This window comes from Lytechinus pictus, chromosome 16 (assembly GCF_037042905.1).
Source record: "Lytechinus pictus isolate F3 Inbred chromosome 16, Lp3.0, whole genome shotgun sequence".
Lineage (NCBI taxonomy): Eukaryota > Metazoa > Echinodermata > Echinoidea > Temnopleuroida > Toxopneustidae > Lytechinus > Lytechinus pictus.
Window position 1 is genome coordinate 22,214,075 of NC_087260.1, and position 72,089 is coordinate 22,286,163.

Here is a 72,089-nt window from a genome sequence, read left to right on the forward strand (position 1 = left end):
TTAATTTGTGTACTCAGGACTACAAACAAGTATTTGTTATTTGCAAATTTTTACGATAATGTTCACTTTACTTTTCACTTCCAGTAATGTAGAAGCTGTGTAACTTATGTGCAGTGTTGCATTATATTAGAGTAAATGTTTGTAATAAAGCATTATTTTTTATTTGGTCTGTGGCAATTTTAGATAAATTGAAAATCTTTTTTGTTTAAGGGTACTCTTTGCACAGATACGTTCTATTGGGATGATATAGATCCTGAACTATAAATATGAAATTAATAAATCAGTGAAAATCTAATTAGTGGATCCATGGAAAATGACAGATTAACAGAAATTGGATGTTTGCATTTCCTTGAAAAACTTTGAATGGGGCTTTGTCCATTTGGTGGTGTGGTAATGCTATAAGTTTTTTCCTGTATTTTTGTATTAAAAGGAATTACAAATATTTTTTCTTTTCTTAAAATATAAGAGTGTAATAGGCCCCGCTGCTTGAATTCTCATGGAATGTATTGAATAAAATTGTCTGTAGATTATATTGATAAAAAGAAGGAGCAGGAGGGGAAAGTTTCAATAGAAAAAAATGAAAATCTGACTGTTCAAATTGAAAAAAGAAAGTGAAAAATGGGTTTTGACATCAATATACTAAAAACTAGGCTCATTATACTTCATATCCATGTATATAGCTGCCTTACACAGTAATGCAAACTTTATTAAGGTAATGAAAAATTGTTATCTGATTTTGAATGATAAATACATGTAGTTCATTGCTGCACTCAAAAGTAATTTGGTAGCGTACCCCCTTTTAAAAGTGAACACAAATTTGCATATTAATAATACAAGTATGATGATTTTCTGCTATTACCACAGGAAGAAAGCAGAAGTAGAAACTCTTCACCATCCATTCTTGTTTGATTCCCACATAGTCAGTTTCAACTTCAAAAAATTGAGAATGACTCATTTGTTAGTTTCAGTTCTGCGTTTGCAATCAAGTTTGATTGGCCACATTCCACAAGTAAAATAGACCTGTTACAGACTTATCTTTGACTACATGTGCACTCTGCTTTATTACTATTTCATCTGTCAGCATTCATTTATTTCTTAAAACCTCCAAATCTACACAGAAAAGTTTGTGGTGTCGAGGGAATTGCGGGTTCAAAACTTGATTGTTTGATAATGCAGTATGCTATTGTGCATAGTATGGCATTTTCGTTTTTTGAATGAATTTAACAGCTATATGTAGGGATATATGTACAATTGAAATGTTTTTTATGAGGCTATAAAGCTGAGGTGGATCATTTTTGTATTTTGACACAGTCTGTTAAGTCCATTAAAGAGACCATACTTGTACATATTCAAATTATGAGTGAGTATGAATAAAGATGCATTATCATGAAAAAGAAAGTCATTAATTTAAAGCTTGCAAAACTCACGGCCTTCAGTATAACATTTATTTCTGGTTCTTTAGCACTAGGCCTACAAGTACACTCATCAATTTCACTCTCTAATTGGGTTCACTCAATTTCTTAATTTTTATTTGTAGAAGGTAGGTTATTTTAGATGATAACACCAAATAATGTTGTATGAGGAGAACTCTAGGGCAGAAAGTCAAAGTTCAAATACACGTACGATTTATATAGGCCATCATGCTATGTAGTACTAGTACTCCTATCCTATATATGTTGTATTTTAGCAGGCAATAAATTACTATTCCACTTGTCAAGAGTTCATAAAGATCATCTAGCCTATCCCTTTGGTTGGAAATAAAGTCTTAGAAGAGATTCGAAGATGCCGACTAGAAAGGATGATGGGAAATGCAGGCACCATATGCCAAACAGCATGATCGGTCTGCTGGACTCCATATATATCTACAAGTGTCTGTGGCCATTTCCAGTACTTTCGTTTGGTAGAATGATTTGAATGATTGTGCCCATGTAACAGTTAATATCAGCTCTTTGTTTTGATAACTTCTGTTTCTTTTCCATGTAATCATTTTCTCTTCTTTACTCTCCTTTCTTTCAGTCACAGACTGGTGACATCTCTAAGTCTTCCTTAGTAGAGACACTAGTCCTCAACAGCTGGAAAACTTGTTAACATTCCTCTACGTTGCTGAGAAACTTTGCTGAATCTGCTTTGTTTGATAAAAAGCCTGACGAAGGCCATCGTTGTTTTCATTCATAAGGAAGTCAGTCAACATTGCCGGGAGGTTGTCTAACTTGTAGTGATGGGTCGTGAGGTAAGGCAGAGGAGGTAACGGTTGGTGGACATGACTAGTCCTCTAAGGCAGCGAGGTGATCAAGGAATGCGACTTGGGAATCCAAGTGTGACCCTCTCCACCTGTGACCCAAAGCATCCGACCCTCCTGCAGCCGAAAGGCGAGGGCTCGCACTGGGAAAGCAGCATGTTCCACAAACAGAACCTAAGTGATGAACTTTTGCCGCGGATGACCGGAGATCCATCAGCGACGGCTCCAAGGATGTCACACCTTGGAGTAGGACATGTTAACACAAGCTCCAAAAGCATGGATGGGTTGAATTCAAATCAGGGGGGTCTGTCCGCTGAACATCCAACATTTGCACGGACGAGGCAGTATCGTAGTATGTCTAATGAGGATATGAAAACTCAAATGCTGCCACCAAAGCGTTTGCCAGGAGAACCAACCAATTACATGGAAGCCGCAGCAGCAGAATTGCAGTCTGGGAAGGGATCCAGTATCATTGATAACCTGATGAAAGAGTATAGGAGTGGGAACCTTTATGCCCGTCAACCAGCAGATTTATTATTACCTAGTGCCAAAGAAGACCCTACACAAATGAAGACTGACCTTTCCCTTCATAGAGAGAACAGTGCCCCTCAGCTTAGTGCCTCAAGAGAGTGGCAAATGAAATCTCCTCCAGAATACCCAGGACATTCAAGGTTTGCACAGAACTTTGATCTTACGCCATCCAGCACGCCTCGTGCATCATCCCCACTGTCTCTTATGTCAGACATGGACTTTCCGACCGCCAGGAGCAATCGCAGTATGTTCAGTTCCAGGGACTCATCCGTGTTTGGAGATTTTGATACTGGCCTGAGCACTAGGAGTCGAGGAAGGGTCCATTCACCCTTCTCGACGATGAAGACTGACTTTGAGAAAGGAGCGCCCCCTCCGGAATATCCAGGATTTAAGCGAACGCCATGGCAGAGCCATTCAGGGCGGGAGTTCCGATCGAGAAAAGAGAGTGCGACGGTGGACCATAGTCGCGCCTCCAGTTTTGGATCCTATCAGCATTCCTTGAACTTGAAGAGGCTGTCCTCGGAGACTAGTTATGACAGCAGCAGAGCAAGGTAGGCTCCTCATAATCTCCATTCTATGCACGTTCCGGAGCTCCCCTTCCTACGCGTACCTCGCTACGTGCCTCCTGCATTGATAACAGCATGTCCCCTGAATCAGCATGAATTCACTAATCAGGAATATTACCTGCATACTGTATTTCTAACATTGTTTGTGGGAGATGCAGAGAGAGAAGAGAGAAGAGAAGACAAGAGGATGATGAAGAGGGGAGGAAAAATGAATCGGGGCTATTTTGAGGAGGACAGAAACCGAGAGAGATTCTTTGTAGTAAATGCCAATGACATCTTAACTATAAACAAACAATAACTATACATGTGTAACAACAAATTAGCTCAAAACAAAATCATTGCATGCATTATCATGTAATGGAACTACAAGACTACATTATGACCCAATGCGTTATGGAAATTTTCATTTTACTCTAATTGTATGCACTTTGTCTTTTTTATTTTGATTTTTACCAATTACCATCAATTCAAACCATCAAGAATTATTGCCTGATGTTGCTATTTTTATTCATTCAATCAGTACTAAAATTTTCTCTCTTTATATTCAGCACACATAACCTGCATGCATTACCACTGGAAATGCAGTTCACGGGAAGTGTATGATTTGCATGAGTTATTTTTTTCTAATTCTATACTTTCTTCTCAAGCAGATGTCAAAGTATTTTAATTGCATTCTCTATACAATAATAATTTGGACACAATTTTTTTTGGTGGCATATTTGGAGTCTTTTCTCAGTTATCAGAATTCCCTTCCCATGAGATGTACTGTATCTTCCCACAATTTCATGCAATTTCCTTCAAGAGGAAACTGCAATACAATCATCTTTATTTGAAGTATAGAGGAACAAAAAAAGTGTTACAACCAGAGACTGGGACCATACTATAAACACAATATGTCAAGAGCTACATTTAGCTGTTCCATTTGCAAGATATATCCGACTCCACGTTTGGAATAGCTACACAACGTTTGGCTATTTCTCCAAGTTTAGAATATTTCAGATTCCATGTGCAGAGTACAATATATCATCCAAGAGGAAAAGTACATTTTCTATTTCCTCCAGTCTTGGAATTTATATCACACGCACATTACATGTGAATAAACTAAAGTCAAATGCATGATCCTGCAGAAAAGTGCCTTTATTTCCTCCAGTTTTGGAATATCAAGTCTAGAACGCACTGCGGTCTTCGTACAGATGCAGAGTATGATATTTCCCCCTCTGGGAAAACAACAATCATCTTTTTCCTCCAGTTTTGAATATTTCCTCAAAATTTTGAATATTTCCTCAAAGGAGAGATTACTTCCTCAAAGTACAGAATATTTCCTCAAAGTTTAGAATATTTTCTACCACAACTTAATAACTTTTATCAAAGTTCAGAGAGTATTTTGGGGCATTATAAATTTCTGAGTACTGTAGGAACAAACCTATAAACCTTGCATTTCAATTGCATTGCTTGCCATGTGAACATTTTGCATGCTTTCCTTTTGAATAGTCTGCCAGCTCCATTGATTTTCCACAATGTTATGGTATTGCCCCTTGTATGATCTCTCTATGCATTGCTATTTAATCATTAAAAATGTTTCTAAGCGACAGCAAAGTTGAAGGACATGCTAGGTTATATGTTAACATGATGACATAGCACCTTGTTATACCTTAATGTTACCTTTTCCAATGATGTGTCTTTATTATCTACAGAAACACAATCTTTTGACAATAATCGTCTGTAGCATGACAGACATGACAGTGCATAGATTATGACATAGCCCCTTTTATATAAATAATTATATATTTTTCCTTTTCCTAATTTTGTGATAATTGTTAACATTTCTCAGCAACATTATAATTTGACAAATGATCATAATAATGATAATAATGATAATATAGGTATATTTATCCAGGGAAGTCATTTCAGTTCTGAAAACTGTTCTCCCAGCGGGCCCTGCTTTTATTTTTGCCCGGCTTTAGCTGGGCTGCCTAGGCGCTCAAGCATTCAAGGAATTTCTTCCTACAGGGTACCCATTCACCTCACCTGGGTTGAGTGCAGCACAACGTGGATAAATTTCTTGCTGAAGGAAATTACGCCATGGCTGAGATTTGAACCCACGACCCTCTGTTTCAAAGTCAGAAGACTAATCCACTTGGCCCCAACGCTCATCATCTATAGTTTGGGGCATAGACGATGACATACATGTAGCCACTTGTATCTACCCGTATTTTACTTTTTGCTCTGTTTTCATTATTAATCACTGTCTCTAATATTGCAATGTTACCATTTGTAGCTCTCTGACATGACAGTATATATTTCTCCATGTGCTATCTTTTCCTTTTATAATGATTATTAATGAATGTTTTTAAGCAACGTTGTTGTTTGACAAGTAATAATTAACTGTATGGTGTAACTCATTTGGAGGGCATGGCAGTATGTGCTCTCTTGTGTATTAGATGGTAAGATGACGTTGAAGGTGTTCTTTTGCTCATCCGCTGTTATGTTCAATCATGAGTTAGACGTCAGGCATTCCATAGATGTTCCCGATTCCCACATGAGTACAGAATGGACAAGTGTGATTGTGATGGAGTGCTCTAGTCTCCCTCCCAGACGTTGATATACATAGGCATCTGCTATATAAAAGTGAATTATTATTATGTCAATATCTTTTTCTTAGAATGCAGTTCTCTTGTTTTTTAAATTGCCCATTTAAAAACATGTAGGATGCAAACCAGAATCAAACTTCCCAGCTATTTATAAGGACCATATTAAAGGACCATGTCGATTTGGCGCTGCACAGGGGCTGCCGTGCCCACGATCAATTGGGCAAAGCAAATATTCAGAGTATTTCATTTCATGTCTATTTTGAACAATGAATTTTTTTCTTCACTTTATAAAGTGCTAGTTGATATCAAAATATTCACCAAATACCCAGTTGTACCTGCAAACATTGATTTTTTTATTCCTTTGCTTCATTTTTTCCCAGTGACATTGCAATGTTCCTAAAATTTCAGCCACCCCCCCCCAATTTTCATGTGGATGCCTTTTTGCAGTTTTACTTGGGGGATGGGGAAAAGTTTGGAAGCGCAGGGGTTGATCATCCAAAAAGCATTAGAATTTTTAGGTGTTTGCGTATGTTTACTGAAAAAAAAGTGTTTGGGGGGGCTTCTCCTTGGTTCCGCGGCCACTGGTACTAGTCGACTGAAGTGGCCCCACCCCTCAACCAAATTCTCTGTGCAGTCTTTTCTTCATCATCTTATCAAGTCCCCCCCTCCTCCCAGTATGCCCTCTCTGCTCCACTTCCTTCCCCCTCTCTGTCTATAAGCTCTCTCTACTTTTTCCTTACTGTCTATTGCTCTTCTACTTTTCCCATCGGACTTGTCCCATCTCATCATTTATTTCTCTTTGCTCTTTATGTAATTCCCACCATGCCATTTCCATTCATGCCTGTACACATTTGGCTCTACCTACATGTACAAAAGGCCCTGTTTCAGAAAGCGTTCTGATCAAACACAACTCCAAAAATAAAACGCAACCTGACTTTCAACCAATGAAATGCTCAAGATTATTATGGTCGATGCACCTGATTTTTTTAGTTGCATGTAAACTGAACTATTCCTGCAACTGGTCCCAGTGCTGGGGGTAATGCTATGGTCACTTCAACGAAACCTACTCCTGGGCCCCGTCTTACAAAGAGTTACGATTGATCCAATCAATTGTAACTCTATGGAAATCCATCAGTGTCATAATTTTTGACTACAGGAAATGTGCAAAATGTCCTTTGTAAACAAAGGAGAACACACCGAACTGTCAAGAAATCAATGAACTTTCATATCTAGAAAAAATTTTGAGCAAACATGCATTGTATACGATGACTTTGCTGGCTTTCCATAGTTGTGATTGATCGGATCAATCGCAACTCTATGTAAGACGGGCACCAGACCGGTCAAAGAGATGACATTATTTTGAATGGCATCCTATGGGTTGGTCTTCTTGGTGTGACCGGAGCGTTAAGGGAGAAGGACGAGGAGTGAATAGTTGGGGAGTCACAGACGCAGGGTGTCTGCATCGGACCAACATACCATGCATGTTATCAGAGTGAGGTAGATGGAGAGAGGAGGAGATAAGAAGAGAGACGGAGGGGTGGAGAGAGAGAGAGAGCTCTAGAAGAGTAGAGAGAAAGATAAAGGGAGGGGGAGATGAAGAAAGTCAGCTGGGTGCTTTTTATGGAAGGCATATTCAGACAGCCTCAAAGTTTGAGAATACGAGGTATTCTCTGATCGGGAAATTTACCCCTACCCATCCCGATCAGGAAATGCCAGGCATTTTTGGCCATGTGATAGCAAATACTCCTAATATTCCTGAAAGAAATACCTGCTAATTGAAGGTATATATGCTTGTCAAAATTATGAGGACTTTCGCAGGGATTTTTTCAAGGCCGAGTCAGTCTAAAAACACCTATGTAAGTGGTGCCAGTAGGATAAGGGTGGGTGGTGGGGGAAGTTTTTGTAATTGAAATAATGAAAATATAAAAAAAAATCACTAACCTTACATCAAGAAAATATTCTATTAAAAAAAAAAATTGAGTAAGAGAAAGTGGATTGTTTACATTAAACCCCTCGTTCATACAGAAATACCGAGTGTCATATGGCTTACTAAAAAAATGGATTCGTTTTATATTCGAACATGTGAACATCAAATGAGAATTATTAAATGATGCGTACATACGAAGGTTGTGGTAGGGTCCATGGTCTGAGGGTTTGTGGTAGGGTCCATGGTTATAATGAAACGTTTTCATTTGTAAGCCAGAACATGCTTGCACTTGGCAACCATACAACAGTTTAATTTGGCAAGACTTCACGTGATCTTTGATAGCGTGAACGATAGATCTACCCTGACGCTACCTACACATTGCTTTATCTCCTCTGAAAAACAAGGGCAGTGGAAATGTCCTATTTGATGTTCGTTCTGTAGAATAAGGATATCTTAAATTTCTAACAGCAATACAATGACATTCTATCCAGTTTCAATATAAATCTTTCATGCCACTCTGAACAAGCTGTGAATCCTCCAACTTTAATACCTATATTCCTCCCCACTACATACCAATGGGAGCATTTCATGAAAAGTAATTTCACTGACCTATCCACTATCAGACAATCAGATTGCAAGGATTTACAGTAGCTTATAACAATAGTTAGTATCATCTTTCACTGATAGAATTTTCTATGAAATGTTCCCAAGATGGAATTGCTGCTGGTTGAGCTCTGAAATATCTCACATTTTTTCAGCCCGATCTCTGGATGTAAAGTGATCATGTGGTAGCCCCCATTCCTGAGCAGTTGCCATGCATAATATTTAGAACGAAAACGATGTTGATGCCGCAGCCCGAGATGAGATCTCGTCTGGTTCATTCCTACCATTCCTTGCCAAAATGCCCTTGTTCTGTTTGTTTGAATTTTTGCCTAATACAGGTCTATAGGAATACTTCCCATATTTATGATTCAAACATTTATACTTGAAGCTTACATTCCAAGAAATATTCCTTCTTTTGTGAAAAAAATTATCAAAATTTAGATGCTTGAGTTAATATACATGTAGACATACCCTTATGAATAACAGTGGTGGAGATACAAAACTAACCTCGTGTTCATCCTGGCATATTTTTTTGACAATGAGTGCAAGGCAAAAGGCTTTTAATTCTGTGCTCAACAATTACATCGTAGATGTAGATTCAGACACTCATGTTTGTCCTGAGCCGGTGTTCAATTGTTCATTTTTTTTCTTGGTACTTACATACATGCATCTTGGTTAGTATAGTTTTTAAAGAAAATAAATTGTAGAAAGAGAAATGTGAGACTGGAGAAAATCTAAATGATATTGATAAATGGATTATGCAATAGGTACATGTACTCATGTAGTTGGGGGAAAATACAATGGCCCGTATTCTGAAGTCAGGTTTAACTAAGACCACAGTCTAACTCTGTGCTAAAATTATGGGGAGCCAAAATTTCAAAAATTCTGTTTATATTGTACATGTATATTTCTTATGTTTACTATTTTTGTTTCCTTTTGCTTTCATAATGAAGAATAATACTTCAGTTATCATTCCCAGACAATTATGAACAATTTGAGTGTCCATAAGTAAATTGGATGTGTACTGAAAATGATTTGTGCCCCATTTGGCTCTCCATAGTTAAACCACAACTTTAAACCACGGTTTAATTTAACCCGAGTTCAGAATACAGGCCATTGGGTCTCTGGGCGATACGCCCCCCCCCCTTCCCCCCCCCCCCGAAATGCTCCAAAGAGCCCCCCCCCAAAAAAAAAAAAAGCCATTCACTGCAATGTTAAAGCTTATCAATGTTGCAAATTTAGGCAATAAGTTGTGAAAAGTAGAGCCCGATAATAATAGTTTAAAAAAAATTACCTGTAGGCGTGATAATGTTTGATTCTGACATTTCTGTTTAGAGATACAGATAGTGTATACCAGGTAGATAAGCTGCCTAGTTGGTAACTACACCAGTCACACACACACATCGCTCGGAATTTCATTCGCATTCTTTCATTGACTGTGTGGGAAGTAAACAGGGAAAAAGAGTATCATATTTGACCTTAATCAAACCAGTGACCTCAAGTGACCCTCCTTTCCTTACTCAGGCTTGAGATGATGTGAATGGTCATTGGTCAAGAAGTGGGACTTATTATGTAGTTTGTTTGCATAGAAGGGTTCAAGTATTTGGCAGTGTCATCTTTAGAACATTCCTAGGGAAGATAGAAGTAGGCCCTTTTTTTCTCGCAGAAAACAGGAATAAAAAAAGTATTTATTCATTTTGTAATATTAATTTTTGTTAGAGATGATTTAAAATTGTCAAGAAATTTTGGAGATATATTGTTCTCCTGTACATTTTAGTGGATTATTTACCAAAATAGTCCTTTTTAGGGTGGGGTCGTTGTTGATAGGTGCTACACATTTACATACACACAAGTGGAGCATTGTGGCCCAGTGGATTAGTCTATGGACTTTGAAACAGAGACGCAATTCCATTGAGTAATTTCCTTCTGCAAGAAATCGATCTACATTGTATTGTACTCAACCCAGGTGAGGTACATGTAAATGGATAGGCTTACCTGGCAGGGGGGATACCCTTCTCGGGATTAGGAGGGGGGGGGGGGTGAATTTCCAAATCTCTATTAACACAGGTAGCATGTATGGCTATGTTGGGGAGGGGGGGGGGTAGAGGGATGGGGAGGCTTTCTCTCTTGTCTGTCCTAAAGTCGATTGGAATGGAATGCCTCTGGGGGCATGGATCTCTCGGAATGTGTGCGGTTTATTTTGGTAACTTCATTTGACAAATGCGGGCACATTGATGAGCAGTTTGTATGTTAACTAGTGGGGATGTGGTGGACAGATTCCTCGCATTCTTACGGTGTAAGTGAATTAGAGGTGCGCTGTTCTGGCCCCGACTTTGATCATGGATTTGGGATAAATGAGATTGAATTAGTTTTGAAATGATGTTGACTTTGGCTTGCAGTGGAAATCTGTGACTTTGGCAGACGTACTAATTATTTCATGTACAGTAGATTCTTCTGCAGGAGATTGTTATTAGGTGGGATATACATGTATATGCTCTGTGTAATGTGTATTTACTGACCTGATGGTTTATACCAAGTAGCCTATAATGTTATAAACTATGAAGCTACTTTTGATTTCCTTGTTTTCTTACAAAAAATGTTATTAATATAAAAGGTATCTTGTTAATAATCTACTAAGAGAAGTTTGATTATTGCCATGCAAAATGCATATTGGCCTTTTGTGTACATTTAGGCCTACATGATACCAGTTAAACAATGAATAAACCTATACAAGAGAATACCTGGGCCTAGCAATGATAAAAAAAAATCTTAAAATTGATGGTACTGTACATGTAAGTCTCAATGACATCAGACAAACCATGTTAAAAGAGTTCTAGTTGACTGTGATGATTGGATTGCAATCTCAAGATCAAGTCAGCACATATTTTTCCCATTGTGTCTCCATTGCATATCTCAAATTCCAATGATTTTTTTGATGAGGATAGTATTATAATATCAGAAATAATTTAAAAATATTAAAAACTTTGTTCTGGTACATACCTCAACTCTAGTCTAGTACTTATTATGTTTGCACAAAAGTGGCATGGGACTCTGTCACTACAGTGATAATACTGGGAGGGTGGTTGCTCTTAAAATGAAAAAAATTCTAGCCCCCCCTATTCTGAAGAGAACATATAGGGGCGTCGTGGTCTAGTGGTTAAGACTCTCGTCTTTCAATCTGAAGGACGTGGGTTCGATCCCAAGCCATGGCGCGTTTTCCTTCAGCAAGAAGCACTGCACTCAACCCAGGTGAGGTACAAATGGGTAGGCCAACCGGCAGAAATAATTCCTCGAAAAGCTGTGCGCACCGGAATTGGTGGACTAGCTTAGCTTGGGTAATAAGGAGTGCCTTGAGCACCTAGCAAGGTGGATACGTGCACTATATAAATCCTATATTATTATGATATAGGACTACATGCAGATGAGCCTTGTACTGACAACTGCTGGAGAAAATTGCTAAGAATGTTGATTAGTACATTCTGTATATAGGCCCACCACGTAGGCCTGCATGTGGTTTATTTTATCATTGATGTCTCCCCATAGGCCTGCATCCATGCTGTTAGAACATGATATTGTCAGGTGTTTTCTATTGACATATATTGCATTCTCAATTTATAATCCATTATCTTGTTTCCATTTGACATGCCATACTAGTCGATGGCATTCCTTATTACCGTCTGTAGTACGTTAACCTTGTAGGCCTATTGTTTTCCTGGAAGAGAATATGTTGTCTGACCCCCCCTTTCTTTTCTCATTCCTTGCTCCATTACTCTGGTCTGTCTATTCTTCCCCAGGCAGGGGAAAATGTGCGTGTTCAAACTGTATTCCAGTGACTGATGTGCTTGAAGGACTGCGTTATATGCTTTTCACACTGCACATATTTTCCTTAATCCTGGGAAATTGGTGGGGCTAAGGGGGGGGGGGGGATTTTCCATGTATAGCCAGGCGCCTTTAATAGACCACTCGGCCACGGTATTTCCAGTGTGAAACCAAAAAAAGATAGTCTGGGGTTAAGGATATACTTTCCATGTATAGCCAGGCACCTTAGACCACTCTGCCACGGCACTTCCAGTGTGAAACCCCAAAAAGATAGTATGGGGTTAAGGATAGTGGGCACTATGGGGTTAAGGAAATGCAGTGTGAAAAGCATATATCAGTGTCCCTTGCAATATGGTGTATATAATCTTTCAATTGGACATTCATTGTTTACTCCCCAGGGAGTAGATCTATGGCAGTTGGACATTAGTAAATATGTTTCTGTTGTTCTCTCTCTCACTTTCTTGTACTTATTCTTTCTTATTCTTAATTTTAAGTGGTCCATTGAAAATTTCTAAAGGGATAACTTAATATGTTTCTTTGATATTTTTTTCCAATTATTTTGATTTAATTTCATACTAAATTCATTCTCAATGTTAATGTTTTCTCTCTCCCAAACTATCTCTCGATCTTTCCATCGTCCCTTCTGTCTTTCCTTCTTTCCTGTTTTTCGTCGTGCGAATGTCTGATGCAATCTTTCCACGTTCTTCAGATTACTAGGCCTAGAGAAATTCCATTTATGATCCAGGGATGGGTCCTTACATAATCCCAGCCTGCATTTTTCCACTGTGGTGCTCCATCAGGATATGGTGTACAATGTAGCAGCAGGGGGAAAGCCCCCTAGCTATCTGAAATTTAGGCTAAATATCTTTGGACTAGGAATGGGTCTATCCCAGCCCCAAAGTTTATTCCATCGACTTTTTGCCATTGTAGCAGCAGGGGTAAAGCCCCCCTAGCTCTCTGATAATATGGGCCAAATACCTCTGAGCAAGGAATGGATCCTTACATAATCCCAGCCTGCATTTTTCCACTGGCGCTACCATCAGATAGCTGCAGGGAAAAGCTCCCTAGCTATCTGAAATTTGGGCTTAATATCCTTGAGCGAGGGATGGGTTCTTACATAATCCCAGACTGCATTTGTTCACTGATGCTTCATAATGGTAGCTGCAGGGTTAAAGTCCCCCCCCCTAGCTTTCTGAAATTTAGGCTGAATATCTTTGAGGGATGGATCTTGACATAATCCCAGTCTGCGTTTTTCCACTGGCACTTCATCATGATAGCAGGGCATATGCCCCCTAGTTATCTGAAATATGGGCTAAATATCTTTGAGCAAGGGAAGGGTTCTTACATGTATATAATCCCAACCCCGCATTTTTCACCAGTGCTTCACTGTGTGATAGCCACAGGGGAAAAGCCCCCTTGCTACAACATGTACATGTATTTGAAATATGTTCGAAATGTCTTTGTGATGGTATTTAGATATGATGAGGAGTTGGCACGGTTGGAATTCTATTTTCAACTAGCTAGGTGGACAGAGTGCAAAGTTTCAATCAAAATAACTGGCAGTGATGTCTAAAATATGTTTGTTGTTGTAGAAATTAGTTTGAAAACTGTCTAGTGCTGTAATATTTTGGTTGTTCAGAAAATGTATTGGTTATTTTGTAGTTGACTTGAAGTACCCCTTTAAAATAGTTGTGATTTTGAAACATGGTGAGATATGTTTTGAGATGATGAGCATGCTTGTTTGCTGAAAGACTGAATGACTGATAAAGGAATGTCCTCCCTCCAAGGAGGTATACTTCTCTAGTCTCATGGCAAGTCATTTTAGCCTCATTTGCTGGTTGTTTACGCTTTAACATGAAAGGAAAATAGCTCCACTGGCCTTTTTATTCCATTCTTGAGGTTTTTTTTTTAATGAGTGAAGTAAAATGGCATATGACAAGGCCTTCCATATTCTATAGCTCGTTGTTAAACTGAAACCGTATTGACATGGAAAAATTTTATGTAACATGGTATGTGGGCTTACCCATTAGCACAATGCCCAAAACATTGTTTCACAAAATTATTGTGAAGCTTCAACAGCCTGAAACTTTTATTAATTTTAATTTAAAAAAAAAAAATCAAATTTCAATGAAATTGTCAATGTTATAATGTCTTCACTTCATTCAGCTATATGAGCTTGGAAAAGTCTGTATATTATCACCTGTATATAAATGCCTCTTTTGCTATTACATGGTGGGTGTTTCTTGAAGCATATTATCAGACTAATTTGATCTGAGCCAATCAGATGCAAGGATTTCAGTAGCTTTTTACAACAGTCGGTGAAAATCACTTATTCTCTGTGTTGTGATAACTCTCTTGATATACATGAACCTGTAGCTAGGGATGTAGTCAAGGTCGGTACTTCCGGGTCACTAGACCGGTGGAGAGAACCTTTGTACGGGTGACTATGCCCGATGAAAAGGCCCCCAAAATGTGGCCTAGAGGCCAGCCTGGACTACATCCCTGCCTGTTGTTCTGTTTTTAAACTGGAATTGGGTCTGAGTTCGCAAGACGATGAGACTGACTGATGTCACGGTCTGTACTGCATTAGACATTCCATCCCAAGTAATTTACAGGTACATTCCATTGTGCAATAAACTAGGTAGTGGACGTGGAAGATGCCCCAGAGGTGCGTTTCCATTGACCTTAGCTAATCTCCTGCTCAACTCTTCGGAACATTTCCGAGCGTTATTTCCAAATTGAATTCTTCTTTATGGGTTACTCCATGTACACAAGTCCTGCCCAGTGAAGGGTACAAGATCTGGCTTTGGTTTCATAAACTCCCAGATCTTTGGCAGTTCATGACTCTGAGGGGTCAGACCAAAAGGCGTTGTATCTTCTGGTCTTCACCCAAGTCGCAAGTAAATTTGATTGATTGATCAAAATTAATACCTTATTTAAATTTCAATGTTTATGATTTTTGTAAGCAAACAGATATGTCTGTTTTGTCTGTAACATGATCTGTAACATCACCATCTCAAACTTAAAGATAGAGGCTTGAATCTTGGACTACTGGAGAGTCTGGATTTTGTAACTTGTGTATCGAGATACATGTATGCTGTACTTGACAACCTAAAAGCTTGCCCGAGGCCAGTAAGATATAGCAACAAACAATATGTTAACTTGATTCCTTTTAGTTTGTTCATTTTTAATTGACAGCCCTACAAAATAGGTCCCTTTGATACTCTGCCCCCAAGAAAGTAAACATCTTTCATAAATTAAATGTAAACAAGCAGGTCTATTAGAATGATTTCTTGTTGAATACTTATCTACTCTTTGTTATGAGAATTAGTTTGGACCACTTTTCGGAATTCAGCATAATGGTAACCTGCCCAGTGAGACATGATGGTCCTGTGGAGAGGCTATCCTAAAGCATCCGAATGCCCATTCAAATCATGTCCGCATGCAAGTTATGCCCCATAATAATACCCAGTGGCCATAGTGTACATGTAGGCCTGCATTGCAGTTTTGGGTGTCTCACGTTTTGTCTTTGCCTAGGACACAGTTTCTGTCTCGAAGGGGTATACACATGTATCTGTGTCTCTGAGGCTGGGACAGTGGTGAAACACTGACATTTAATCTCACTGCTTTACTCCAGTCTCTTGGTTTCTTGAGACATGTCTCGAGACAGTGATTTAGTGTCTAATGTCTTGTCTTTGTCTTGGATACTATATCTTAGTCTTGAACTCTTTTACTCAACAGGAAATGTCCCGTGTCTCTGAGGCCAGGACAGTGGCAACACACCAGTGAAATGTGTTGGGTCTCTTGAGACCTGTTGCAAGACAGTGATTGTGTGCCGTATGTCTTGTCTCAGTCTTCAACACTAATGTCTTGGTCTCGATCAACTCAATATCTGTCTTGAAGAAAAATGTCCCGTGTCTCTGAGACACTTGACGAGTTAATCTCACTGCCTTTCCTTATTCTGTCTGTCTTTTGACTTGTCTCAAGACAGGCATTGTGTGTCTCATGTCTGGACACAAAGAGTCTCTGTCTCTGTCCCTTCCTCAGGTGTCCATGTCTTGGTCTCTGTCTCAGAGACCATTGTCACAATCTCAAACTGAGCTGCTGAGACAGTCTCGAACCTGACTTATTCCTTATAACCATGGTTCGGGGGTAGTCCCACGACTTCAGGGGCCAAATTCATTTGTAATAACAGTTGAAAGCTACTGAAATCATTCAATCTGATTGGCTGATAGTACACTTGTTATAGAAGTTTTGTTAATATAACAAGTCTTTATGAAACTGGACCCAGGTGAACAGTCGCTTGACCAATTCACATTGGACGATCCACTGAACTGGTCCAGAGGTCCCGCCATTCACAGTCGCATTGAACTTGATCGCTCTTGTTCCTATGGGAATCCAAATAACATTCTTCCCATCTTTAACTGATTTGAAGATCCTACAAAAATATTACCATTAAAGAGACAAAAAAATGGCATGCTTTGACCCAAATGTTCTTTAAAAGTCAGCTCCATTGCCTTAGTACTAGCATGGACCTACTAGTACTAGCTAGTAGGTCCATGGTACTAGTGTAGCTGATCTTGTTTATAGCAACGCCTTGCTCACTGTCACACAAATTTCCTGAGAGGTGCAGTATTATTGCAGACATGATCTCATCATGCTGTTTGTCTGCGAGGGGAGATTCCAGGCATTCCCTCCCCTGTACCTTGGCCCTGAGTGAAAACGAGAGCATCAAAAAGACGTTGGCATGGAACTATGGGTGTGTTCACACTCTTGTACACATTCATGGATATTCTTTCTCAGCAACAGACCACAGGGCGATATCATTTGCTATAGGATAGGCATGGAGCTATGGGTGTGCGCACACTCTGCACCCATCCATTGATAGTCTTTCTCAGCAATAGACCACGGGGTGATATTATTCCCTATATATACCATTTATACGTCAGACCACCCATTTTGAAGAATTACGTGTAGAATCAGGCGACAAGTTTTGGACTTTTAGTCCATGTCCATACTGGATTTGAACCCGTAACCATTATTATTGCTAGCGCACAGGTTACACCATTTTGTGCAAGGATGACGCGTTGCTCGAAAGGGAGTATATTACATAATATCAATAAGATTTGTGTTTATTAATATCCATGGGGATTAACCCTTGATGGAATTACCACTATGTAATATAGTCTGATCCCTAAATTAAAGTGGAAATGTCATTATGAGGAAAGGGGGTGTTTCATGAAAGTTATGTAATATAGTATGACCCCTAAATTAAAGTGGAAATGTCATTATGAGGAAAGGGGGTGTTTCATGAAAGTTACCAGCGCTGACTATAAATTGTCGGCTAGAGCTGATAATTTCAGTGAAATCTTTTGATTGGCTGAGAAGCATTAGTCTCTGACTGGTACCATGGTAACCGTCTGTTGGAGAATGACCATTGGTCAGTGCTGACGAGCTTCGTAATATTTGCCCTGTTTATTACATATACGTGTATCATGTGAAAAAGGCCAAAAGCAAACAAGCACAACAATGAAAATGTCATCAAAAGAAGAAGAGAATGAAATGGTTATGGACCTATGGTCCATGAACATGATATATTACAGTTTTTCATAATACATTGACTTGCAGTTTACAAATATTGTCAAAATGTTATGTCGAGCAAATGACAATATTTTCATGGTACATAGTATTTAATATTAAACAAGTAAGGACATACAAAGCACATTTTTCTTCACCTCTTGTCTCTGAATGTAGTTGTCAAAATTTTGAGGTGTTTTTGAGAAGTGTTTTCATACCCCTTTCATAAACCCAATAAAGCACAATTATGCGGCTAATAGCAGCATAATTTGGTCGTAAAATCAGAGGAGGACAAGAGTTATCCGCATAATTCTGATGCTGCTATTATCCGCATAATAGCGGCATCGGGACAAGATTTTGAGTTTATGAACGTATTTCCAAATAATGCGGATAATTGCCATGGTGCGGTCACAAGGTCACCCTTTTCCAACACAACCGCATCGGAGGGGGCGTGTGCAGTTGTCATGACGATTATCCGCCTTTTTCAGGACGGGCGCTCGTAAAAATAATTTATGGAGTTTGTGAACGCAATTTTTATTGAATTATCCGCATTACTCTTAGGCGGCTAATTGGAGGATATGTTTTATTGGGTTTATGAAAGGGGTATCAGAATAGAGTGCCCTGACCCCATTCACTGTTTATCTTTATGTATTCCATAGCATGTAAAAGCAGACATTGAGCATCATTCATTCTGTCTGGTATCGGGTCTCTGTCTAATGCATGGTTTCAATTCTAAAAGTCAAACAGCACGGTCTGGAGGGGGGGGGGGGGATATGAGAGCATGTTCAGGTAAAATTTTAGGCCCAAATACAATTGTAAATAATAATAAAGTTTATTTTAACTTAATTAAGGCTTGATGTTTCATTTCATTTTTTTTTTTTTGGGGGGGTTGGTTGTTACAGCTTTTGCGCTGTGCGCTAGCTTTAGTGCTGTGCACTTTTACTTAAAGTTAGCATGCATGCAGAATTCTTGTTCATAGGTCTGCTGTGTTACAAGCAATTTGTTAGATTCACACTGGCATTTCATATTTTTGTGAGTGAGAAATTCTGTATCATAAAAGGCTATTGATGAACACCCTCTTGTTTGCTATCTCACAGCAAGAAAACAATATTACTGTATTCTAGAAGAACAAAAAAACGAGAGGAAGATGGAGGAGTAGGAGGAATGTATTAAATAAAAATGAGAAGGGAGGAGGAAGCAGAACAGATGAATGAGGAGGGGGTGGAGGCAAAGGAGAAAAAGTAGGAAGAAGACGGGGAGTGTGATGAGGGGGGAGGAGGATGGAGGGGAGAAGGACAAGGGGGGGGGGGAGATAAGGAAAATAAGAATATTTCAGCTATCTCAATCTGGGAGCTAAATTGGGGATGCAAACCGGGAAGGGGTGGAATAGAGTGATAGATAGAACGACTCCTCCTCAGAGACAAGCCAAGATGAGAGAAATAGTCTTGATGGAATGAAGTCAAGTACAAACTTACTGGCGAAGGGGAGGAAGGCTCAACCCAAGAACAGATGCCTCGAATTCTTCTATTATGCCGTCATGTTTGTGTATGTGCCGCCTGTTTCCTTGACTTCTAATGTCTTTAGCAGCGAGGGAACCGGTCGGTCGGTAGCCTGGTGTTCAATGTTAGAGGGGACGTATTAATCAGGTCTTTTCACCCATCCAATATGATTGTTATGTTCCGAAATTAAACCCTACTTGTAAAACTTCATTTTCACTTTAGTCTTTACTATCGCTTTATACAATGAAGGATTGTGATTGGTTCGATATCAGTGGTATATGAAATGAAAACTCAATAATGGACATCATTGATCATTATCCCTCTCTCAAACTCATTCCCCTTCAAAATTTAAGTGTTCTTACAGTTTTTACCCCTTTATCAATCATCAAGAACTTTTGGCACTCTTTATTCTTGATTCGAAGGCATTTTGGTAGGAAATTGTACACATCCTTAATCCAGCATGCATTTGCATGATTGCACTGGGTGTTTAGTATTTGCAGATTGGTCTACATCCATTTTGTCTACTTTCCATTTTTTTTTTATCCCACATGATCGAATCCTAATTTGTCTACCATCAGTCTATCCATCTTCTATTCATTTTGTCTAATTAAAAGTCAAATACAATTTTGCCTAATTTCCATTTAGGCCATAACCCCTTTTGTCTAAAATCCATCTTACTTTTCATCTGCCAATATGATTAGATGAACTGTTTATGAAATGAGACTATCAGGGCATCATAGGTGGTTTCAGACCGCCTCAAAGTTTGTCAGTTTCATGCATTTTCTGATTGGGAAATTTGACCTGATCTACCGCGATCAGAATTTGCCAGGTTATTTTGGCAGTGTGAAAGTATGTTATGTTTAATATCCCAGGAAGAAAATACCCTCTAAATAGTAGGCCTACATGTAGGTACTTGTCAAAATTACGAGAACTTTCATGGGGATTTTTCCAAGGTCACAGGTATTTTGGCAGCGTGAAAGCAAATTACTGGAACTTTCTTAGCCCAGAGTGTAGTTGGGCGTGGGCGCCGTCGCCGTGGGTGGCTGCGAGAGCTACCGATTTTTAATCTCGCACTTTGCCTGCTTATCTGACCGTATTGCATATGCTCATAACTTTGAGAACTTTCCCCGAAGGTTATGTTTTTGGCAGTGTGAATGAGGAAATAATTATTTTATGGTTGTTTTGAGCCTGAAAAAGTTTTTTTAAGAGGGATTCTTGTGATTGAGGCAGTTTGAAACCACCAAATGACAGTTGGACCAAGTGATGATAGGACCAAACGGTAATTAGACCAACTTTGTAGTAGAACAGATTCAAGCCATGATGGTATTTGGGAAACAAACCTTGTGATGTGAGTTTCAAGACCGCTTTATAATAAAAATATTATCTCATTGAACTGGTTTAAGAGTATGAGGATGCAACTGTTTTTCATGATGCGGTTTTCTCCCTGTACGTTGCACTCCCTATTTTAATACCGGTAATTTGGGAAAGTAAATGAGAACGGGGTTGTACATTTGAATGACTTTACACTTTGAGGTATGTGTTACAGAAGGGGTTAAAATGTGACATACATTCTGGAGATTGGGTATCAAAGTGATGCGTCCGTGAACTGTAGTTGCATACGAGTGTATCATGTGTACAGGTGTATACATGTAGCAAGGAGATGTTAAAATCTCCTTGCATGTAGGCAGAGGACCTAATATTACATGATAGATCTGTTTTTTTCGCACTGTCAACTTTCAGCCTTTGGATTAAGTCCTTTACAAGCAGTGGCACAAAGAGAGTCCATACTTTGAAGTTTTGAGTGTTGCTTTGCTTTGATTGAAATGTCTACACCTTCATTTGTTCATGAAGTCCTTAATTTGAATCTAAAATTGGTGTTGAGCCTGTTTGCCAATATTTTTTGTGACGCTTCCCATTTTTTTTGCTTTGGTTAAATTCAATGACTGTCTGGTTCATTTCATGTTCATCAACAAAATATAGAATTAACATAAAATCATCAAATTGTTTTCATTTCGATTTCCCATACTAACCTTTTCTTAATTTCAATGTCTATCATCAACGTTATGCATGTGTATAGTATACACCTAGGCGCAGGCCCGTCGGGGGTGGAGAGGGCCATACATGCACCCCCCCCCTTACCAAAAATTGTACGTTGGAATTTTTATCCAGGACTTCACAATTCCTTTATCGTTCAATAAAATCTCATTATTAATGATCATACATGTGCATGTATTTAGTTTGAAAATAAAATCAAATGTCACAAACCAATCAAAATATATTCTAATCATCAACCATCGTCTTGCTTTCTTTCATCTGCAGCAGTACGTCCAGCACCTCGCCTCTTTCGACCGACGCACCCGCCCCTCACCCTTCCCCTGCCTCCCAAGCATCCCAGGCTAACTTTGAGCTAGACCATGAAGCCATCGCATCCAGGGCGACCCACATGGTGGAGATCTTATCGGATGAGAACGGCGCCCTTAGACAAGAACTTGAGACCTACTACCAGAAAGTGGCCAAGTTGCAGAAGGTTCGTCCCCCTTCACTTTCTTTTTTGTAGTTCATTAAAAAAAGATGAAGTAATCACATAGATTACTGATTCAATGGGAAAGACAATTAATGCTGAAACTTACTTTGTTAGTACAAGGGAGACATAATGGCCCGTATGAATTCTCAAAAGAGGTTTCAATTGTACCATGGTACAAAACCATGGACTATGCAGATTTATTTCATAAACGCGCTTCATTTTAAGCTCACTTTGCCGAGAGCGCGCATGTAATTAGATTTAACTTTGTGTACGTGATGAAATTAGCGTAATTATGTTTTAAAATATGCATAATCCATGGTTTTGTACCATGGTACAATTGAAACCTTTTTTGAGACTACGGGCAATTGTATTGTATGCACATGTATTCATGATTATAATTCCATGTTACAGCATCAGAAAAAGGGAAAGCGGGGACATGAAATCATTAGCCTATCTACTGGATATTCATGATGGTGTGCATAATTATTTTCTCAAATTATTGCTGAATTGTAAATTCAATAACTTTGTTATTTGTTATCAGATTTTGATGAAATTTTCAGTGTTTTGCAACTTTTCCTCAGTGACTTTTACTCTATTTTATTGAGATAAAAATTATCAGCTCAGAGAGTCTCTTTAAGTTATGTACATTTGCTTTGAAAGATTACAAACACAAATGTTACAATCTTGAATCATGCTGATGTCAAGGAAACATTCATTAGTGTAGAATTAGTCTGCCTGCTGGTGTTTTCATGACAAATGAGTGCTTTGGGATTTCTGGAAGTGAATGGAGTGTGACATTAATTGATCATAAATTGCTTAATGAAATCAATCACAATGAAATTAAAGGATTGTGGTCATGAAACCCCTGATTGCACCTGTTTGTTAGGCCCTGTTCATATGAAAACAAAATGCACATCCAGCAAGGAAAAGGGTAATATTTGTTGTATTGTGGTCATAAAACTACAATGTTGTATTGGCTTAGAGATTAAGGCCCTTTTTACATTAAAAAATAAACATCCAGCAGGGGAAAGGGTATTTATTTTTTTATTGTGGTCATGAAACTCACAAATCACCTCTTATTGGCCAAGAGATATTTAGGGATTTAGGCCCTGTTTACATTTAAAAAAATACATATTCAGCAAGGGAAAAATTGATATTTTTGTACTGTGGTCTTGAAACCCACCAATGCACCTTGCCTATTGTATTCTCGGCTAAGAGATATAGGCCCCTGTTCACATGGGAATAAAATGCACATTCAGCAGGGGGAAGTAATATGTCCTGTATTAAGGTCATGAAACATAATGCACCTGTTCAAAGTGATATTGGCCCTGTTCACATGGGGGGGGGGGGAATGCAAATTCAGCAATGAAAAAAAAGGTAATATTTTCTGCTTTGGGGCTATTTTGTTTGTTCCTGGGGAGTATTTCATGAAAATGTCTGTGATCTTCATCTTAGCCAATAAGATGCAAGGGTTTCAGTAGTTTATAACAAAAGCCGGTGAAAATCACTTTGTTTCATCAAAATGCTCCCCTGTATTATCCAAGCATTTTCTTGTAACTATTGAACCAAATGGTAATTCATGGTGTGTGTGTGTGTGTTTTAAGGAGGGGGGGGGGGGGGTGGGTGGGAGTGGTCAGTACATTTAGCCCTCACCAATATGTTTTGCTGACATTTAGATGAGTTTTCACATCTGTCAATCTCCTCTTCATTAAAAAAGTTTGCAGGTGACCCTTGAGCTTTTTTTTTATATACAAATTTTGTGTTACAGGTGTTACATTTTTAAAACTTTAATCTCAAATCTTGAGTGTATTATAATATTTCATGGATTACATGTACATGTAGTAAGATATTTGCTACCCTGCATAAATTTGTTGTTTTCTTTAAAAGAATTTAATCCGAGTGGTAGATTTGATTTCAAGTGCAGGTCTTCATTTCATATTTTCTATTGTGAAATTTCATCCAGCATCAATATATACACTGTACCTGCTTCTGCTACTATTCTGAAACTAAACCTCAGAATGGTTTTGTGAAACATAATTCCACATCGAATAGAAATATAGCTCATAATGCTATACCAGGCAGACCTGGCCACTTTGCATGGTAACAGATGCTGAGCTTAAAAAGAATTATAAATTAAATGAATGATTATTTTCTTATTTGTTGTGCATACATTGTTCATTGACTCTACATGTATTTCTTCCTTTACATGGAAAATTAGAGCTGCCAAGTAGTACGGATTTTCTGTATAAATTTAGTACTGAAAAATGAGAAGAATACTGATGGTTTTATGCAAAATACTATTTCTAAAGTTTCAGTTTTATGTGTTGTCTTATGGCATTTCATTGAAAATACTGATTTCCTCACAAAATATTGCAATGTTCAGGTTTGCAGCTCTGGAAAAAAAAATCAGTGTTGGTTAAATAACATGTACCTACTGAGAATGTAACAAATAATATATTTTTTTTCAGTTTGAACAAGAAATCCACAAGGTCCAGATGGAGCATGAGAAGCTTATTGAATCTACCCACAAGAGAGAGCACCTGGAGAAGCTCGTACGGGCAAAGCTAGAAGTGGAAGTCAAGAAACTGCAGGAGAGGAATAGAGATTTAACAGGTATGGTGTGGTACCCTAAAGTCTGTACAGTGCCCCCATGTCTGTGCATACGCCTGTCTGTGCGATTCTAATAAAAGTAGCAAAATCACAAACTTTACACCATGTATGCACTTTAGAATATAAGGACAGTGCTTGATTTATGCCCTAGGGGCAACAGAGCCAGCGCTGTTGTCCAATCAGACATAAGCACTCATGAATTGCCACCACTAGTCAGGTATTACTAAATTATGTTTGAAATAAGCAAGCATTTCCTTAGCCGGGGTTAGGCAGAAAATTTGGTGTGTGCGTGTGTGTGAAAAGGAAAAAATTAGTACAGGGTTAAGGATAGTACAGGGTTAGCAATAGTTAACTAATTGAAAGTGATAGTGTGGAGCATACTGTTTATTCCCTTGGTTCGATGAACAGGCATAGTCCTACAAGCATCGTTGGATAAAAGTAAAAGTAAGTAAAGTAAACTTAAGAAAATCCAGCGTAAGAAGCGTAAAAGAGTTTCAATATGTTCCACTCAAACTGGGAATAATCTCAAATCATATATACCTAATGGATTAAGATCACCCTCAATTTGAATTTGGTTTGAATCAGAAGCAACTTTTTAAGACAGGAAGCAGATGTATTTTTTTGGTAATTCTACATGTAAGTATAGAAAAAATACTGGTCATTCTTTTTTATTTGTGAAAAAAAAGCACTTATTCCTTCTCCCCCCATCCTACCATTTACCTACAAATATAAATAGTCAGTGGTATTTATGGAGCATGTTTTATGAATTTGAGACTGACCCCCAGCCGCAAGGTCAGACAATCTTCTGTCAACACTCTCCCTGACTTGAGCCCAATTTCGGACACCCTCGCTTGATGGGAAACTAACTATGTAGTGGGAAAATACTTGACATTCCTAGAATTCCCAGAATGCCTCTGGTTGTCTGGGTATCTGGCTCTGATGAGCGTGCATTTGACAATTCGAGTTTGTTGACCTCGAGGGAAAAACAACTTTCCATGGTGATGGCAATAATAAGAAACAAACCTTTGTCATTTATTAAAACTCTAGGAAGATGTACTTCCATTGAAATGTCAGATATTATGAATACATATGTGAAAATTTATTATAGTTTAGTCAAGTTCTTAGTTCTTGTAGCATATTAGGGCAAGTTCTATCAAGTTTGATTCAAGTCAAGCTAATTTTCATTCTCCATAAAAAAATACAAAATACAATCGAATTGGGGATAGCCTACGTAATCAGTAATAAAACATAAAACCAAACAAAAATACAATGGAACACGCAATGGGAATGGGGTCAACAAACAGAGCAATCAGCATTATGAAATGGTGACCCAAGGTAACAAAATAATTGGCATTATCATATGGATTTGTATGAATAGAATAAAATGTGTGATGTATATTTCGTGCATGCGCAATGTATTGTTCAATACGATAGTATATTGAACAGCAATTTTGTACAGTAGCCTATAGATGGGATATTTGTCAGATTTCATTCCTTTGTTCAATATGCTCTTGTATTGAACAGGCAAATGATGCAGACCAAAATATGCAAATTTGATGCATCGCTAAAACACTATATAGATAATATTGTGTTGTATTGTACTGTCTGCTAATGTTCAGAATTATTTAGGACAGTAATATTTATATTGGATGGCTATTCTTCATGAGATACCAGAAATATTCCACACATTCTTCTATGATTCATGCAACTCATGTAATATTTAGTATCCCATTCTGAGCTTTCCAATATAATACAAACAAAATCTAATACTTTATATATTATATTAATCATTGCCTCAATTTCCTATATTTCAGTTCATGTAGAATCACATGTTAAGGGTTCCAAGACAACAAACAATGGGGATTCTAATGAGGCGGACCTCCTGGAAGAATTGACAAGAAAAGAAAACACACTCTTCCAGACTCATATGAGATGTAAGTATGCATTTATTTATCTGCATTTGCCCCATCTCCACCCAGGTTTAAACTTGAAACTTGGAGCACCAATTTTTCCTTCTTTGAACCACTGCCAGAAATCCCCGAAAATTCTACATTCATTTAAGTTGTTAAATGACTAGTTTTTTAATTTTGACAAATTATTTATCATTTTGAGGCTTAGGATTTGCTTTGTAAAACTATTAACTAAAAACAATTATAATGGCCTACTCATTATGACTTTTGGGTTTGGTTGTCATTTGTGTTCCTGTTGATTTTGTTTTAAAATTTCATTATAAGTACCCTATTTTTACCCTTGACTGCTGTTTGCTTCTTTGATGAATAGGTAAAGACTTGGAAGAGACTAATATGCAGCTGATGAATGAATTGAAAGAGCAAAGATTACATGTTGATATGCTGGATGCAGCCTTATCCAAGGCTCAAGCAGATGTTACCAAACTACAAGAAGAGGTACACTTGAAAATTAATACAAATATATATGTGCATTCTTTAGAATATAGATTCACAATTCATATCACTGCCTACCGATAAAAGTGTAAATTTTATTCATCTTTACAAGAAGGTGTCATATATCAGATAATCTCTGTGAAAGGGAATCTAAGTACAGTTCTCAGGGAGAAAATATTACACTTGGACATGGGCAACTTTGTCCATGAAATGCCCGAAAGAGCCCTGGAAACTCCTATACATGGAGGATAGTCTTGACAAACTAACAAGGTGGGTTGTGCCTAATTTAAAAACCCTCTGTGTTATTACTGTTATTATTAAAACAATCGTATTCTGACTCTTTGAAACCCTAGTGTGCCCAACGTCAAGTTTACGTAGACAAGGTGAGGTCGTTACAGCAGCTGGTTACGTCATTACAAACAGCACATCAGAAGAGGGAGAAACTAGAAAATAAACTTAGACACAAGATGGAGAAGGAGATTGACAAATTAAGAGGGCGACAGGTGAGTCACGTATGGAGATGATGATAAAAGTGATGATGGTGGTGGTTGTGCTGGTGGTGATGGTTGTGAAGGTGGTGGTGGTGGTAATGACGATGATATTCATGATTATGATGTTGGTGATAATGATGACGATGATGATGATGGTGATTTTCATGATTATGATGATGATGGTAGTGGTGATGATGATGTTAGTGATGGTGATTGTAAAGAGTAAAGAAGTGCTGATATATAAATTTATGATGATTTTTATCTTCTTCCAATTATTTATTTCCCAAGTCTGTTGCGAATCAAGATGAAGGGGTGTCCGAACTTGAGGATGTTACAAGCGAATCCCTGGCTGAAAGAGAGGGTACTATATTAAAACTAGAGGCTGAAGTTAGTAAGGTAAGATTTATCACCTCTACTAAAACCAATAAACCTGAGGAGAATTTTATGGAAGTACTTGTTTGTTTCATCCTTGTGAGGTGAATGGGTACCTAGTATTACTAATTCTTTGATGCTTTAGGGCTGATATGGTGGCTCAGCTACGGCCAGGGTAAGAATATGATACCAAGTATCAAAGCGCAGTTGAGTTATGCGCATAGTAACTGCGCTAAATAAATAGACACATTATTATTATCCGCCAGTTATTGGAACCTTGCTTCTTACATGTAGCCAATCAAAATCAAGGAAAGTTTTCAGACGAAAAATGTTGATGAAATTCCCTTTGGTATTCTTTAAAAACCAAGGGAAGTTTCAGCCATGAGTTGGTATAGATTTTCTCGTTGGTTTTTCAAGCATACCTCCCCCTTCTCCATTTTCCTCTCTTCTTTTCTATCTTCTTCCATTTTCTTTATTTCTCCCTCTATCTGTACCATACTATGGTTTTTTTTTAGACCCATTGGCGAGTATTCTGAAGTCCGGTTTAACTTAGGCCTTGTGCTAAAATGATGAGAAGCTGAAAATGTCAAAATTTTATTTACCTTGTATATTTTTTATGTTGACTTTGTTCATTCCCCATGCTCTTCAGGATATACGGGCCTATAACATGGCATTTAACTTCAGTCTTTTTCATCTTTCATTACCTAAACTTGAATCTTGTCTTTCTTTTATGTTTAGTGGGAACACAAGTACCTTGAGGAGTGTGCAATCAGGCAGTGTCATGTGGAAATGCCATCAAATTCAAGGTAAGTCTGATATATTACCAAAGCAATGACATCTCAAAACTTCTTCTTTTTTTTGCATTTCATAATTTCTTATACTGTACCATACCTCAGTTGGGCATGATATATAACACTCACAACCTAAATTTATTGGATCTTGCTTGATGTTAATGAGTTTCACTTTATTCTTAGTAATTCAATTTTTAGGACTGAAAAATTGAGTATTCCGAGAAATCTTGTATTGTTTAATTCCTTTCTTTTTTCTTGTCTTTTTTTGGTATTGCTGGAAACTGGTGATATAAATCATATCATTAAAGAGAATCATATTGTGGCTTGGCTGATAAAACCTCGTATCTCAATATTTAAATATTTTGATGACAGTTCGGAATAGGCTAGATTTTAAAGTTATAACACGGATAGCAACCTTCTTTTGTCTCGAAAGAGTTCTTCACAGGTATCAGGAGACTGTTTTCAGACAATGTGAGACTGCCACCATTTATATAATATTGACTGGCCTTGAGGGGAACATCAAATAAATTGCCCACAAAAGAATAATATTGGCCCGAGTCTTTAGACGAGGGCAATATGGTTCTTTTAAGGGCAATATATTTGATGTTCCTCAAAAGAAAAGCCAGTCAATATTTTGTATCATCAAAATCGGATATCTAGAGCAAAAATCATGAAAATTTAGATATTTCTTTCAAAAATATGTTTCTACTGTGTCATGTTTATATCAGGGGACAGGCTCTGCACTTTACCATTATGACGTACTTGTAATTATAAGAGCGCGTCCCTAGGGACGCATATCCAGCGCCCGGATCCAATGCTGTCTTTAATTTGACGTATATTGTTGCTGCACGAATCATTATTAAGCGTATCTCTTTGTACGCATCCTGAAATGCCCGGATGTGAGACCAAGGAAAATACAAATGTATATTTTGCGTCGTCTCTGCATGCAAAGTCAATATGCGCATAGAGACCGAGCAAAATACAAGCATTATACATATCCATCCCCGTTATTCAGAAAATTTAGGTCAACACGGTTTTGTAAATGACCAGCTCAGATGTCTGATACAGGTAATAATGCTATATGTTCAATATACAGCCTTTTCTAAGCTGCCATCAGAATTTTAAAATTTTGTGATGAAAGGTTTTATCAGCCCAGCCACGATATATCTTTTCTTTCAATGACAGGTTGAGTGGTGTCCATGACATGGAGAGAGATGATGAGGGAACATCTAGACACAAAGCTATGATATATGACCTCGAAAGAAAGTAAGTATATGACCCCCTTTTCTTGTACCTTGTAACCACTTGTTAAGGGACCAGTCCACCCCAACAAAAAGTTTATTTGAATAAAAAGATAAAAATCCAACAAGCATAACACTGAAAATTTCATCAAAAACGGATGTAAAATAAGAAGGTTATGACATTTTAAAGTTTTGCTTAATTTCACAAAACACTTATATGGACATCCTGGTCGGTATGCAAATGAGGAGACTGATGATTTCATCCACTCACTATTTCTTTTGTATTTTATTATATGAAATATGAAATATTCTAATTTTCTCATTGTCAAGTGAAACAATGATAAATTCCTCCCTGAACCTGTTGAACTACAAGTAGCATTGTTTAATACTATCTGGTTCAGTCAAGTTGGTCCGTGTCAAATATGTAAAAAATGAAATATTGTATAATTCAAACATTAAAAACGAAAGAAATAGCGAGTGAAGGACATCATCGACTGTCTCATTTACAAGTCAATGAATTGTGCATATCACTGTTTTAAGAAAAATTGGCGAAATTTGAAAATGTCATAACTTTCTTATTTTACATCCGATTTTGATGAAATTTTCAGTGTAATGCTAGTTTAATTTTTCTCTATTTATTCAAATCAACATTTTTTTGGGGTAGACTAGACCTCTAAGTGTTGACGATGATGATGTTTGTCCTTTGTGAAGACATCATAATGTCGCAAATTCTTGTGGGTTCGAAGATGGCTGAATACACGAATCAGAAGAAGTCTGGTGCAGAAGTCTGGTGCATTGTTAGGCCCGTTATTATTTATCATCTATATTAATGACTTTTGTAAATCATCTGATGTCCTTTCGTTTATACTCTTTGCAGACGATTCCAATATATTTTATTCCCATAAAAATCCATATACCTTAGTAAATACTATTAATAATGAACTTTTAAAAGTCACAGAATGGATAAGATCCAACAAATTGTCTCTTAATCTACTTAAAACTAAATATATGCTATTTAGCAATTCCATTGATACACTTCCGATGGACATTGTTTTAGATGACACTAATTTAGAAAGTGTCACATTCATAAAATTTCTCGGTGTTACCGTTGATAATAAGCTTTCCTGGAAATACCACATAGATTGTACTTGTAAGATTATTTCGCGAAATATTGGCATTATCAATAAATTGAAATATCATTTTTCGTCGTCGTCACTTTTAATGCTATATTCTTCTTTGATCCTACCTTACTTGAATTATGGGATACTTGCCTGGGGCAGCACACACCAAACCATCTTAGATAGACTGTTGTTACTGCAAAAGAAGTCCCTTCGTATTATTCATAATTCAGCTTTTCGTTCACACACTGACCCACTATTTTTTGACAGCAAATTGCTGAAGATAAGCGACCTATACTTATTTCATTTAGGGCAATTTATGTTTAAATTTAACAAAAATATCCTTCCACGTGTATTTGATTCTATGTTTCCTCTTAATCGGTCTTTTCATAATTACCCTACGAGGCAATCTCACGAATTTCATTTACCCCGTTTTAGAACTTTATTGGCAAAGAGTACATTTATGTTCGATGGCCCTAGTTTTTGGAACTCCCTCGACAATAACATAAAAAACAGCCCTTCCATACATTCTTTTAAAAGAAAACTGAAAAACTTCTTACTTAAATCCTACCGAGGTCTTCATTACTAATTCCCGCTCGTTACCACCCCCTCTCAGACATCTAGTTATTTTTATTAGTCTTTATCATCTTGTTTTATTCTCTAATTTCGGTCGCAATTCGTCCTGTTTCTATTTAAGTTTACTTCTCCTTTTGTCGTCCTGTTCTTGTTCTTGTTTTTTTTTTTTCTTCGTGGTATTTTACTCTTTATTAGTTTTGTCTTGTTCTGTGTGTTATCTTGTTCTTTTTATCTATTCAGTAAGTCTCCGTAGGCAAATAGCAACCATTGCGTCTCTCCCCCCCCCCCCCTCTTTCTTTCTCTCTCTCCTCTTTTCTCTTCTTTGAGGGAGGTTCACATTATACAAGCTTTGCTTTTGAGTGAATCTCCTATTTCCACAGATACCTTTTTTTTCTATTTGAATTATATTTTATAATTTGTCTACGAAATGCACCACATTTTGTATATATCTTTATATGTTAATTATCATGAATGTTTTTTACTATGATTATAAAGACAATGATTTGTATCGCAAACATTTGTTACAATGTATGAAAATGATTTGTATCAATATTTATGTTATTTCTGTTGGAAATAAATCTGAATCTGAAAAAAAAAAAAGAAAAAAAACAATAGAAAGTGGTGGGGCAGGCTCAGTGATGGCCATGCCAGACCATGCTCTCTGGCATAGTCATGTCGCGGTCCCCTTGAGCCTCTTAGAAACATGCATGCCTCTCATAGCAGTCCATAAATCTATATTTTATCCCACTTATGTGTTTCTACTCACTTTAAAGTGATCATTTCACTTTGTTCTGATTTAAAAAATTCTCATTTTGGTTCTTGAAAATGGGCTAAACATTAGGCTTATAGTGTAAAAATACCATCTCAAAAGTTTCAAAGTATTATATCTACAGGATCAATTTAAAACATTGGAGATGTAAACCAAAGTTTCAAAATAATTGGGAGTTGGTTTCAATGACTATGTGTATAGAGTGAATCTGTGCAACACAACACATTAACTCGAGATGAACACAGCATGACCTACATACAGTGTGTACAAGGTATACACTGAATGTACAGTGCAGCCAATAGCGTGTGTATAGGAGATACACACAACAGAAGGCAGTCAACATAGCCAACGGACTTTTTGAATTGGAGAAAACTGGTCATAAGCTGAGCCTGTCTACTAGACGGTTCTCAAAATCAAGCTAATAAATTGCTACTTGTATCTAAATTACAGTTTTTCATCCTATATTGAAGTCTGTTTCAGGGTTTTTGAGGACAAATACAGGCACTCATACACATGTTTCGTCTCAGTTTGAGAATTTTTTAAATCAGCTGCTCACAAAGTTAAACGATCCCTTTAAAGTGTTTATGCAGATGAGTTCGTTTATATTGTTTTATGTGGTATTCATAATAATATATTGGACATTTATTTCCTGCAGGGTTTCAGCATTGTCGACAGAGGTTCAGAAGCGTGAGATCATCATCCAAGCGCTTCAGAATCAGATCTTTGCCACAATGTCGTCCCCTTCCTCTGTCTACCCTGAGAACATCCACCCTCCTTCTCCTCGGCAGTCTTATCGCCGTGGCTCTGCCGACTCGTCCAACTTCCAGAGCAACCTGTCAGGGTCGCCCGCTGTCAGCACCAGCTCCCTGCATAACCTTGCCAGCCGTTCCCCTGCCAGCTCCGTCCAGAGCCTACAACAGCAGCAGCAGCAGTCCCCGGCATCCTCCACCCACAGCTTGCAGCACTACCTGACGAAGTCGCCAGCGAGTTCCCAGCAGAACCTGCACATGTCGCCGGCGTCATCCAACCAGAACCTTGTGTCCAAGTCGCCGGCGAGCTCGCAGCAGAACCTGCCTCAGATGACGTCTCTGGGAGGAAGATCTCCTGTGGGGTCGCAGCAGAACCTTGGAGCTCTCGCAAGGCCACCTAGTCATGCAGGATCTGCAGGATCAGGGCTAGGGTCGCAGGAGAGACTGATGGGCTTCAGCGATTCCTACGCTTCGCTGAGTACATCAGGACTCTCAATGACCGGAACAGGTAAGAAAATGTGATACCACAATCAATCCTCCTTTAATGATCATTTGTATAGGACCACAACCTGTTTGCAAAGACCATAAGTTATGTTTCCTTTGGATAGCTTCTATGTTCCCTTTAAACATGTACAGGTAACTCTGCCTAAGTCAAATCTTTTATGACCAAAGAAATCTGTTCGACTAAGGAATAATTTGACATAAGAAGAGTTATATAACACATGTTTTGAATAACCTGGTCTAGAAATTGCTTTGACTTAGTTGAATATTTGACTTTATGGAAGCTTATGAAAGGTCAACTTAGGCAAAGTTACCTGTCTTACCAGAACGTTTTCATGAAGACCACCTGCACATCAAGACCACTTTTCTTGTCCCTCTTGGTCTTCATATACAGGTTTCACTGTAAAGTCACATCCACACCTGTCTATAAAGACCAGAAGCTTAATCTCCCTTATGTTTTTAAAGCTCCATCAAGCTTTTAAAAAAGTCTTCAATTCAACCAAGTATCAAAGTGGCATTAACTAAATAATGATACTAACACAACTTCTAAAACTGAAACTTGAAACTTTTTGTTCTCTTTGTTTGTTGTCTAGATGGAGGGAGTGAGGCAGATTTAGCGAAAGAGAAAAGTTTCTTGGATGAAAAACTAAAGCAGCTGGACCTTGAAATAGCTCAACAGGTATGTAATAGACAGGATCATCGTAATACAAGATAAAAGAAATGGGGCAAACCTACTCCTAAGATACTGGTGTTGAGGACTAAAAAAGATTGTTGCCCTCATAAGCCCAAAATCAGAAAGTTTGGTCATTGTTTTTCCTTTTTTTTTAATTCCTTTTTTTAAAGTCCCTTTACTGCTGCGCTGCACAAAGAATATCATGCATGGGATGATTTTTTTTTAATGCAATCTAACATGTCAAAATGCATAGCCATTGAATACATATTTAAGCAAATTTTCTGCCCAAATCTGGCATTTTCTCACAAAAACATTGCATTTGTATATTTTGGGTCTGCAAAAAAAAGAAAGAAGAAAATAGCAGCCCTGTATTTTGCATTTCACGGTCGGTCGGATGAGGGCAACACAACAATTTTTTGACCTAATTTGCACGCAAACAAAGTTTTGTGACACCATGGTCATCAAGGAGACGATTCTTTTACATTTGTTGTCCGACAATTTGTCAGATCTAACAATTCTTTATTGTTTTTACTTTTTGGAATAGTGAAGGAGCATTATCAGGGTTCCCAGCCATAATAGGAAATCAGGGAAAATTATTTTACCTTTTTTCCAGTCAGGGAAAAATAAGGGAATTTGATGAAAAATACCTCAAATGAGGGAAAATTCAGGGAATTTTGATCAGCGCAAAAGTAGAAAGCACAGTAGTCAGTCAGATTCTGATGTATTTTGTTGCATATAAAAACAACAATACAACATCCATTGAATGACGGGTTATGGTGGTGCTAATTAGATTTACACTATTGTTTTTATACTGAAAATACATGTAATTCACTGCAACAACTTAGAAAACATGGAAAACTGGGAATCGGTTTAAATAATTATCAGGGAATTTTTAAACTTCATTAGGGAAAAATCAGGGAATTTGTTTTCTTGAAAAGCTGGGAACCCTCATTATTTTCATGTAAAGTTTTGTCAGTAAATTACATTATTTTGCTCTCAGTCAATCAAACAAAGGATTTTCAGTAGCCTACATCATTTGACCATGAAAATCACTACCTAAACTTTTCATGAAATCCTCGGCAAATGTCTGACTGTCACTATTACAACTGCCAGATGTTGATATCTTGTCAGTGCTGACAACTTTCCTGAAATGGTCCCCAAAGTCTTAACCAAAAAAGAATGTATGTAGCAAGTTTACAGAGGGAAATATAAAGAGTAAATCAACTATTTTGTGTATTAAAGGACAAGTCCACCCCAACAAAAAGTTGATTTGAATAAAAAGAGAAAAATCCAACAAGCATAACACTGAAAATTTCATCAAAATTGGATGTAAAATAAGAAAGTTATGACATTTTAAAGTTTCGCTTAATTTCACATAACAGTTATATGTACATCCTGGTTGGTATGAGGAAACTAATGACGTCATCCACTCACTACTTCTTTTGTATTTTATTATATGAAATATGAAATATTGTCAAGTTGAAACAACGATTAATTCCTCCCTGCACAAGTGGAATTAGCATTGTTTAATACTATATGATTCAGTCAAATTGGTCCTTATTGTCAAATCTGTAAAAATGAAATATTGTATAATTCAAACAATAGAAAACACAAGAAATAGTGAGTGATGGACATCATCGACTGACTCATTTGCATGTCACCGAGTTGTGCATATCACTGTTTTGTGAAAAATAAGCGAAACTTTAAAATTCCATAACTTTCTTATTTTCCTTCTGATTTTGATGAAATTTTCAGCGTTATGCTTGTACGATTTTTCTCTAAATATTCAAATCACCATTTTCCTGGGGTGGACTTGACCTTTAAGAGAAGATTTTCTGAGACACTGCATTACTAATGTCCCTCTTTTCTGATTCTCTCCCCACCCCCTTCCTTGTTTCTTCCTCTACAGGATAAGATACTAGGATCAATATGGAAAACTTAGCAAAGAGTTGTGAGTTGATGTTTCATACAGTTACTTAATGCCTTCAATATCATCTTTCATCTTTGAGGTCTTAGCGGAGGGGGATCAGTTCTACACCCTGTGCTCTACCAGTAACCCTTAGCAGAAATGGAAGATTCAAGAAAGCTGGTCAACTTTATCTGTTCTGTATTAGTATATAGCAAGTTTTCCCCAGCCTTGCCATTGTCCTTTAGCAAAAATTGAGATTTGAAGATATTGATTCATTTTACACCATCTGAGCTCTACTAGTATGTAACAATTCAACCAAGACATCATCATTGTCCTGTAGGATATATGTAGAAGTCGAGGAAAGGGGTCTGTTTTACACCATCTGAGCTCTACAAGTTATGTAATCAGTCAGTCCAAATGTCACCATCAATCATCATCCTTTAGCGAAACAGAGAATGAGAAGAAATGGGTTAATTTTACCACCTCTTAGTACTACTTGTAATTTGTGTATGTAATATATCCACCCAAACATCGCATTCTATCTAAAACTGAGAATGAAAGAAAATGAGTCCAGTTTACATCTCCCGTGCTCTACCAGTATGAAGTAAGTCGGCCCGAGTATCGTCGTCATCATTTATCTTCAATTGAGAAGTGGGGGAAGGAGTGGTTTCGGTGTGCTTTATCATAATCATATGATCATCATACATGTAGCAGCGCTTTGTATCCTCAGGCAAAAAGCGCTTTATAAATCCAGCTATTATTATTATTATTATAATTTACCAGCTCCTGCTTTTCTTAGTAACTTTTATAATGTGTGTTGTATGACATTTGAGTTTATTAAAGATTTTGCTGATTTTCTCTCATTTGGTAACTTTATGGGTATGTCAGCTATTCCCAAGTCCATGTATACATGTCACAATATTGTGTATGGCAAATTATTAAGGATTTTCTCCCCCATTTGGGGGGCATCAACTTTTTAAATATGAGCAGTAAGCTAGCAATTAATCTGAACAAATTTTTCCAAATAAAATACAGACATATGTTTACACAGTTTTGGTGAGATGATTGTCTGTTCCATCATAAAACACCCCGGATAATATTCAAATACATAGATGTCGTTATATTCAGTGATTATATAACAATGTAGTGATTAGGTAACAATGGAAAATAATTTAAATGGCATGAATTTCAAGGAGTTATATTGTCCCCTTTTAGAATTGTATCAAAGCAAATTAAATTCCTATTCATATTATGGTCAATTTCAATAATAATAGTAAGTATAATAATATGATATTTAACCAGGGTAGCCACTTTAGTTTAAAAAAACTGTTCTCCCAGTGGACTATGCTTAACATGATACTGCTATTATTACCTCGATTTTAGCTAGGCTGCCTAGGCGCTCAAAGCACAAGAGGAATTTTTTCCTACCGGTTACCCATTTAGGGTTATGTAGATTAATGCCTTGCCAGAAGACATGAATGCTGCCGCCACAATATGTAGATAATTCCAATATTATCTTAATTTGATTTGTTGATAATAATGGAAAGCTCAGTTAATATTCAATATGGAATTGATGTTGAGGAGTGAAAATGTTTGTTTGCTTCAGAATTGTGTGAAATCAAATAAAATTGTAATTCAGAATAAGGATATGAATCAAAATTAATTTCAGATGACATAACATTGTATGGATCTTTACAGTCAACAATATGGATTAATTATTAAGCAATGAGCTAGATTCATGAAGTAATCACAAATATTTGCATATTCTTCATAAAATACTATAAAATCAATTTAGTTTTTTGGTTGACTGCATCTGATTGAAGCATTAGATTTTCTTCTTCAAAGCAGCATAAATGCTTTAACAAACTTTTTATTTTCTTCTTCAAAGCAATACCTTTTTTCTATCATTGTCATGTATAGCATTTGAGCATATGAGCTTTCTCATGATATAAGATAGATGTAGCCTACGTTATAGATTTTGAGCTTATAATGTGCCATGGCTATGATAATGAAACAAAAATTATATGTGGTGGAATGTCTTACTTAAAACTTTTCTTCCATATTAGAAAATGTGCCAGAAAAACCTATCCGTGCCTTGCCAAGTCTATAGCCTTATTTTGTAAAGTGAGAAGAATGTATAAATCTATATCTCTGCCCTTTATTCCAAACTTGAGTTGCAATGCATTTTCTATTAACAATCATAGGACTTATGGTGCCTGAAGTTTGACATCTTGACCTTTTCACATATTTAATCTGATTAATCTGAAATCTATAAGTCATGTGGTGCAACAAATGAATTGAAAGCATGGTTGATATTCAGAACTGTCTGTATATCATATTTGGAAAGCAGGTGGATGTCCAATCATGCCCAAAATCGTTGAGTTTTAGATATGGAATTATAAGCCTACACCTTTCTACACAATCTGGGGCCTGTTTCATAAAGAGTTATAACTGTTGTAACTTTGCTTATACGGCAACTACCATGGCATCCTTGAATCTGATTGGCTGCTGAGCAATGGTAGCATGGTAGTCGCCATAATGGCAAAGTTACAACAACTGCAAGTCCTTCATGAAACGGGCCCCTGATTTTGACTAGATTTTGGAACAACTGGCAATGAATATTCAAAGTTTGATTGAAGTTACCTTGACGTTACCTTGAATGCCATACCTTTCCATCATAGTGAACAAATATGTACGGCCACCAGAGGAGGTGGTTGGAACTATAGTGACACGCTAGAATGCGACTATTTTCCTGAGGGGCGCAGCTGTGAAGGAAAATGATCGCATTTGAGTCACCGAGGGGATCATAGTTTCACCAAACCTACAATCGAAGGCATTATTATACAGATATTGCCTATCTAGAGTTTGAATATAACATTTCCACTCCCTGAAGGAGTTATATTTTTCCCAAGGGATTATATTTTGCCCGAAGTGCGCAGCGCTGAGGGAAAATATTCTCCCGAGGGGAGTTGAAATGTTATTTATTAAAACGATAGACCAGGCAATATCTGTTATATTAGATAGTCTTTGTGGATTCGCCATCAGAGATTGCATTCATCATCCGGCTCCAACCTGAAATTCTTGCTACAGCTCTGATCCATCTACGTCATAATAGAATTTCCTTTGAAAATACATCAAGCGCGTTCTTAATGCAATCGACGCGTTAACAGTAGCGCGTACATCAAATAAACTACCTGATTACGCAACTTGTAAGCAGCGAGTGACGTCACCTTAGTGAATATAACGCCGCAATTGACAACACAACACAGTTATATTTACCGAGGTGACGTCAAAACCCAGAATATAATAAATGTGATCCTCGCAGCTATGGTCACGTGATGGCGTATTGACCTATCACTGATTCAAATCTACATAACCTATGTAATATATACTGGTATTTGATTTATATCCATCATCGGAATTAAATACATCAGATGGGAATATAGATCTATTTTGAATGAATAGCAATTTTTGAGATATAATTCATTAATTAGCATTGGTGAGGCCCCTGACCTGATCACATATGCCCATTGTACGTGCTCGTGCATTTGTGTTAAGCTCTGCCCATGCCGTAAATAGATTTTGAACTTTTTACTTCTGACGTCACGGCTCGGGGTACTATTTATTCATGGGTTGTGACGTCAGATGTCGGGATTCATGGCATTTTTGCCAATTTCATGACATTGGTTGGAACTATCTTTGGTCACATGACGGTGCTTAGACCAATCACCTGTTCAGATTGTTAATATGACGGATATAACAAGGTATTTGTTTACATGCAGGGAAGTGGGAAGTTCCCTGATACATGTATACAGTTGAGTGTTTGGTGTGGTATGGTTTAAGGAGGTCCCATGAGACCATTTAAAAACCCAGGTTTGACAGTTTGTTCTTGGCATTGATTAACAAACAACTGACAATATACTGTTCAGGGACATGTTTCATAAGACTTACAACTATGGTGAATTTTCCATTTCTGTTACCATGGAAACTTTGATTTGATGGGCTGCTGAGCCCTGTTACCACAGTAATCCCCTAAAATATAGAGAACATATCCAATGTCATGCGTCCTTGCTAATTGAGAACCCTTTTACACAATATACTTGAATTTCATTGAAATAAAACCTGTGCTGAAAGATGAAACTTTGTCCCCTATTTTTGTTAAGGTACTATGATTTCAAGTCAAAATATTTAATACTTTTCAGCCAACATAGTACACTATTAAACTACTTTTTTAAAGCTGACCTTTTAGACTCTGTCATCAGTGAAATAGAAGAAGGCTTAGCCTGAAATTCAGAATCCCATTTTCAAGGACTTATATCACTACTGTGTGCTTCTAAATATGCTCTCATTATAGCCCAATGATTAACTTTAATTTGGGCAATTTCTATGTGTAGCTGTCTTGTATTTGTGTGTGTCTTTACCTTCAATAGTTTTTCTTGCCATTTGTTCATGTGCAACACCTTTACTGCCGAGTATAATCTAGTTAATATTCTCTATTTCCAATGAGGTGGCTTGTTCTAGTACGCCTAACAAAGGGATCATCTGGGATTGTCTTGCATAGGTGCTGGTATATAGAACAAAATCAATTATTGAACGTATTGAAAAATTAAATAAATATTCCATGCGGTTGGATCTTGAGATCATTTAACCGGCATATCATGAATGTATCTGACTTTCTGCCACAAAATCATCAATGAATGCTCATCAATGTCACCTTTTCCCAATTAACTTGATTGGAAAATACAGACTCCTTACTTTTAACCACTTTAAAAATTGATATATAAAAGTCATGTATGATATCATGCTGAAGTAAACAACTGGATGATACTAAGTGTACACTGTGATAAAATTAAATTTTATTGTGTGTCCTAAGATCAATCATGAATCTTACAATCAAAGTAGTAAACTGCATGTCCTGAGGTCAATAATAAGTCTTGCAATTAATTTTCAATCAATATCAATTATATTAGATGTCCCTAGAGTAAGCCTTGCAATCGGTTGCATATTTGTAATCAAATTAAAGTCAACTGTATGTATTCAGATATTGTAAATTCAATGATGAATCTTGCCATTGATTTAAGTAATCAATCAATATTAAGTTAATTGTATATCCCTAGATCATTCGTAACTTTTGTTGAAATAAATTAAAAATATGCAGTAAATATCAAGTCAATTGTATATCCAAAGATTAATCATCATATATCTTACAATTAGTTTCTAGCCAATTGTATCTTGAAAGTTCAATTATGAGTTGATTACAAGTTGAAAAAAGGTCAATTGTATGTCCTAAAATAAATCATTGTATGTCCTAAAATAAATCATAACTCTTACAATCATTTGCAAGTCAATCATCTGTCATGAGATCATTGATAAATCTTACTTTTAATGATTAATATATATAAAAAATAAGTCATTTGTATGTCCTAAGAACCATCATAAGTCTTATAATCAATGTAAACTCAATTGTATGTCCACGGATTCATAATGAGCCTTACAATTAATAAATTAATTGCAAATATGAGATCAATGTAAAGTCAAACGTATGTCCTTGGACTAGTCACAATTCTTGCAACCAATTGCAAGTCCATTGCATGAATTGATATCAATGATAAGTATTGCAATGTTTAATTTTGTAATCAATATTAAGTCAGTTGTATGTGTCAAGATCAATCGTAAGTCTTATAATCAAGGTTAAGTCCATAATATGTCCTAAATTCATCCATGAGTCTTGCAATTATTTGTTTTCAATCAATATCAATCCAACTGTACAGTATATCCCATGATCAAAAGTAAGTTTTGAAATCAATTAAGAAATTGCGATTAATGGAAAGTCAATTTTATATAGAATAGCTGAATATTATTATTATTGTCATATCCTAACATCTATCATAGGTCTTGCAATTAATTTCAAGTTTGTCTTAAGTTCAATCATAAGTCTTTTAATTAATAGCAAGTTTGCACTCGGGTGTAAAGTCAATTGTACATGTATGTCCTAAAATGACGCATAAGTCTTGTAATTAACTGTTGATTTGCAAAGATTTTGTTTTTTTATAACAAATGTATGAACTTAATTCATATAATTAAAGCAGATCTATCAATTTCAGTTTGCAAATTTGAACTTGCAATCAAATACAGATAGGTCCCTTTTCAATACATTCTAAGATTGTGAGAAATGTAGAGATTTTTTTTTTCTATCAAAAAGTATTAGCATGTGAGGAAATATTTTTTCCAAACTGTGAGATTTGAAAATCACGATATATTTGTTCTAGTCAGCTGTTTAAACCATGCCTGTAAGTTCACTCATTTTTGTTTTTGTACTTGACATAATATTGCTTTAAAAAAGAGAAAAATGGTTCATATCTTTGTATCAACAAGGGCTGGCAGATATTAGTATTTATAACATTTAATTTCAACATAATGGCGACAACAAATGCAATTGAAAAGCATACTTCTAACTATATTATTTTTCATGCTCTAAATTCATTTCAGGCTGAAGAAAGTCAATGTGTTTTCAAAGGATTTTCTGCATAAGAAAACAAGTGGGTGACAACTAGGGAAGACAGGGTATAATTCATTGTCTTAACCCCGTCTTACAAAGAGTTGCGATTGATCCAATCAATCGCAACTATGGACGGCCAGCAACGTCAACATGTTTGTTCAAAATATTTTCTAGCTATGGTGTATATTTATGCATTTATTGGTTTCTTAAAAATTCACTGTGCTCTTTGTTTACAAAGGACATTGTGCAAATTTCCTGTAGAAAAATTTATGGCACTGATGGATTTCCATATAGTTACGATTGATGGATTTCCATAGAGTTACGATTGATTGGATCAATCGTAATTCTTTTTAAGACGGATCTATGCTCAGAAATATATGCACTTTTGACACATCATTTGAGTATGCAGTTTGTTTCCATTTCATGTATTCATATATATTGAATAAAAAGGGTTTTATTTTCATTCTTTAGTTTTCCTTATTTGTTAAAATTTAATATCAAAATCATCAATCATCCTGATGTTACAATTCTCCATAGATGTCTGAATGACATGAATTGTGTAAATGTATGTTATTATGAAATATAAGGGCAATACTAAATAGGGTAACATGATAACTGTATGTTTTTAAAATTCAAAAGATTTAAATAAAATAATTAGTTGATTTCTCGAAGGATCAAATGATTATTTTAATGTGTATGAATCTGGAATCTTGTTCAGATGAATGGAATGTATTTACTTGGTCTAATTCTTAGAACAGCTACCACCATCATGGCTAATCCTTTTGGTCACCTAATCCCTTGTGGTCTAATTAATTTTAATCTATCTTTCATTCGTATAGTTTAATGCCCAGATGGCCTGAGCTACATATTAGTTCACGCTTTTTCAAATGAAAATTTGGTTCGTAAACAGTTCATCTAGTCAAATAGACAAAGTGGTTTTTGTGCAGAGTGTATATTACATGTAGATAGTACTTGTCTCACAAAATCTGAACACTAGAATACGGGCTATAAAAGGGTTGAATCTTTGCTTTAACTTGCCATTATGAACATGTGTAATTAATCCATCATGCTCTATGTACTATACAATTTTGTACATTCTCTGTAAAAAAACATACAAAAAATGTTTATGCAAAGCTCTTGATTTTGAAAATCTACCTTGTATATATTGTACAGAGACTAAGAGTTTTCTGTTTGACAAGACACAAAGATATTACATATTATGTAATAATGTATTTACCTATTCAATTTTCCCTTTGATCACATAAATAATGAATCTTTCTTCTTCACAACACTCTCTTTCTCTCTCTTCATTTATTTCTAGGATAATAGACCTTCTAGGATGTACTTCTCTCTGTAATAATTAAATATTTTGTTTGTACATACACAGGAGTGTTATATCGCAAACTATGTTTACTTGTTTATAGAAAGGCTGTTCAATAAGGCAATGTTTAAATAAATTTCTTTTGTAAAAAAAAGAAGAAATACCAATCTGTTATTTTGTGTTTGTATTTTGTCATACCTTTTTAAATTTTAATTTTCATAGCCTAATTAGAATCCAATATCAAATCCACTCAAATGTGAGTTGAGTTTGAATGAAACAGTATGAAACTCATTGAATTTAGAATTGAAACAAGAAATTTAATGCATTCTTATATTAGAGTATAACATCCCGAAGTTAAAGTAAATCAACCCATTTTCATGTATGCTGAATGTAGAGTCAATCTATACCACAATACAACTTGTCTTGCACAAAATGTTAAATTACAAATGAGGATGGTGAAGACATAGGTTTGCTTTCAAAAATCTGAGCTGCAAAAGTCCCACTTGGCAAATGTCTGTTTGATATGCTATAAAATTGAAGCCCAGAAAAAAATTACACCTGAAAATTAATTAAGGATTCATAGAAGTGAAATATGAAGTGACCGAAACTCCCTCTCTCCCCATCCATTTATACATGTTACAGTAGTTTCCCTCGGAAGATTTAGTAAATTATTATTCTTCAGTCAGATATTTCATCTTAAAAGAATCTGCACGAATTCTATTTTTTCATCCATATGAACAATATCAATTACAACATGAAACTAAAGTTTTTTTTTATTAAGATTCTTTTTGTACGTTAGTATAATTATGCGAATAACATATAAATCAATACTTAAAAAGGGTATGGATGATTCACTCTATTGATGGCTCTGTTGTTCCAATCAAAATGGTCAAGTGAAAAAAAGTATGAATACTTGAATATCAAGTACTTAAATAATTACTAATGTTAAAACAAAAACCGGATTTAGGCATAGCAGAATAAATTCTCGCAGAGTTTCACAATCTCAACGCATTAAGAAATTGTAATTCAAATCTATATCAAAATCAGAAAGTTCAAATTTATACGATTTTTATTTTTATTTAGGAAAGGCATTGCTGGTGCCAGAAATGTATCGAATTAAGCTACAGATTAAGATTGATACATTAAAATTCTAATATAGCCGAGCAATGTGATTGGCCGAGACTTTTCACCAAATTATGAAAGATTTCCAATTAATTTTGAATAACAAGCCCAGAACTATGGGGGCGAAGATGTGAGAGTTACGTAACATGAGGTCCACCTGCTATTGTCCTATTGTCTTTATGGGTGCAATTAGCTGGTCTTCGTGCCATTATGCCCCGGCGTTAAAGGATCGCTAATTGGTCAACTTCTATTGTACTGGCAGTGGAGCTTTCTCATTGGTCAAAAGTCTTGGCTAATCCCGTCGCAATGCAATTAAGGGGCAAACTCTGCAGCGTATTCAATGAGGATGGCATGGATAAATACTGCAATTTCCCTCTCCAAATTCAGTCTACTTCTAGACCTTCTTGAGCTTGCCAACACGATGTGCCATTTTCGTTCTTGAATTACCCGTACTTGGTTTCTTGAGTTACTCGCTCGCTTCATATTTCGCTCGCACTTGTGGTCGCAGTTTTACGAATTGATTATGTCTACCTCAAGCATGTCATGCAGCTCTCCTGAAATTTGCGATGATCGTGAATCGCCCGTCGTCCTTGTACTCGGTCATAGTTACATCAGCCGTCTTAATCAGTACATCGCGCGCGATCCCAAGAGGGATAATCTCGGTCTAGAGAAATCTTCCGTTCTCACTTTCATGCACGATGTCGGCCACGATCAACCGGGCAGTGTATTTTCCGCGGCAGCGCAGCTCGATCTCGTCTGGAATCTCTCTCCAGATGCCGTGGTGCTCGATCTCGGGTCCAACGACCTGTGTGACAGGCGCGCGACTACCGATTCCACGGTGCTTTCAATTGTCGACCTGGCGCTTCGTATTTCGCGCATACCTGGCATTCGCCATGTACTCGTATGTGGTATTATCCCTCGTCTGTTCGTGCCGAATTGGAAGCCGAATTTCAACTCGAACGTGCAGGACACCAACCGGCTGCTTGCAAAGTTTCTCGAAAGTTTGCATAATGTGCATTTTTGGCGCCATCGTTCTTTTGCACTCAATCACGGCAGACTTTTCTCGTCGGATGGGTTCCACTTTAACGACGCTGGTATGTTGAGGTATTACCGTAGCATTCGCGGCGCAGTCATGAAGGCTTATAAGATGGATTGAGGCTAAAGTGATCTTTTTTTTAAATACTATTTTTAATCGCGATTAGCAATCATTTGACTCGATGCTAACGGCGGAGAGAAAATGTTTGCGGGGTAGCTTGTTGCTGCTCGATCGTTTTTTATCAGGCGCTGTGCGCTTAATCCTATTTCATTTCTTGCAACAAGTTTTTTTTTATAGAAAATCTTATATTTTTATGATGTTATGCTATCGAAGATGATAACAGAAAGCCTACACAATTATAAGCGTGTGCTTTGGTAGCCTGCCGGAATTATGCAGAGCAGAATTCATTCTTGCAGAGATTCACAATCTCAACGCATTAGAAATTGTTATTCAAATCTAAATCAAAATCAGAAAGTGCAAATTTCTTGGCTAAAATGAAATATTAAGATGCAATTTCGTTTTACTTGACACAAATCCTTTAGGTTATAGTGAAAAATGTATATTCGTTGTTAACAGGTGACTCGTGAAAAAAAATATTATTTTTGATAGGAGAAATCTATTGGTGAAAACCTAATCATAATTTGAAAAGCAAAAACGGTAGATCAATTTTTGAAACGAGAAATGTCAAAGGAAAATATTAAACAAACAGACATAAAAAAATGTTTATGATAAAATTGCAACATGACTTGAGTTTGGGGATTTGGAATAAGCCTTCAAGTTGTGAGTTCTTGTTCAGATAAAACGAACAAAAGAGAATTCATGGATATTTATCCCAATACCTTTTCATGAGTCCAGTCTCCGACATAATAGATTCCCCTCCCTGTTGGTATGAATTCAGTTCTCAAAGATCGGAAGATAAACATTCGATCGCTTTTGGATACGGCTAAACCCACCATGCTATATCATAAGGTCTTGTTTTTATTATTGTAATTGCCGAGAGAGGGCTCAACTGGATCATAAGTACAATTATTTTCTTCTCGTCAAAGAGATGATCAACAGAAGTTGAAGTAGCAGTCAGTTAACTTTCGGTAAACTTGAGATAAAAGAAATGATTATAGTCCCAAGGAATGCATATTTTAACCTTTACCAAAGCTTAATGATTTCGAATAAAATTAGCCCTCGCATGGAATGTTAAAATATCTGTACTTTCAATTCAATTCAATTCAAACGAACAATTATTTTCTTCCGTTTTATTGCATTTTTCGTAAACATTAATTCATGCAAAAATCAATTAATTATGAAGAATATAAATAGGTACATGTTGGGTTTAAAGAAGAAGGCGTATATCCTAAAAGCTGAGGCTTTTGGTGTGATACACCTATAGATAAAAATACAATACAATGGAAAAATATATCGAATTGTCAAGGATGTGTATTTTTTAGACATAACATTCTGCAGTATTAAGTTTCTTGAGAGCAAATAGCTTGGGGGAAGAATTGAAAAATGGAGATTTCATTCAAACAAGAATTAGAAAGATGAATAAATGTATCGAAAATAAATGAGAGGTAATAAACAACAAGATGCCTGAATCGTAATTGATGAATTAATTAGTTTGGGGGTATTTCAACGAAGAAAATGCAAGCAATGGACAACTCATTTTTTAATGGTATGAATAGATTACGGGCCTTTCTGCAAACTATTTCATTCAAATTAGTGCAAAAGCATAGTTTGGATGAATGGATTTACATAACATCTGGCTATTTTAACTTTCAATAAAAGTTCTACTCGTTTCAACAGAGATGAGTTGATTGTCGTTTGTAATTCAGTAACAACTTCTTGAAAAAAATGTGTTTGGTCCTTGCATTCGAATCACGTGCATGCAATACATTAATTCATCTTTATTTAAGAAAGACATTGTTGGTGCCAGGAATGTATCGAATTAAGCTACAGAATAATACTGATACATTAAAATTCTAATATAGCCGAGCAATGTGATTGGCCGAGACGTTTGACCAAATTATGAAAGATTTCCAATTAATTTTGAATAACAAGCCCAGAACTATGGGGGCGAAGGTGTGAGAGTTACGTAACATGAGGTCCACCTGCTATTGTCCTATTGTCTTTATGGGTGCAATTAGCTGGTCTTCGCGCCATTATGCCCCGGCGTTAAAGGATCGCTAATTGGTCAACTTCTATTGTACTGGCAGTGGAGCATTCTCATTGGTCAAAAGTCTTGGCTAATCCCGTCGCAATGCAATTAAGGGGCAAACTCTGCAGCGTATTCGATGAGGATGGCGTGGATAAATACTGCAATTTCCCTACCCAAATTCAGTCTACTTCTAGACCTTCTTGAGCTTGCCAACACGCTGTGCCATTTTCGTTCTTGAATTACCCGTACTTGGTTTCTTGAGTTACTCCCTCGCACTTGTGGTCGCAGTTTTTCGAATTGATTATGTCTACCTCAAGCATGTCATGCAGCTCTCCTGAAATTTGCGATGATCGTGAATCGCCCGTCGTCCTTGTACTCGGTCATAGTTACATCAGCCGTCTTAATCAGTACATCGCGCGCGATCCCAAGAGGGATAATCTCGGTCTAGAGAAATCTTCCGTTCTCACTTTCATGCACGATGTCGGCCACGATCAACCGGGCAGTGTATTTTCCGCGGCAGCGCAGCTCGATCTCGTCTGGAATCTCTCTCCAGATGCCGTGGTGCTCGATCTCGGGTCCAACGACCTGTGTGACGGGCACGCGACTACCGATTCCACGGTGCTTTCAATTGTCGACCTGGCGCTTCGTATTTCGCGCATACCTGGCATTCGCCATGTACTCGTATGTGGTATTATCCCTCGTCTGTTCGTGCCGAATTGGAAGCCGAATTTCAACTCGAACGTGCAGGACACCAACCGGCTGCTTGCAAAGTTTCTCGAAAGTTTGCCTAATGTGCATTTTTGGCGCCATCGTTCTTTTGCACTCAATCACGGCAGACTTTTCTCGTCGGATGGGTTCCACTTTAACGACGCTGGTATGTTGAGGTATTACCGTAGCATTCGCGGCGCAGTCATGAAGGCTTATAAGATGGATTGAGGCTAAAGTGATCTTTTTTTAAATACTATTTTTAATCGCGATTAGCAATCATTTGACTCGATGCTAACGGCGGAGAGAAAATGTTTGCGGGGTAGCTTGTTGCTGCTCGATCGTATTTTATCAGGCGCTGTGCGCTTAATCCTATTTCATTTCTTGCAACAAGTTTTTTTTTTAGAAAATCTTATATTTTTATGATGTTATGCTATCGAAGATGATAACAGAAAGCCTACACAATTAAAAGCGTGTGCTTTGGTAGCCTGCCGGAATTATGCAGAGCAGAATTCATTCTTGCAGAGATTCACAATCTCAACGCATTAGAAATTGTTATTCAAATCTAAATCAAAATCAGAAAGTTCAAATTTCTTGGCTAAAAGAAAATATTAAGATGCAATTTCGTTTTAATTGACACAAATCCTTTAGGTTATAGTGAAAAATGTATATTCGTTGTTAACAGGTGACTCATGAAAAAAAATATTATTTTTGATAGGAGAAATCTATTTTGTCATTGGTGAAAACCTAATAATAATTTGAAAAGCAAAAACGGTAGATCAATTTTTGAAACGAGAAATGTCAAAGGCAAATATTAAACAAACAGACAGAAAAAAATGTTTATGATAAAATTGCATCATGACTTGAGTTTGGGGATTTGGAATTGCCTTCAAGTTGTGAGTTCTTGTTCAGATAAAACGAACAAAAGAGAATTCATGGATATTTATCCCAATACCTTTTCATGAGTCCAGTCTCCGACATAAGAGATGATCAACAGAAGTTGAAGTAGCAGTCAGTTAACTTTCGGTAAACTTGAGATAAAAGAAATGATTATAGTCCCAAGGAATGCATATTTTAACCTTTACCAAAGCTTAATGATTTCTAATAAAATTAGCCCTCGCATGGAATGTTAAAATATCTGTACTTTCAATTCAATTCAATTCAAACGAACAATTATTTCTTCCGTTTTATTGCATTTTTTCGTAAACATTAATTCATGCAAAAATCAATTAATTATGAAGAATATAAATAGGTACATGTTGGGTTTAAAGAAGAAGGCGTATATCCTAAAAGCTGAGGCTTTTGGTGTGATACACCTATAGATAAAAATACAATACAATGACAAAATATATCGAATTGTCAAGGATGTGTATTTTTTAGACATAACATTCTGCAGTATTAAGTTTCTTGAGAGCAAATAGCTTGGGGGAAGAATTGAAAAATGGAGATTTCATTCAAACAAGAATTAGAAAGATGAATAAATGTATCGAAAATAAATGAGAGGTAATAAACAACAAGATGCCTGAATCGTAATTGATGAATTAATTAGTTTGGGGGTATTTCAACGAAGAAAATGCAAGCAATGGACAACTCATTTTTTAATGGTATGAATAGATTACGGGCCTTTCTGCAAACTTTTTCATTCAAATTAGTGCAAAAGCATAGTTTGGATGAATGGATTTACATAACATCTGGCTATTTTAACTTTCAATAAAAGTTCTACTCGTTTCAACAGAGATGAGTTGATTGTCGTTTGTAATTCAGTAACAACTTCTTGAAAAAAATGTGTTTGGTCCTTGCATTCGAATCACGTGCATGCAATACATTCATTCATCTTTATTTAGGAAAGACATTGTTGGTGCCAGGAATGTATCGAATTAAGCTACAGAATAATACTGATACATTAAAATTCTAATATAGCCGAGCAATGTGATTGGCCGAGACGTTTGACCAAATTATGAAAGATTTCCAATTAATTTTGAATAACAAGCCCAGAACTATGGGGGCGAAGGTGTGAGAGTTACGTAACATGAGGTCCACCTGCTATTGTCCTATTGTCTTTATGGGTGCAATTAGCTGGTCTTCGCGCCATTATGCCCCGGCGTTAAAGGATCGCTAATTGGTCAACTTCTATTGTACTGGCAGTGGAGCTTTCTCATTGGTCAAAAGTCTTGGCTAATCCCGTCGCAATGCAATTAAGGGGCAAACTCTACAGCGTATTCAATAAGGATGGCATGGATAAATACTGCAATTTCCCTCTCCAAATTCAGTCTACTTCTAGACCTTCTTGAGCTTGCCAACACGCTGTGCCATTTTCGTTCTTGAATTACCCGTACTTGGTTTCTTGAGTTACTCGCTCGCTTCATATTTCGCTCGCACTTGTGGTCGCAGTTTTTCGAATTGATTATGTCTACCTCAAGCATGTCATGCAGCTCTCCTGAAATTTGCGATGATCGTGAATCGCCCGTCGTCCTTGTACTCGGTCATAGTTACATCAGCCGTCTTAATCAGTACATCGCGCGCGATCCCAAGAGGGATAATCTCGGTCTAGAGAAATCTTCCGTTCTCACTTTCATGCACGATGTCGGCCACGATCAACCGGGCAGTGTATTTTCCGCGGCAGCGCAGCTCGATCTCGTCTGGAATCTCTCTCCAGATGCCGTGGTGCTCGATCTCGGGTCCAACGACCTGTGTGACGGGCACGCGACTACCGATTCCACGGTGCTTTCAATTGTCGACCTGGCGCTTCGTATTTCGCGCATACCTGGCATTCGCCATGTACTCGTATGTGGTATTATCCCTCGTCTGTTCGTGCCGAATTGGAAGCCGAATTTCAACTCGAACGTGCAGGACACCAACCGGCTGCTTGCAAAGTTTCTCGAAAGTTTGCCTAATGTGCATTTTTGGCGCCATCGTTCTTTTGCACTCAATCACGGCAGACTTTTCTCGTCGGATGGGTTCCACTTTAACGACGCTGGTATGTTGAGGTATTACCGTAGCATTCGCGGCGCAGTCATGAAGGCTTATAAGATGGATTGAGGCTAAAGTTATCTTTTTTTAAATACTATTTTTAATCGCGATTAGCAATCTTTTGACTCGATGCTAACGGCGGAGAGAAAATGTTTGCGGGGTAGCTTGTTGCTGCTCGATCGTATTTTATCAGGCGCTGTGCGCTTAATCCTATTTCATTTCTTGCAACAAGTTTTTTTTTTAGAAAATCTTATATTTTTATGATGTTATGCTATCGAAGATGATAACAGAAAGCCTACACAATTATAAGCGTGTGCTTTGGTAGCCTGCCGGAATTATGCAGAGCAGAATTCATTCTTGCAGAGATTCACAATCTCAACGCATTAGAAATTGTTATTCAAATCTAAATCAAAATCAGAAAGTTCAAATTTCTTGGCTAAAAGAAAATATTAAGATGCAATTTCGTTTTAATTGACACAAATCCTTTAGGTTATAGTGAAAAATCTATATTCGTTGTTAACAGGTGACTCATGAAAAAAAATATTATTTTTGATAGGAGAAATCTATTTTGTCATTGGTGAAAACCTAATAATAATTTGAAAAGCAAAAACGGTAGATCAATTTTTGAAACGAGAAATGTCAAAGGCAAATATTAAACAAACAGACAGAAAAAATGTTTATGATAAAATTGCATCATGACTTGAGTTTGGGGATTTGGAATTGCCTTCAAGTTGTGAGTTCTTGTTCAGATAAAACGAACAAAAGAGAATTCATGGATATTTATCCCAATACCTTTTCATGAGTCCAGTCTCCGACATAAGAGATGATCAACAGAAGTTGAAGTAGCAGTCAGTTAACTTTCGGTAAACTTGAGATAAAAGAAATGATTATAGTCCCAAGGAATGCATATTTTAACCTTTACCAAAGCTTAATGATTTCTAATAAAATTAGCCCTCGCATGGAATGTTAAAATATCTGTACTTTCAATTCAATTCAAACGAACAATTATTTTCTTCCGTTTTATTGCATTTTTCGTAAACATTAATTCATGCAAAAATCAATTCATTATGAAGAATATAAATAGGTACATGTTGGGTTTAAAGAAGAAGGCGTATATCCTAAAAGCTGAGGCTTTTGGTGTGATACACCTATAGATAAAAATACAATACAATGGAAAAATATATCGAATTGTCAAGGATGTGCATTTTTTAGACATAACATTCTGCAGTATTAAGTTTCTTGAGAGCAAATAGCTTGGGGGAAGAATTGAAAAATGGAGATTTCACTCAAACAAGAATTAGAAAGATGAATAAATGTATCGAAAATAAATGAGAGGTAATAAACAACAAGATGCCTGAATCGTAATTGATGAATCAATTAGTTTGGGGGTATTTCAACGAAGAAAATGCAAGCAATGGACAACTCATTTGTTAATGGTATGAATAGATTACGGGCCTTTCTGCAAACTTTTTCATTCAAATTAGTGCAAAAGCATAGTTTGGATGAATGGATTTACATAACATCTGGCTATTTGAACTTTCAATAAAAGTTCTACTCGTTTCAACAGAGATGTATGAGGCGCCGAATGTACCAATATTATATAGAACAATTATTTGTTATATAATCATTATTTATTAAATAATAACTATTATTTATAAATAATGTACATTTTATTTGTAAATAACTACTATTATATAAAATATCATTTCTAATTATTTATATATAATTCCAAGTAATACTTCATTATTTGTAAATAATAATAGTTCGACATTCCATTATTTATAAATAATGATTATTTGTTTTTCATTATTTATAAATAATGATTATTTGTTTTTCATTATTTATAAATAATGATTATTTGTTTTTCATTATTTACAAATAATGATTATTTGTTTTTCATTATTTATAAATAATGATTATTTGTTTTTCATTATTTATAAATAATGATTATTTGTTTTTCATTATTTATAAATAATTTGTTGAGTTTTCCATTATTTATAAATAATGATTATTTGTTAAATAATGAAAACGTCTACTTCATTATTTATAAATAATTTTTTCGAGTGCACCATTATTCTCATTATTTATAAATAATCATTATTTAATGTTCGAGTTTTCCATTATTTATAAATAAAGATTATTTGTTAAATAATGAAATATCTACTTCATTATTTATAAATAATAATTTTGTTTCAATATCCATTATTTATAAATAATCATTATTTATAAACAATTTTTACAGTTTGCCATTATATACAAATAATCATTATTTATTAAATAATGCCATTATTTATTATATAATGCCATTATTTATTAAATAATGCCATTATTTATTAAATAATGGAAAACTCGCTATAACATGCAAATGTGGGACCGCCCATGATATGAATATTCATGATGCGATTTCCTTTTTCGTGATTTTTCTTCACAAATTTTTGTCCATTTCCTCTTCATAATGACATTTCTTGAAGCAATTTTCTAGGGATATGGTCTGATTGTAATATTCTTCATTTTCTATATAACCTTGTCTTCGTAGAAATATCAAAAAGTGTAATTTTATACGATTTTTCCTACAGTTCACAATCCCCATAGGCGCGCGTGTATCGTAGGGACAACCGGTGAATCGACGGAGTGCTCTTCATCGAAATACTACGTTGGTTGGTCCCCGGAAGTGGCGGGCGGAATTTAGCCCGAATCCTCGATGGAAGTCGATCAAGTGCATATGAGCTGAGAGAGTGAAATATCAGTGTACTTGTACAGGCCCTTCTACTTTTTATAAATATTTATTGTTGCTTTTTTTGTTAAGTTAATTTTTCCTGGTGTAGAGATAAGTTTCAGTTCTAATAATGCACTTCAAATACATTTTGGAGTGTCTGTTTGAGGCGTTTGGGGCGATTTCACCCTGGCCCCAAAATGCTCGCAACGACAATACGGGGCCATGGTGACCCCTAAATTTTTAAAAACTTATTTTTCTATTGAAAATTATCACAAAATTCACCAAAAGTGTGCACGAAAGCCTTCGTATTTCACTTTTAAAACTCCAAAAAGTGCCCAAATGACAAGCTTGGTCGCTTCGCTGTGTCGCTTTCAACTTGAGAACGTTTACGCGCGTCTGCCCCCACCCCCCGAAAGAAATTCTGTGAACGGCCATGCTCAAAAGAGCATATGGCACATTGATTTATATGTACTTTTCTTTTTCATTATTTTTATCACATTATCATCATGGCCTTACACAGAATTTTTACCGGGGGGGGGTGGGGGGAGCAGGACGCGCGTAAAGTTTCTCAAAAAAATCTTGAAAGCGAGACAGCGAGGCGACCAAGCTCAAATGACAAGCTTGGTCGCTTCGCTTTTTTAAGATTTTTATGAGAAAGTTTACGCGCGTCCTGCTCCCCCCACCCCCCCCCCCCCGGAAAAAATTCTGCGTAAGGCCATGATGATAATGTGATAAAAATAATGAAAATGAAAAGTACATATAAATCAATGTGCCATATGCTCTTTTGAGCATGGCCGTTCACAGAATTTCTTTCGGGGGGTGGGGGCAGACGCGCGTAAACGTTCTCAAGTTGAAAGCGACACAGCGAAGCGACCAAGCTTGTCATTTGGGCACTTTTTGGAGTTTTAAAAGTGAAATACGAAGGCTTTCGTGCACACTTTTGGTGAATTTTGTGATAATTTTCAATAGAAAAATAAGTTTTTAAAAATTTAGGGGTCACCATGGCCCCGTATTGTCGTTGCGAGCATTTTGGGGCCAGGGTGAAATCGCCCCAAACGCCTCAAACAGACACTCCAAAATGTATTTGAAGTGCATTATTAGAACTGAAACTTATCTCTACACCAGGAAAAATTAACTTAACAAAAAAAGCAACAATAAATATTTATAAAAAGTAGAAGGGCCTGTACAAGTACACTGATATTTCACTCTCTCAGCTCATATGCACTTGATCGACTTCCATCGAGGATTCGGGCTAAATTCCGCCCGCCACTTCCGGGGACCAACCAACGTAGTATTTCGATGAAGAGCACTCCGTCGATTCACCGGTTGTCCCTACGATACACGCGCGCCTATGGGGATTGTGAACTGTAGGAAAAATCGTATAAAATTACACTTTTTGATATTTCTACGAAGACAAGGTTATATAGAAAATGAAGAATATTACAATCAGACCATATCCCTAGAAAATTGCTTCAAGAAATGTCATTATGAAGAGGAAATGGACAAAAATTTGTGAAGAAAAATCACGAAAAAGGAAATCGCATCATGAATATTCATATCATGGGCGGTCCCACATTTGCATGTTATAGCGAGTTTTCCATTATTTAATAAATAATGGCATTATTTAATAAATAATGACATTATATAATAAATAATGGCATTATTTAATAAATAATGGTTATTTGTATATAAATAATGATTATTTGTATATAATGGCAAACTGTAAAAATTGTTTATAAATAATGATTATTTATAAATAATGGATATTGAAACAAAATTATTATTTATAAATAATGAAGTAGATATTTCATTATTTAACAAATAATCTTTATTTATAAATAATGGAAAACTCGAACATTAAATAATGATTATTTATAAATAATGAGAATAATGGTGCACTCGAAAAAATTATTTATAAATAATGAAGTAGACGTTTTCATTATTTAACAAATAATCATTATTTATAAATAATGGAAAACTCAACAAATTATTTATAAATAATGAAAAACAAATAATCATTATTTATAAATAATGAAAAACAAATAATCATTATTTATAAATAATGAAAAACAAATAATCATTATTTGTAAATAATGAAAAACAAATAATCATTATTTATAAATAATGAAAAACAAATAATCATTATTTATAAATAATGAAAAACAAATAATCATTATTTATAAATAATGGAATGTCGAACTATTATTATTTACAAATAATGAAGTATTACTTGGAATTATATATAAATAATTAGAAATGATATTTTATATAATAGTAGTTATTTACAAATAAAATGTACATTATATATAAATAATAGTTATTATTTAATAAATAATGATTATATAACAAATAATTGTTCTATATAATATTGGTACATTCGGCGCCTCATAGAGATGAGTTGATTGTCGTTTGTAATTCAGTAACAACTTCTTGAAAAAAATGTGTTTGGTCCTTGCATTCGAATCACGTGCATGCAATACATTCATTCATCTTTATTTAAGAAAGACATTGTTGGTGCCAGGAATGTATCGAATTAAGCTACAGAATAATACTGATACATTAAAATTCTAATATAGCCGAGCAATGTGATTGGCCGAGACGTTTGACCAAATTATGAAAGATTTCCAATTAATTTTGAATAACAAGCCCAGCACTATGTACATAATGTACATGGGGGCGAAGGTGTGAGAGTTACGTAACATGAGGTCCACCTGCTATTGTCCTATTGTCTTTATGGGTGCAATTAGCTGGTCTTCGCGCCATTATGCCCCGGCGTTAAAGGATCGCTAATTGGTCAACTTCTATTGTACTGGCAGTGGAGCTTTCTCATTGGTCAAAAGTCTTGGCTAATCCCGTCGCAATGCAATTAAGGGGCAAACTCTGCAGCGTATTCAATGAGGATGGCATGGATAAATACTGCAATTTCCCTCTCCAAATTCAGTCTACTTCTAGACCTTCTTGAGCTTGCCAACACGCTGTGCCATTTTCGTTCTTGAATTACCCGTACTTGGTTTCTTGAGTTACTCGCTCGCTTCATATTTCGCTCGCACTTGTGGTCGCAGTTTTTCGAATTGATTATGTCTACCTCAAGCATGTCATGCAGCTCTCCTGAAATTTGCGATGATCGTGAATCGCCCGTCGTCCTTGTACTCGGTCATAGTTACATCAGCCGTCTTAATCAGTACATCGCGCGCGATCCCAAGAGGGATAATCTCGGTCTAGAGAAATCTTCCGTTCTCACTTTCATGCACGATGTCGGCCACGATCAACCGGGCAGTGTATTTTCCGCGGCAGCGCAGCTCGATCTCGTCTGGAATCTCTCTCCAGATGCCGTGGTGCTCGATCTCGGATCCAACGACCTGTGTGACGGGCGCGCGACTACCGATTCCACGGTGCTTTCAATTGTCGACCTGGCGCTTCGTATTTCGCGCATACCTGGCATTCGCCATGTACTCGTATGTGGTATTATCCCTCGTCTGTTCGTGCCGAATTGGAAGCCGAATTTCAACTCGAACGTGCAGGACACCAACCGGCTGCTTGCAAAGTTTCTCGAAAGTTTGCCTAATGTGCATTTTTGGCGCCATCGTTCTTTTGCACTCAATCACGGCAGACTTTTCTCGTCGGATGGGTTCCACTTTAACGACGCTGGTATGTTGAGGTATTACCGTAGCATTCGCGGCGCAGTCATGAAGGCTTATAAGATGGATTGAGGCTAAAGTGATCTTTTTTTAAATACTATTTTTAATCGCGATTAGCAATCATTTGACTCGATGCTAACGGCGTAGAGAAAATGTTTGCGGGGTAGCTTGTTGCTGCTCGATCGTATTTTATCAGGCGCTGTGCGCTTAATCCTATTTCATTTCTTGCAACAAGTTTTTTTTATAGAATATTTTTATGATGTTATGCTATCGAAGATGATAACAGAAAGCCTACACAATTATAAGCGTGTGCTTTGGTAGCCTGCCGGAATTATGCAGAGCAGAATTCATTCTTGCAGAGATTCACAATCTCAACGCATTAGAAATTGTTATTCAAATCTAAATCAAAATCAGAAAGTTCAAATTTCTTGGCTAAAAGAAAATATTAAGATGCAATTTCGTTTTAATTGACACAAATCCTTTAGGTTATAGTGAAAAATGTATATTCGTTGTTAACAGGTGACTCATGAAAAAAAAAATATTTTTGATAGGAGAAATCTATTTTGTCATTGGTGAAAACCTAATAATAATTTGAAAAGCAAAAACGGTAGATCAATTTTTGAAACGAGAAATGTCAAAGGCAAATATTAAACAAACAGACAGAAAAAAATGTTTATGATAAAATTGCAACATGACTTGAGTTTGGGGATTTGGAATTGCCTTCAAGTTGTGAGTTCTTGTTCAGATAAAACGAACAAAAGAGAATTCATGGATATTTATCCCAATACCTTTTCATGAGTCCAGTCTCCGACATAAGAGATGATCAACAGAAGTTGAAGTAGCAGTCAGTTAACTTTCGGTAAACTTGAGATAAAAGAAATGATTATAGTCCCAAGGAATGCATATTTTAACCTTTACCAAAGCTTGATGATTTCTAATAAAATTAGCCCTCGCATGGAATGTTAAAATATCTGTACTTTCAATTCAATTCAATTCAAACGAACAATTATTTTCTTCCGTTTTATTGCATTTTTCGTAAACATTAATTCATGCAAAAATCAATTCATTATGAAGAATATAAATAGGTACATGTTGGGTTTAAAGAAGAAGGCGTATATCCTAAAAGCTGAGGCTTTTGGTGTGATACACCTATAGATAAAAATACAATACAATGGAAAAATATATCGAATTGTCAAGGATGTGTACTTTTTAGACATAACATTCTGCAGTATTAAGTTTCTTGAGAGCAAATAGCTTGGGGGAAGAATTGAAAAATGGAGATTTCATTCAAACAAGAATTAGAAAGATGAATAAATGTATCGAAAATAAATGAGAGGTAATAAACAACAAGATGCCTGAATCGTAATTGATGAATTAATTAGTTTGGGGGTATTTCAACGAAGAAAATGCAAGCAATGGACAACTCATTTTTTAATGGTATGAATAGATTACGGGCCTTTCTGCAAACTTTTTCATTCAAATTAGTGCAAAAGCATAGTTTGGATGAATGGATTTACATAACATCTGGCTATTTTAACTTTCAATAAAAGTTCTACTCGTTTCAACAGAGATGAGTTGATTGTCGTTTGTAATTCAGTAACAACTTCTTGAAAAAAATGTGTTTGGTCCTTGCATTCAATTCACGTGCATGCAATACATTCATTCATCTTTATTTAAGAAAGACATTGTTGGTGCCAGGAATGTATCGAATTAAGCTACAGAATAATACTGATACATTAAAATTCTAATATAGCCGAGCAATGTGATTGGCCGAGACGATTGACCAAATTATGAAAGATTTCCAATTAATTTTGAATAACAAGCCCAGAACTATGGGGGCGAAGGTGTGAGAGTTACGTAACATGAGGTCCACCTGCTATTGTCCTATTGTCTTTATGGGTGCAATTAGCTGGTCTTCGCGCCATTATGCCCCGGCGTTAAAGGATCGCTAATTGGTCAACTTCTATTGTACTGGCAGTGGAGCTTTCTCATTGGTCAAAAGTCTCGGCTAATCCCGTCGCAATGCAATTAAGGGGCAAACTCTGCAGCGTATTCAATGAGGATGGCATGGATAAATACTGCAATTTCCCTCTCCAAATTCAGTCTACTTCTAGACCTTCTTGAGCTTGCCAACACGCTGTGCCATTTTCGTTCTTGAATTACCCGTACTTGGTTTCTTGAGTTACTCGCTCGCTTCATATTTCGCTCGCACTTGTGGTCGCAGTTTTTCGAATTGATTATGTCTACCTCAAGCATGTCATGCAGCTCTCCTGAAATTTGCGATGATCGTGAATCGCCCGTCGTCCTTGTACTCGGTCATAGTTACATCAGCCGTCTTAATCAGTACATCGCGCGCGATCCCAAGAGGGATAATCTCGGTCTAGAGAAATCTTCCGTTCTCACTTTCATGCACGATGTCGGCCACGATCAACCGGGCAGTGTATTTTCCGCGGCAGCGCAGCTCGATCTCGTCTGGAATCTCTCTCCAGATGCCGTGGTGCTCGATCTCGGGTCCAACGACCTGTGTGACGGGCGCGCGACTACCGATTCCACGGTGCTTTCAATTGTCGACCTGGCGCTTCGTATTTCGCGCATACCTGGCATTCGCCATGTACTCGTATGTGGTATTATCCCTCGTCTGTTCGTGCCGAATTGGAAGCCGAATTTCAACTCGAATGTGCAGGACACCAACCGGCTGCTTGCAAAGTTTCTCGAAAGTTTGCCTAATGTGCATTTTTGGCGCCATCGTTCTTTTGCACTCAATCACGGCAGACTTTTCTCGTCGGATGGGTTCCACTTTAACGACGCTGGTATGTTGAGGTATTACCGTAGCATTCGCGGCGCAGTCATGAAGGCTTATAAGATGGATTGAGGCTAAAGTGATCTTTTTTTAAATACTATTTTTAATCGCGATTAGCAATCATTTGACTCGATGCTAACGGCGGAGAGAAAATGTTTGCGGGGTAGCTTGTTGCTGCTCGATCGTATTTTATCAGGCGCTGTGCGCTTAATCCTATTTCATTTCTTGCAACAAGTTTTTTTTTTAGAAAATCTTATATTTTTATGATGTTATGCTATCGAAGATGATAACAGAAAGCCTACACAATTATAAGCGTGTGCTTTGGTAGCCTGCCGGAATTATGCAGAGCAGAATTCATTCTTGCAGAGATTCACAATCTCAACGCATTAGAAATTGTTATTCAAATCTAAATCAAAATCAGAAAGTTCAAATTTCTTGGCTAAAAGAAAATATTAAGATGCAATTTCGTTTTAATTGACACAAATCCTTTAGGTTATAGTGAAAAATGTATATTCGTTGTTAACAGGTGACTCATGAAAAAAAAAATATTTTTGATAGGAGAAATCTATTTTGTCATTGGTGAAAACCTAATAATAATTTGAAAAGCAAAAACGGTAGATCAATTTTTGAAACGAGAAATGTCAAAGGCAAATATTAAACAAACAGACAGAAAAAAATGTTTATGATAAAATTGCAACATGACTTGAGTTTGGGGATTTGGAATTGCCTTCAAGTTGTGAGTTCTTGTTCAGATAAAACGAACAAAAGAGAATTCATGGATATTTATCCCAATACCTTTTCATGAGTCCAGTCTCCGACATAAGAGATGATCAACAGAAGTTGAAGTAGCAGTCAGTTAACTTTCGGTAAACTTGAGATAAAAGAAATGATTATAGTCCCAAGGAATGCATATTTTAACCTTTACCAAAGCTTGATGATTTCTAATAAAATTAGCCCTCGCATGGAATGTTAAAATATCTGTACTTTCAATTCAATTCAATTCAAACGAACAATTATTTTCTTCCGTTTTATTGCATTTTTCGTAAACATTAATTCATGCAAAAATCAATTCATTATGAAGAATATAAATAGGTACATGTTGGGTTTAAAGAAGAAGGCGTATATCCTAAAAGCTGAGGCTTTTGGTGTGATACACCTATAGATAAAAATACAATACAATGGAAAAATATATCGAATTGTCAAGGATGTGTACTTTTTAGACATAACATTCTGCAGTATTAAGTTTCTTGAGAGCAAATAGCTTGGGGGAAGAATTGAAAAATGGAGATTTCATTCAAACAAGAATTAGAAAGATGAATAAATGTATCGAAAATAAATGAGAGGTAATAAACAACAAGATGCCTGAATCGTAATTGATGAATTAATTAGTTTGGGGGTATTTCAACGAAGAAAATGCAAGCAATGGACAACTCATTTTTTAATGGTATGAATAGATTACGGGCCTTTCTGCAAACTTTTTCATTCAAATTAGTGCAAAAGCATAGTTTGGATGAATGGATTTACATAACATCTGGCTATTTTAACTTTCAATAAAAGTTCTACTCGTTTCAACAGAGATGAGTTGATTGTCGTTTGTAATTCAGTAACAACTTCTTGAAAAAAATGTGTTTGGTCCTTGCATTCAATTCACGTGCATGCAATACATTCATTCATCTTTATTTAAGAAAGACATTGTTGGTGCCAGGAATGTATCGAATTAAGCTACAGAATAATACTGATACATTAAAATTCTAATATAGCCGAGCAATGTGATTGGCCGAGACGATTGACCAAATTATGAAAGATTTCCAATTAATTTTGAATAACAAGCCCAGAACTATGGGGGCGAAGGTGTGAGAGTTACGTAACATGAGGTCCACCTGCTATTGTCCTATTGTCTTTATGGGTGCAATTAGCTGGTCTTCGCGCCATTATGCCCCGGCGTTAAAGGATCGCTAATTGGTCAACTTCTATTGTACTGGCAGTGGAGCTTTCTCATTGGTCAAAAGTCTCGGCTAATCCCGTCGCAATGCAATTAAGGGGCAAACTCTGCAGCGTATTCAATGAGGATGGCATGGATAAATACTGCAATTTCCCTCTCCAAATTCAGTCTACTTCTAGACCTTCTTGAGCTTGCCAACACGCTGTGCCATTTTCGTTCTTGAATTACCCGTACTTGGTTTCTTGAGTTACTCGCTCGCTTCATATTTCGCTCGCACTTGTGGTCGCAGTTTTTCGAATTGATTATGTCTACCTCAAGCATGTCATGCAGCTCTCCTGAAATTTGCGATGATCGTGAATCGCCCGTCGTCCTTGTACTCGGTCATAGTTACATCAGCCGTCTTAATCAGTACATCGCGCGCGATCCCAAGAGGGATAATCTCGGTCTAGAGAAATCTTCCGTTCTCACTTTCATGCACGATGTCGGCCACGATCAACCGGGCAGTGTATTTTCCGCGGCAGCGCAGCTCGATCTCGTCTGGAATCTCTCTCCAGATGCCGTGGTGCTCGATCTCGGGTCCAACGACCTGTGTGACGGGCGCGCGACTACCGATTCCACGGTGCTTTCAATTGTCGACCTGGCGCTTCGTATTTCGCGCATACCTGGCATTCGCCATGTACTCGTATGTGGTATTATCCCTCGTCTGTTCGTGCCGAATTGGAAGCCGAATTTCAACTCGAATGTGCAGGACACCAACCGGCTGCTTGCAAAGTTTCTCGAAAGTTTGCCTAATGTGCATTTTTGGCGCCATCGTTCTTTTGCACTCAATCACGGCAGACTTTTCTCGTCGGATGGGTTCCACTTTAACGACGCTGGTATGTTGAGGTATTACCGTAGCATTCGCGGCGCAGTCATGAAGGCTTATAAGATGGATTGAGGCTAAAGTGATCTTTTTTAAAATACTATTTTTAATCGCGATTAGCAATCATTTGACTCGATGCTAACGGCGGAGAGAAAATGTTTGCGGGGTAGCTTGTTGCTGCTCGATCGTATTTTATCAGGCGCTGTGCGCTTAATCCTATTTCATTTCTTGCAACAAGTTTTTTTTTTAGAAAATCTTATATTTTTATGATGTTATGCTATCGAAGATGATAACAGAAAGCCTACACAATTATAAGCGTGTGCTTTGGTAGCCTGCCGGAATTATGCAGAGCAGAATTCATTCTTGCAGAGATTCACAATCTCAACGCATTAGAAATTGTTATTCAAATCTAAATCAAAATCAGAAAGTTCAAATTTCTTGGCTAAAAGAAAATATTAAGATGCAATTTCGTTTTAATTGACACAAATCCTTTAGGTTATAGTGAAAAATGTATATTCGTTGTTAACAGGTGACTCATGAAAAAAAAAATATTTTTGATAGGAGAAATCTATTTTGTCATTGGTGAAAACCTAATAATAATTTGAAAAGCAAAAACGGTAGATCAATTTTTGAAACGAGAAATGTCAAAGGCAAATATTAAACAAACAGACAGAAAAAAATGTTTATGATAAAATTGCAACATGACTTGAGTTTGGGGATTTGGAATTGCCTTCAAGTTGTGAGTTCTTGTTCAGATAAAACGAACAAAAGAGAATTCATGGATATTTATCCCAATACCTTTTCATGAGTCCAGTCTCCGACATAAGAGATGATCAACAGAAGTTGAAGTAGCAGTCAGTTAACTGTCGGTAAACTTGAGATAAAAGAAATGATTATAGTCCCAAGGAATGCATATTTTAACCTTTACCAACGCTTGATGATTTCTAATAAAATTAGCCCTCGCATGGAATGTTAAAATATCTGTACTTTCAATTCAATTCAATTCAAACGAACAATTATTTTCTTCCGTTTTATTGCATTTTTCGTAAACATTAATTCATGCAAAAATCAATTCATTATGAAGAATATAAATAGGTACATGTTGGGTTTAAAGAAGAAGGCGTATATCCTAAAAGCTGAGGCTTTTGGTGTGATACACCTATAGATAAAAATACAATACAATGGAAAAATATATCGAATTGTCAAGGATGTGTATTTTTGAGACATAACATTCTGCAGTATTAAGTTTCTTGAGAGCAAATAGCTTGGGGGGAGAATTGAAAAATTGAGATTTCACTCAAACAAGAATTAGAAAGATGAATAAATGTATCGAAAATAAATGAGAGGTAATAAACAACAAGATGCCTGAATCGTAATTGATGAATCAATTAGTTTGGGGGTATTTCAACGAAGAAAATGCAAGCAATGGACAACTCATTTGTTAATGGTATGAATAGATTACGGTCCTTTCTGCAAACTTTTTCATTCAAATTAGTGCAAAAGCATAGTTTGGATGAATGGATTTACATAACATCTGGCTATTTTAACTTTCAATAAAAGTTCTACTCGTTTCAACAGAGATGAGTTGATTGTCGTTTGTAATTCAGTAACAACTTCTTGAAAAAAATGTGTTTGGTCCTTGCATTCGAATCACGTGCATGCAATACATTCATTCATCTTTATTTAAGAAAGACATTGTTGGTGCCAGGAATGTATCGAATTAAGCTACAGAATAATACTGATACATTAAAATTCTAATATAGCCGAGCAATGTGATTGGCCGAGACGTTTGACCAAATTATGAAAGATTTCCAATTAATTTTGAATAACAAGCCCAGCACTATGGGGGCGAAGGTGTGAGAGTTACGTAACATGAGGTCCACCTGCTATTGTCCTATTGTCTTTATGGGTGCAATTAGCTGGTCTTCGCGCCATTATGCCCCGGCGTTAAAGGATCGCTAATTGGTCAACTTCTATTGTACTGGCAGTGGAGCTTTCTCATTGGTCAAAAGTCTTGGCTAATCCCGTCGCAATGCAATTAAGGGGCAAACTCTGCAGCGTATTCAATGAGGATGGCATGGATAAATACTGCAATTTCCCTCTCCAAATTCAGTCTACTTCTAGACCTTCTTGAGCTTGCCAACACGCTGTGCCATTTTCGTTCTTGAATTACCCGTACTTGGTTTCTTGAGTTACTCGCTCGCTTCATATTTCGCTCGCACTTGTGGTCGCAGTTTTTCGAATTGATTATGTCTACCTCAAGCATGTCATGCAGCTCTCCTGAAATTTGCGATGATCGTGAATCGCCCGTCGTCCTTGTACTCGGTCATAGTTACATCAGCCGTCTTAATCAGTACATCGCGCGCGATCCCAAGAGGGATAATCTCGGTCTAGAGAAATCTTCCGTTCTCACTTTCATGCACGATGTCGGCCACGATCAACCGGGCAGTGTATTTTCCGCGGCAGCGCAGCTCGATCTCGTCTGGAATCTCTCTCCAGATGCCGTGGTGCTCGATCTCGGGTCCAACGACCTGTGTGACGGGCGCGCGACTACCGATTCCACGGTGCTTTCAATTGTCGACCTGGCGCTTCGTATTTCGCGCATACCTGGCATTCGCCATGTACTCGTATGTGGTATTATCCCTCGTCTGTTCGTGCCGAATTGGAAGCCGAATTTCAACTCGAACGTGCAGGACACCAACCGGCTGCTTGCAAAGTTTCTCGAAAGTTTGCCTAATGTGCATTTTTGGCGCCATCGTTCTTTTGCACTCAATCACGGCAGACTTTTCTCGTCGGATGGGTTCCACTTTAACGACGCTGGTATGTTGAGGTATTACCGTAGCATTCGCGGCGCAGTCATGAAGGCTTATAAGATGGATTGAGGCTAAAGTGATCTTTTTTTAAATACTATTTTTAATCGCGATTAGCAATCATTTGACTCGATGCTAACGGCGTAGAGAAAATGTTTGCGGGGTAGCTTGTTGCTGCTCGATCGTATTTTATCAGGCGCTGTGCGCTTAATCCTATTTCATTTCTTGCAACAAGTTTTTTTTATAGAATATTTTTATGATGTTATGCTATCGAAGATGATAACAGAAAGCCTACACAATTATAAGCGTGTGCTTTGGTAGCCTGCCGGAATTATGCAGAGCAGAATTCATTCTTGCAGAGATTCACAATCTCAACGCATTAGAAATTGTTATTCAAATCTAAATCAAAATCAGAAAGTTCAAATTTCTTGGCTAAAAGAAAATATTAAGATGCAATTTCGTTTTAATTGACACAAATCCTTTAGGTTATAGTGAAAAATGTATATTCGTTGTTAACAGGTGACTCATGAAAAAAAAAAAATTTTTGATAGGAGAAATCTATTTTGTCATTGGTGAAAACCTAATAATAATTTGAAAAGCAAAAACGGTAGATCAATTTTTGAAACGAGAAATGTCAAAGGCAAATATTAAACAAACAGACAGAAAAAAATGTTTATGATAAAATTGCAACATGACTTGAGTTTGGGGATTTGGAATTGCCTTCAAGTTGTGAGTTCTTGTTCAGATAAAACGAACAAAAGAGAATTCATGGATATTTATCCCAATACCTTTTCATGAGTCCAGTCTCCGACATAAGAGATGATCAACAGAAGTTGAAGTAGCAGTCAGTTAACTTTCGGTAAACTTGAGATAAAAGAAATGATTATAGTCCCAAGGAATGCATATTTTAACCTTTACCAACGCTTGATGATTTCTAATAAAATTAGCCCTCGCATGGAATGTTAAAATATCTGTACTTTCAATTCAATTCAATTCAAACGAACAATTATTTTCTTCCGTTTTATTGCATTTTTCGTAAACATTAATTCATGCAAAAATCAATTCATTATGAAGAATATAAATAGGTACATGTTGGGTTTAAAGAAGAAGGCGTATATCCTAAAAGCTGAGGCTTTTGGTGTGATACACCTATAGATAAAAATACAATACAATGGAAAAATATATCGAATTGTCAAGGATGTGTATTTTTGAGACATAACATTCTGCAGTATTAAGTTTCTTGAGAGCAAATAGCTTGGGGGAAGAATTGAAAAATGGAGATTTCACTCAAACAAGAATTAGAAAGATGAATAAATGTATCGAAAATAAATGAGAGGTAATAAACAACAAGATGCCTGAATCGTAATTGATGAATCAATTAGTTTGGGGGTATTTCAACGAAGAAAATGCAAGCAATGGACAACTCATTTGTTAATGGTATGAATAGATTACGGGCCTTTCTGCAAACTTTTTCATTCAAATTAGTGCAAAAGCATAGTTTGGATGAATGGATTTACATAACATCTGGCTATTTTAACTTTCAATAAAAGTTCTACTCGTTTCAACAGAGATGAGTTGATTGTCGTTTGTAATTCAGTAACAACTTCTTGAAAAAAATGTGTTTGGTCCTTGCATTCGAATCACGTGCATGCAATACATTCATTCATCTTTATTTAAGAAAGACATTGTTGGTGCCAGGAATGTATCGAATTAAGCTACAGAATAATACTGATACATTAAAATTCTAATATAGCCGAGCAATGTGATTGGCCGAGACGTTTGACCAAATTATGAAAGATTTCCAATTAATTTTGAATAACAAGCCCAGCACTATGGGGGCGAAGGTGTGAGAGTTACGTAACATGAGGTCCACCTGCTATTGTCCTATTGTCTTTATGGGTGCAATTAGCTGGTCTTCGCGCCATTATGCCCCGGCGTTAAAGGATCGCTAATTGGTCAACTTCTATTGTACTGGCAGTGGAGCTTTCTCATTGGTCAAAAGTCTTGGCTAATCCCGTCGCAATGCAATTAAGGGGCAAACTCTGCAGCGTATTCAATGAGGATGGCATGGATAAATACTGCAATTTCCCTACCCAAATTCAGTCTACTTCTAGACCTTCTTGAGCTTGCCAACACGCTGTGCCATTTTCGTTCTTGAATTACCCGTACTTGGTTTCTTGAGTTACTCGCTCGCTTCATATTTCGCTCGCACTTGTGGTCGCAGTTTTTCGAATTGATTATGTCTACCTCAAGCATGTCATGCAGCTCTCCTGAAATTTGCGATGATCGTGAATCGCCCGTCGTCCTTGTACTCGGTCATAGTTACATCAGCCGTCTTAATCAGTACATCGCGCGCGATCCCAAGAGGGATAATCTCGGTCTAGAGAAATCTTCCGTTCTCACTTTCATGCACGATGTCGGCCACGATCAACCGGGCAGTGTATTTTCCGCGGCAGCGCAGCTCGATCTCGTCTGGAATCTCTCTCCAGATGCCGTGGTGCTCGATCTCGGGTCCAACGACCTGTGTGACGGGCGCGCGACTACCGATTCCACGGTGCTTTCAATTGTCGACCTGGCGCTTCGTATTTCGCGCATACCTGGCATTCGCCATGTTCTCGTATGTGGTATTATCCCTCGTCTGTTCGTGCCGAATTGGAAGCCGAATTTCAACTCGAACGTGCAGGACACCAACCGGCTGCTTGCAAAGTTTCTCGAAAGTTTGCATAATGTGCATTTTTGGCGCCATCGTTCTTTTGCACTCAATCACGGCAGACTTTTCTCGTCGGATGGGTTCCACTTTAACGACGCTGGTATGTTGAGGTATTACCGTAGCATTCGCGGCGCAGTCATGAAGGCTTATAAGATGGATTGAGGCTAAAGTGATCTTTTTTTAAATACTATTTTTAATCGCGATTAGCAATCATTTGACTCGATGCTAACGGCGTAGAGAAAATGTTTGCGGGGTAGCTTGTTGCTGCTCGATCGTATTTTATCAGGCGCTGTGCGCTTAATCCTATTTCATTTCTTGCAACAAGTTTTTTTTATAGAATATTTTTATGATGTTATGCTATCGAAGATGATAACAGAAAGCCTACACAATTATAAGCGTGTGCTTTGGTAGCCTGCCGGAATTATGCAGAGCAGAATTCATTCTTGCAGAGATTCACAATCTCAACGCATTAGAAATTGTTATTCAAATCTAAATCAAAATCAGAAAGTTCAAATTTCTTGGCTAAAAGAAAATATTAAGATGCAATTTCGTTTTAATTGACACAAATCCTTTAGGTTATAGTGAAAAATGTATATTCGTTGTTAACAGGTGACTCATGAAAAAAAAAATATTTTTGATAGGAGAAATCTATTTTGTCATTGGTGAAAACCTAATAATAATTTGAAAAGCAAAAACGGTAGATCAATTTTTGAAACGAGAAATGTCAAAGGCAAATATTAAACAAACAGACAGAAAAAATGTTTATGATAAAATTGCAACATGACTTGAGTTTGGGGATTTGGAATTGCCTTCAAGTTGTGAGTTCTTGTTCAGATAAAACGAACAAAAGAGAATTCATGGATATTTATCCCAATACCTTTTCATGAGTCCAGTCTCCGACATAAGAGATGATCAACAGAAGTTGAAGTAGCAGTCAGTTAACTTTCGGTAAACTTGAGATAAAAGAAATGATTATAGTCCCAAGGAATGCATATTTTAACCTTTACCAACGCTTGATGATTTCTAATAAAATTAGCCCTCGCATGGAATGTTAAAATATCTGTACTTTCAATTCAATTCAATTCAAACGAACAATTATTTTCTTCCGTTTTATTGCATTTTTCGTAAACATTAATTCATGCAAAAATCAATTCATTATGAAGAATATAAATAGGTACATGTTGGGTTTAAAGAAGAAGGCGTATATCCTAAAAGCTGAGGCTTTTGGTGTGATACACCTATAGATAAAAATACAATACAATGGAAAAATATATCGAATTGTCAAGGATGTGTATTTTTGAGACATAACATTCTGCAGTATTAAGTTTCTTGAGAGCAAATAGCTTGGGGGAAGAATTGAAAAATGGAGATTTCATTCAAACAAGAATTAGAAAGATGAATAAATGTATCGAAAATAAATGAGAGGTAATAAACAACAAGATGCCTGAATCGTAATTGATGAATTAATTAGTTTGGGGGTATTTCAACGAAGAAAATGCAAGCAATGGACAACTCATTTTTTAATGGTATGAATAGATTACGGGCCTTTCTGCAAACTTTTTCATTCAAATTAGTGCAAAAGCATAGTTTGGATGAATGGATTTACATAACATCTGGCTATTTTAACTTTCAATAAAAGTTCTACTCGTTTCAACAGAGATGAGTTGATTGTCGTTTGTAATTCAGTAACAACTTCTTGAAAAAAATGTGTTTGGTCCTTGCATTCGAATCACGTGCATGCAATACATTCATTCATCTTTATTTAAGAAAGACATTGTTGGTGCCAGGAATGTATCGAATTAAGCTACAGAATAATACTGATACATTAAAATTCTAATATAGCCGAGCAATGTGATTGGCCGAGACGTTTGACCAAATTATGAAAGATTTCCAATTAATTTTGAATAACAAGCCCAGAACTATGGGGGCGAAGGTGTGAGAGTTACGTAACATGAGGTCCACCTGCTATTGTCCTATTGTCTTTATGGGTGCAATTAGCTGGTCTTCGCGCCATTATGCCCCGGCGTTAAAGGATCGCTAATTGGTCAACTTCTATTGTACTGGCAGTGGAGCTTTCTCATTGGTCAAAAGTCTTGGCTAATCCCGTCGCAATGCAATTAAGGGGCAAACTCTGCAGCGTATTCAATGAGGATGGCATGGATAAATACTGCAATTTCCCTCTCCAAATTCAGTCTACTTCTAGACCTTCTTGAGCTTGCCAACACGCTGTGCCATTTTCGTTCTTGAATTACCCGTACTTGGTTTCTTGAGTTACTCGCTCGCTTCATATTTCGCTCGCACTTGTGGTCGCAGTTTTTCGAATTGATTATGTCTACCTCAAGCATGTCATGCAGCTCTCCTGAAATTTGCGATGATCGTGAATCGCCCGTCGTCCTTGTACTCGGTCATAGTTACATCAGCCGTCTTAATCAGTACATCGCGCGCGATCCCAAGAGGGATAATCTCGGTCTAGAGAAATCTTCCGTTCTCACTTTCATGCACGATGTCGGCCACGATCAACCGGGCAGTGTATTTTCCGCGGCAGCGCAGCTCGATCTCGTCTGGAATCTCTCTCCAGATGCCGTGGTGCTCGATCTCGGGTCCAACGACCTGTGTGACGGGCGCGCGACTACCGATTCCACGGTGCTTTCAATTGTCGACCTGGCGCTTCGTATTTCGCGCATACCTGGCATTCGCCATGTACTCGTATGTGGTATTATCCCTCGTCTGT

The 72,089-nt window shown here is 36.9% G+C and overlaps 2 protein-coding genes across 2 annotated transcripts in view; both read left to right on the forward strand.

Moving 5' to 3' along the window:
- The window catches only part of LOC129278507 (uncharacterized), an 11,745-nt gene extending 6,119 nt beyond the window's left edge, over positions 1-5,626 (forward strand). Inside the window, exon 2 of the mRNA XM_054914657.2 lies at positions 2,017-5,626. Coding sequence (XP_054770632.2) covers positions 2,261-3,325 — 1,065 coding nt within the window. The 5' untranslated portion in view covers positions 2,017-2,260 and the 3' untranslated portion in view covers positions 3,326-5,626. The remainder of the gene's footprint in view (positions 1-2,016) is intronic.
- A 16,013-nt stretch (positions 5,627-21,639) lies between these two features.
- LOC129279592 (angiomotin-like protein 1) lies at positions 21,640-40,215 on the forward strand (the record flags this gene model as incomplete). Its single annotated transcript, XM_064110953.1, has 11 exons — positions 21,640-21,879; positions 24,345-24,489; positions 26,301-26,420; positions 26,767-26,891; positions 27,242-27,391; positions 27,668-27,775; positions 28,490-28,557; positions 29,728-29,808; positions 32,902-33,503; positions 34,090-34,175; positions 36,079-40,215. Coding segments are annotated over 11 exons (1,758 nt in total), but the record flags the coding sequence as incomplete, so codon positions are not given.
- Positions 40,216-72,089: the final 31,874 nt, after the last annotated feature.